Source organism: Bombina bombina, chromosome 3 (assembly GCF_027579735.1).
Source record: "Bombina bombina isolate aBomBom1 chromosome 3, aBomBom1.pri, whole genome shotgun sequence".
NCBI classification, from domain to species: domain Eukaryota; kingdom Metazoa; phylum Chordata; class Amphibia; order Anura; family Bombinatoridae; genus Bombina; species Bombina bombina.
This window is the reverse complement of record NC_069501.1, coordinates 1,069,898,350-1,069,970,438: the sequence shown is the minus strand read 5'-3', so window position 1 is coordinate 1,069,970,438 and position 72,089 is coordinate 1,069,898,350. Positions and strand designations below refer to the sequence as shown.

Genomic DNA, 72,089 nt, shown 5'->3' with positions numbered 1-72,089 from the left:
GAAGGGTGTATGCGATACCTTTCTGGTAACCGTAGTACAACAGCGTTGGAGTTAATGATTTTTTCTATGGGAAATGGCCCTATATACAACTGGTTGAATTTGGCTTTCGTAGCTGGTATTCGTATGTGACGGGTGGATAACCAGACCAAATCCCCGACCTTGTAATCCGGAGCTGGTCGCCGGCGTAAATTGTCGTAGTGTTGATGGCGGGATTGAGCCCAGGTGATATTATCCTGTAATAATTTAAAATTTTGAGCGATGGAATTAACTAAGTCGTTAACAGTAGGACATTGAGCATGCATATTGGGTAGGAGATCATAAGTAGGATGAAATCCATAATTGGCGAAAAAGGGGGAAAGCTGGGTGGAATCACTTTTGGTGATATTATAGGCAAACTCAGCAGTTTCCAAATATTCAGCCCATTTATCTTGTTGCTGTGAACAGAAAACACGTAAATATTGTTCTAAAGTTTGGTTGGTGCGTTCACATTGGCCATTCGTTTGCGGATAATATGATGTTGTAAGTTTCCTTGTGATATTCAATTTGTCACATAAGGATTGCCAAAATTTAGATGTGAATTGGCTACCACGGTCTGTTAGAATACTTGTTGGTAGTCCATGTAATTTTACAATGTGTGATAAAAACAACTCCGCGGTTTGAGATGCAGTCGGTAAAGCTTGTATGGGCAAAAAATGTGCCATCTTAGGCCTAGATTTGGAGTTTTGTCGGTAACGACCCGCGTAGCTAACGCTGGCTTTTTTCTGGCCGCACCATAAAATTAACTCTGGTATTGAGAGTCCACATAAAGGCAGCGTTAGGCTCCAAAAAAGGAGCGTAGAGCATTTTTAACACAGCTTCAACTCTCGATACCAGAGTTGCTTACGCAAGCGGCCAGCCTCAAAAACGTGCTCATGCACGATTCTCCCATAGAAAATAATGGGGCTGTTTGAGCTGAAAAAAACCTAACACCTGCAAAAAAGCCGCGTTCAGCTCCTAACGCAGCCCCATTGTTTGCTATGGGGAAACACTTCCTACGTCTGCACCTAACACCCACCCTAACATGTACCCCGAGTCTAAACACCCCTAACCTTACACTTATTAACCCCTAATCTGCCGCCCCTGCTATCGCTGACCCCTGCATATTATTATTAACCCCTAATCTGCCGCTCCGTAAACCGCCGCTACTTACATTATCCCTATGTACCCCTAATCTGCTGCCCTAACATCGCCGACCCCTATATTATATTTATTAACCCCTAATCTGCCCCCCACAACGTCGCCTCCACCTGCCTACACTTATTAACCCCTAATCTGCTGAGCGGACCTGAGCGCTACTATAATAAAGTTATTAACCCCTAATCCGCCTCACTAACCCTATAATAAATAGTATTAACCCCTAATCTGCCCTCCCTAACATCGCCGACACCTAACTTCAATTATTAACCCCTAATCTGCCTACCGGAGCTCACCGCTATTCTAATAAATGTATTAACCCCTAAAGCTAAGTCTAACCCTAACACTAACACCCCCCTAAGTTAAATATAATTTACATCTAACGAAATTAATTAACTCTTATTAAATAAATTATTCCTATTTAAAGCTAAATACTTACCTGTAAAATAAATCCTAATATAGCTACAATATAAATTATAATTACATTGTAGCTATTTTAGGATTAATATTTATTTTACAGGCAACTTTGTAATTATTTTAACCAGGTACAATAGCTATTAAATAGTTAAGAACTATTTAATAGTTACCTAGTTAAAATAATTACAAAATTACCTGTCAAATAAATCCTAACCTAAGTTACAATTAAACCTAACACTACACTATCAATACATTAATTAAATACAATACCTACAAATAACTACAATGAAATAAACTAACTAAAGAACAAAAAATAAAAAAGAACTAAGTTACAAAAAATAAAAAAATATCTACAAACATAAGAAAAATATTACAACAATTTGAAACTAATTACACCTACTCTAAGCCCCCTAATAAAACAACAAAGCCCCCCAAAATAAAAAATGCCCTACCCTATTCTAAATTACTAAAGTTAAAAGCTCTTTTACCTTACCAGCCCTGAACAGGGCCCTTTGCGGGGCATGCCCCAAGAAGTTCAGCTCTTTTGCCTGTAAAAAAAACATACAATACCCCCCCCAACATTACAATCCACCACCCACATACCCCTAATCTAACCCAAACCCCCCTTAAATAAACCTAGCACTAAGCCCCTGAAGATCTTCCGACCTTGTCTTCACCATACCAGGTTCACCGATCGGTCCTGAAGAGCTCCTCCGATGTCCTGATCCAAGCACAAGCGGGGGGCTGAAGATGTCCATGATCCGGTAGAAGTCTTCATCCAAGCGGGGCAGAAGAGGTCTTCCATCCGATTGAAGTCTTCATCCAGGCGGCATCTTCTATCGTCATCCATCTGGAACGGAGCAGCAGCATCCTGAAGACCTCCGACGCGGAACATCCATCCTGGCCAATGACTGAACGACGAATGACGGTTCCTTTAAATGACGTCATCCAAGATGGCGTCCCTCGAATTCTGATTGGCTGATAGGATTCTATCAGCCAATCGGAATTAAGGTAGGAATATTCTGATTGGCTGATGGAATCAGCCAATCAGAATCAAGTTCAATCCGATCGGCTGATCCAATCAGCCAATCAGATTGAGCTCGCATTCTATTGGCTGTTCCGATCAGCCAATAGAATGCGAGCTAAATCTGATTGGCTGATTCCATCAGCCAATCAGAATATTCCTACCTTAATTCCGAGTGGCTGATAGAATCCTATCAGCCAATCGGAATTCGAGGGACGCCATCTTGGATGACGTCATTTAAAGGAACCGTCATTCGTCGTTCAGTCGTCGGCCAGGATGGATGTTCCGCGTCGGAGGTCTTCAGGATGCTGCCGCTCCGTTCCAGATGGATGTCGATAGAAGATGCCACCTGGATGAAGACTTCAATCGGATGGAAGACCTCTTCTGCCCCGCTTGGATGAAGACTTCTACCGGATCATGGACATCTTCAGCCCCCCGCTTGGGCTTGGATCAGGACATCGGAGGAGCTCTTCAGGACCGATCGGTGAACCTGGTATGGTGAAGACAAGGTAGGAAGATCTTCAGGGGCTTAGTGTTAGGTTTATTTAAGGGGGTTTGGGTTAGATTAGGGGTATGTGGGTGGTGGATTGTAATGTTGGGGGGGTATTGTATGTTTTTTTTACAGGCAAAAGAGCTGAACTTCTTGGGGCATGCCCCGCAAAGGGCCCTGTTCAGGGCTGGTAAGGTAAAAGAGCTTTTATTTTTTTATTTTTTGTAACTTAGTTCTTTTTTATTTTTTGTACTTTAGTTAGTTTATTTCATTGTAGTTATTTGTAGGTATTGTATTTAATTAATGTATTGATAGTGTAGTGTTAGGTTTAATTGTAAGTAATTGTAGGTATTTTATTTAATTAATTTAATGATAGTATAGTGTTAGGTTTAATTGTAACTTAGGTTAGGATTTATTTGACAGGTAATTTTGTAATTATTTTAACTAGGTAACTATTAAATAGTTCTTAACTATTTAATAGCTATTGTACCTGGTTAAAATAATTACAAAGTTGCCTGTAAAATAAATATTAATCCTAAAATAGCTACAATGTAATTATAATTTATATTGTAGCTATATTAGGATTTATTTTACAGGTAAGTATTTAGCTTTAAATAGGAATAATTTATTTAATAAGAGTTAATTAATTTCGTTAGATGTAAATTATATTTAACTTAGGGGGGTGTTAGTGTTAGGGTTAGACTTAGCTTTAGGGGTTAATACATTTATTAGAATAGCGGTGAGCTCCGGTCGGCAGATTAGGGGTTAATAATTGAAGTTAGGTGTCGGCGATGTTAGGGAGGGCAGATTAGGGGTTAATACTATTTATTATAGGGTTAGTGAGGCGGATTAGGGGTTAATAAGTGTAGGCAGGTGGAGGCGACATTGTGGGGGGCAGATTAGGGGTTAATAAATATAATATAGGGGTCGGCGGTGTTAGGGGCAGCAGATTAGGGGTACATAAGGATAACGTAGGTGGCGGCGCTTTGCGGTCGTCAGATTAGGGGTTAATAAGTGTAGGTAGCTGGCGGCAACGTTGTGGGGGGCAGGTTAGGGGTTACTAAATATAATATAGGGGTCGGCAGTGTTAGGGGCAGCAGATTAGGGGTACATAAGGATAACGTAGGTGGCGGTCGGCAGATTAGGGGTTAAAAAAATGTAATCGAGTGGCGGCGATGTGGGGGGACCTCGGTTTAGGGGTACATAGGTAGTTTATGGGTGTTAGTGTACTTTAGAGCACAGTAGTTAAGAGCTTTATAAACCGGCGTTAGCTCAGAAAGCTCTTAACTACTGACTTTTTTCCTGCGGCTGGAGTTTTGTCGTTAGATGTCTAACGCTCACTTCAGACACGACTCTAAATACCGGAGTTAGAAAGATCCCATTGAAAAGATTGGATACACAATTTACGTAAGGGGATCTGCGGTATGGAAAAGTCGCGGCTGAAAAGTGAGCGTTAGACCCTATTTTGAGTGACTCCAAATACCGGAGGTAGCCTAAAACCAGCGTTAGGAGCCTCTAATGCTGGTTTTCACGGCTAACGCCAAACTCCAAATCTAGGCCTTAGTAAATAAATCAATAACTACTAAAATAGTAGTATAAGTCTTTGATTTAGGCAACTCTACTATGAAATCCATAGCGACTTCTTTCCATGGTCGATCGGGTATCGGTAATGACATTAAATATCCATAAGGTTTTTTGTGATCCTTTTTGTTTTGAACACATAAAGTACAAGTTTTAACGTAATCCTCTATTGAGCTCCACATCTTAGGCCACCAATATTTCCTTTTAATTAAATCATATGTATTTTGTATTCCAGGATGTCCATTAAGGACTGAGTCATGGTTTTGTTGTAGAATTACCTTTTGTAAAGTTGGTGGTATATACAAGAGATTCTCAAAATAATATAAACCATCTGGATGTTTTATGAGATTATATTTATTTGTATTAACATCCCTGCTTTGAGCATCTTTTAATTCTTGTGTAAAAGGTTGTATGCAGGAGATGAAATTTCCTGGAGATAGAACAGTTCTCTGTGGTTCAATATGGTTAGGGGGTGTTCTCTGTCTTGACAGAGCATCTGCTTCCCCGTTACGTGATCCAGGTCTGTATTGTATATGGAAGTTAAACCTAGAGAAATACAGACTCCATCTGAGTTGTCTTGATGACAACGTGCGGTTAGTCTGCAAATACTCTAGGTTCTTGTGGTCAGTATATACAAGAATTGGTATATCTGTACCCTCCAACAAGTGCCTCCAATTTTCGAAAGCTGATTTGATCGATAGGAGTTCTTTTTCCCCTATTGGATAGTTAATTTCTGGAGGTGTTAAAGATCGTGAGTAATAAGCAACCGGATGAACGAATTCTGTTAAACTTGTCCTTTGAGATAGGATGGCACCTATTGCATACTCCGATGCATCAACTTCTAGGATGTACTGTTTTGTAGGATCTGGGATATGAAGTATTGGTGCAGTTGTGAAACATTCTTTTAGTAAATTAAATGCTTGTTGTGCATTCAGAGTCCAAACAAAAGGTGTTCCTTTTCCTGTAAGCCTTGTGAGAGGTTTCACTATAGAAGAAACATGTTTAATAAATTTTCGATAAAAATTTGAAAATCCTAAGAAACTTTGAAGTTCTTTTACATTGGTTGGTTACGGCCAATTTGTAATGGAGGATATCTTAGTATCTTCCATATTGATACCATCTGCTGTAATTCTGTAACCAAGGAATGATATATCTTGGGTATGAAATGTACATTTATCTGGTTTTGCATAGAGATGATTCTCTCTTAATCTGGTTAGTACTGTAGTTACATGTTTTATGTGTTCTTGCAAGGATTCTGAGTAAATTAGGATGTCATCCAAGTAGATGATTACACAAACATCGAGTAAATCACGGAAAACCTCATTAATAAAATGTTGAAAGGTTGCTGGGGCGTTGCAGAGGCCGAATGGCATCACAGTGTACTCGTACAAACCATATCTGGTACGGAACGCTGTGAGCCATTCGTCCCCTTTCCTTATGCGGATTAAGTTATATGCGCCCCTCAAATCTAGTTTAGTATAAATAGATGCCTTACCCAACCTTTCAATTAATTCAGTTATCAAAGGTAATGGGTATCTATTTTTAATTGTAATCTTATTGAGCTGTCGGTAATCAACAATTGGTCTAAGTGTTCCATCTTTATTGCGCACGAAAAACATTCCAGCAGCTGCTGGCGAAGTGGAAGCTCTTATAAAGCCCTTTTTTAGATTCTCATCTAGATATTGTTTTAAGTTATGTAGCTCAGGCTGAGATAGTGGATAAATGTGACCAAAAGGTATTGGTGACCCAGGAAGGAGATCTATTGGACAATCGTAAGTCCTATGCGGTGGTAAAGTCTCCGCCTCCTTTTTATCAAATACATCCTGAAATTGGGAATAGATTTCAGGTACTGGGTGTTGTAATTTTCCAACTTAATTCTTTGTTGTGGTTAGATTATTTATATGTGAATATATTTGTTTTGGTAAACAATGTTGCTTACAATAATGAGATTGGAATTGTGTACTAAGTGTTTGCCAATCAATGCTAGGTTGGTGTTGTTGTAACCAAGGTAAGCCTAAGATTAATGGAAATAGAGGTGATGGTGTTACGTCGAATTAAATATGTTCTTTATGTCCCCCATGTGTAACCATAATAATAGGTGTTGTTTGATGTGTGATTGGACCGTTAGAAATTTGACTACCATCAAAAACACGTAACACGTATGATTTTTGATTTTTCTTTAATGCTATTTCATTCCTATACACCACATCTAAATCAATAAAGTTGCTTGAAGCACCGGAATCAACGAGTGCCTTCAACATAATCTCTTTTGAGCCCCACTGTAAGGAAACAAGTAAATGACAGTAAGATGGTTTATCAAAACTTATGTCAGAAGTACTACTGAAGTTATAGTTCTTACCTCTTTTTATCTTGGTAAGGTTAGGGCAGTCTTTTACTTCATGTTCTTTAGATGCGCAATAAAGACAGAGGTTATTTTCCCTTCTCCTCTTTTTCTCTTCAGGGCTTAAAGGTCCCCTGATTACACCAATTTCCATTGGTTCTTCTGTAAGCTTATATGGTTGATAGGATTTCCTTATTATTGGATCTGAATTATATCTTTCCTTCTTTCGTTCCCTTAAACGTCTGTCAATATTAATTGACAAAGACATTAAATTATCCAGACTTTCTGGTATGTCTATTCTAAATAGCTCATCTTTCAGGGCTTCTGATAATCCTAGTCTAAATTGGTTTCTAAGTGAGATGTCATTCCACTGCGAATCTTTTGAAACCCTTTTAAATGCGGCTATATAGTCCTCTACAGGCCTCTTTCCCTGTTTAAGAGCTCTCATTGAATTTTCTGATGTGAGTTGTTTGCACGGATCATCATACAATAAAGCCATGGCGTGGAAAAAAGCTTCTAAGTTATCTAATATGGGGTCATTTTGCTCAAAATAAGAGTTGGCCCAGGTTCTAGGCTCTGCTCTGAGATAAGAAATAACTGTCAATACTCTTTGTTTGTCAGTAGTGTATGTTTTTGGTCTTAAAGTGAATAAAAGGTAACATGCATTCTTAAAGTCACGGAACTGACTTCTATCGCCAGAAAATTTTTCTGGAGGTGATACAATAGGCTCATTTGTTGAATCTATAGTAATCTGTTTAGGAGCTGCAGTATCTTTTATAATGTCTCGTAATGTCTGATTTTCTAATTGCAACTCTCTTAAACCTTGAGAAAGTTGATCTACTCTCTGTGAGAGATTGTATACATGTATGGGCAAATCTGCTTGATCCATTTTCAGGCTTGTTATTCTGTCACAGCTGCTGATAATCAGAATTGTTCTGGAATCTGCTGACAAAAAGGATGTTTTGTGACCAAAGAACAGCAGGCTTCTGTTTGTCTGCAAAGCTCCAGTCTGAATAGGGGAGGAGTCCAGGTGCACACTGAATCTGTAGGCAGACTTCCAGGTAGTGCTGCATGAAGCAGCTGAACAAAGCAGTAGGTGGCTCAATTGAAACCAGGGGAGGTTCCTCAATAACAAGCAATGAGCAAAGGAGCTAGGATGCTTATAAAGGAACACAACAGGCATAATTAAAGGGACAGGCTGTAAAGAGATACTGATATTATGACTGCTGCATTTTTGGAACAGGGAGATGGAAGAAGATGATTGGTCTGTCCTCCTACTTCAAATTTGGCCTAAACACAAGTGGCTGTCTCAAATCAGTCCGGCCACGAGATAGATAGATTTGATAGATAGATAGATATACATAGATTGATAGGTAGATAGAATTGATAGAAGATAAATAGATCGATTTGATAGATATATAATTACCCTTACAAAGTATAATAATAAAACATGCGGTCTGGGAGCCATGGTAACTAGGTTGTGTTAAGTAGTACTATTCTTAGCACTTTAATCCCTGTAACTCCTCCTATCGGGGGAGGTCTATGTGGCCTGCATAATCACCCTGATAAATTATAACAACAAGACATGTGGTCTGGGACCCATGGTAACTAGGTTTTGTTTATATTAGTACTATTCTTAGCACTTTAATCCATGTTACTCCCCCTATCTGTGTAGGTCTATATGGCCTGCATGATTATTTTTTTTAAATTTACACTAATGTTAAGCAGATATGAGTGGTGGCTGGCACAGCAATTAACCACAGTATATGCTGTGTAAGCCTGACACACAGGCCTGATAGAAAATGAAATTAGATTACACTAGCAAAATGATTTAAAAGTTTTGTTGTTTAAATTTACACTAATGTTAAGCAGATATGAGTGGTGGCTGGCACAGAGCAATTAACCACAGCATATGCTGTGTGAGCCTGAGACACAGGCCTGATAGAAAATGAAATTAGATTACACTAGCAAAATGATTTAAAAGTTTTGTTGTTTAAATTTACACTAATGTTAAGCAGATATCAGTGGTGGCACTAATCACAGTATATGCTGTGAGCCTCACACACAGGCTGAAAGCCAGGCAAATGCAAATAAAATTACAAATAATAAAAAAAAAAAACGACTGAAGTTCTAGCCCTAAAAAGGGCTTTTTGGGGTGCTGTCCTTACAGCAGAGATTAGATGAGTCCTTCAGGACTAGTGGACACTAAATACACTAGCCTAGCTATCTATTTCCCTATAATGTCAGCAGCAGCAACACTAAACCTCCTCTCACTAAGAAAGCAGGATCGTAATGAATCTAAAATGGCTGCTGACCAGGAGCTGGGAGGGTCTGTGAGGGAGTGTCTGCTGCTGATTGGCTCAAATGTGTCTGAAGGCTGTGAGATACAGGGTCAAAGTTTCCTCAATGATGACGAATAGGGGGCGGATCGAACATCGCATATGTTCGCCCGCAGCGGCGAACGCGAACAAGCTATGTTCACCGGGAACTGTTCTCCGGCGAACTGTTTGCGACATCACTAATAACCAACACAGTTATATTAATATAATTTTTACCTCTGTGATTACCTTGTATCTAGGAACCTTCTTCCAGCCCCCTGATCACATGACTGTGACTGTTTATTATCTATTGTCTTAAATTTAGCATTGCTTTGTGCTAAATCTTAAATAAAATCCTGTGCCTGAACACAGTGTTATCTATATGGCCCATGTGTACTTTCTGTCTCTGTGTTGAAAAGAGATTTAAAAAGCCTATGATAAGAGGTAGCCCTCAAAGGCTTAGAAATGAGCATATGAGCCTACATATGTTCACTGTAAACTAAGAATACCAAGAGAAAAAAGCAAATTTGATGATAAAAGTAAATTGAAAAGTTGATAAAAATTAAAAGTCCTATCTGAATAATGAAAGTTTAATTTATACTAGACTGTCCCTTTAATAAAGAAGGCTACAGCTCATAGAACTATTAATTTCAGTCTTCTATGACAACCACTGGATAAACATTTAAAACCTTCTATTCTGAAAACATTTAAAAAATATAAATATTATATTCATTTGAACAGGATTATTTCATATATGTATGATTCCTTTTTTGATGAGAATAATTCTTTTAACACTTGGTCGATGTTTACTAGCGTTAGGGCCAATCAAACAGTGGCTACAATTATAAGAAGCTGTAGTGAAATGTATAGCTGTTCTTAAAATAAAAAAAAGGAAGATATTTTACATTAAACGGTCGTCAGTAGCCACATTCCATTAAAAGAACTAGCCCCATGACTTGCAATGGAGCGAGCATCTGACATATGCATGCACAGTCACAGGCCCTATTTTCTCTTTAATGATTCACATAGAAAGTATCATTTTTAACATAAGTTTCCATTTTACTTCTATGATCAAATTTATTTTGTTCTCTTGGTAAGCAGGTAGATAGGTTCAGGAGCACTGTATGATAGTAGTGTTTAAAGAATATGCTTAACAATATTATACACCTCTTTATCTCCCACTCCCTCAACCTTCTGGCCCTAACAGAAAACTGTCTCTCTCCCCTAGACACAGCATTCACTACTGCTCTGTCACATGGGGGACTCCACTTCAGCCACACTCCTAGGTCTGGTAATAGATAAGGAGGTGGTGTAGGTATTTTACTTTCCTCTCATTGCACTTTTCAACAAATACAAACCATCTCTTCCCTCACATTTTCCTCATTCGAAACCCACATTATTTGCTTATTCTCTCCCCTCTCTAGACGTGTAGCAGTCATATACCGACCCCCTGGCTTCTCAACTAAATTTCTAGATCAAAAATATATAAAATGTTGGATGCGCCAAATCTATATAGTATGTTCAAAATAAATGTGTGTGATTGTGATGTAATGTCCAATTAATAATAGAACAATGTGTATGTTACACACACAAATTTGTGTACAATTTACAAAAATATTGATAAAAATACAATGCTGTGAAAGTGATATATATATATATATATATATATATATATATATATATACATATATAAATATACCACTGTGACAGAACAAAAAATGTTAGTAAATCAATCACTTATCCAAACGTGAAGTGAAATAAAGCCCCAAATTGATCTAAGGGTCATCCCCCTCTTCAACAGCGGCAGTCCACTTCTTCCAAATCTTGATGGTTAGCCATGTGCGATCAATCTGAAAGGTGTCAAAGAGAAGAAGGCGCCACAATAGTGCTCAATAAATAAAATAGGTAACGCAAACACGCAGATACCATTATACTCACAGAATATCAAGCACTTAAGAAGTACTACAACAGCCTCCTGGACCCCTAATGAGTCATCCAGATAACTCTCCCTCCAGCAATGTGCTCAAACAACTTATCCACTCACTGGAACTGCAGGTCTCTGGTTTGCAGATTCTTAGGGCGATGTGCAATGCTCTATAGGGAAATGACAAGCAGCGGCTCTACTCGAAAGAGCCTAAATACAATTAAAATCCACAAATGTTGCGGAATAATGGAATAAAAAAGTCGTGGATAAAAGTCTATTGGTAAAAGTCTATAATATTTTACCAATAGACTTTTATCCACAACTTTTTTTTCCCATTATTCCGCAATATTTGTGGATTTTTTAATTGTATTTAGGCTCTTTTGAGTGGAGCCCCTGCTTGCCATTTCCTTATAGAGCATTGCACATTGCCCTAAGAATCTGCAAACCAGAGACTTGCAGTTCCAGTGAGTGGATATGTTGTTTGAGCGCATTGCCGGAGGGAGAGTTATCTGGACGAGTCCTTAAGGGTGCAGGAGGCTGTTGTAGTGCTTGATACTCTGTGAGTATAATGGTATCTGCGTGTTGGCGTTACCTATTTTATTGATTGTGCACTATTGTGGCGCCTTCTTCTCTTTGACCCCTTTCAAATTTCTAGATCACTTGGCTGCCTGGCTACCTTATTTCCTTTCCTCAGACACCCCCACACTTATTCTTGGCAACTTCAGCATCCCTCTTGACAATCCCACTGCCTCCTTTGCAAAACAACTTCTGCAACTCACTTCCTCTTTCGGTTTGTCACAATGGACTGACTCTCCCACTCACAAAGACGGTCACTCCCTTGATATGATCTTTAGCTATCGATGCACTATTTCAAACTTCAAAAACTCCCCTTTTCCTCTTTCTGACCACCATCTCCTCTCTTGCAACATATCATCCCTCCCTATAACTCTCTCCCTCCTTCTACTTCTTACACCAAGCTTCACAGAAGCATTATGTCATTAGATCAGCAACAGCTTGCTAATTCCCTTGAACCTCTCCTCTCATCCATCTCCTCCTTTTCCTGCCCTGACAAATCTGCCACTATAATTCTACCCTTACATCTGTCCTTAACAATCTGGCCCCTCTTACAATAGCTTGGAAATCATACACTCATCCTCAGCCCTGGCATACTCCTCTGACACGGTACCCTTGCAGATGTTCCCATACTGATGAGTGGCACTGGAGAAAATCTCGGAGTTCAGCTGATTTTCTTCATTACAAATTCATCTTGAACGCCTACTATTCTGCCCTTCATCTCTCTAAGCAACATTACTTCTCTACTCTTATATCTACTCTTTCTTTAAACCCAAAACGTCTGTTCTCCACTTTCAATACCCTTCTCCACCCACCCCCACCCCCTAATACAACTTCCCTGTCAGCTCAAGACTTTGCCACCCACTTCAATAACAAAATTGACTCCATCAGAAACCAAATCATCTCTCAACATACTTCCATTCTCTCACCCCTTCAAACGCTCCCAATCAACAACAACCCACATAGCCATAAACTTAGCTCTTTCTCCCCTGTTACTGAGGAAGACGTTTCTCTCACTTATACTTCGATCTCATCTCACTACCTGTCCCCTTGATCCTATCCCCTCACAGCTACTCCCCTCCCTCTCTTCTACCCTTACCCCTATACTCACACACATATTCAACCTCTCTCTCAGCACCGATATACTTATCTCATCTCTGAAACATGCACTGGTCATACCTATCCTCAACAAAACCTTCTCTTGAGCCAACTTTTCCCATCCAACTCCCACCCTATTTCCCTACTCCCTCTTGCCTCAAAGCTTCTGGAAAAGCTAGTATATGCACGCCTATCCCATTTCCTTACATTAAACTCCCTACTTGACCCACTGCAATTCGTCCCCATCTCTCCACAGACAGCAATTGTTAGGGTTACCAACGACCTACTTACAGCAAAATTGAAAGGCCACTTCTCTCTGCTTATCCTCCTTGATCTGTCAACCTTTGATACTGTTGACCACCCTATTTTGTGCCAAACCCTCCAACCCTTCTGCATTTGTGACACAGCCCTCTCATGGTTTTCTTCTTACCTATCAAACCGTACCTTTTAGTGTAGCCTTCTCTGCCCTGTCACCACTTTCTGTCAGGGTACTGCAAGGCTCAGTCCTCGATCCCCTTCTCTTCTTAATCTACACTTCATCATTAGGTTCCCTAATAAAGTCCCATGGGTTCCAATATCATTTGTATGCTGACAACACCCAACTCTACTTCTCTGCACCAGACCTATCTCCTCCTTGCTAACCTGTGTCACTAACTGTCTTTCTCACATCTCTTCCTGGATGTCCTCTTACTACCTCAAGCTAAATCTCTCCAAAACTGAGCTCCTTATTTTCCCCCTTCTTCCAAAATCTCCACCCCCAATCTCTCTATAACTGTCGAGAACTCCATCATTACGCCTACCCAGCATGTCCGATGTCTTGGGGTCACATTTGACTCAAATCTTTCTTTCACTCCTCACATTCAGTCCTTGGCTAAATCCTGCCGCTTCCACCTTAAAAACATCTCTAAAATTAGACATTTCCTTACACAAGACACAACTAAGATTGTAATCCACTCTCTCATCCTTTTCCGCCTTGATTACTGCAACTCTGTCCTCTCTGGTCTTCCCAGCTGCTGCATAGCTCCTTTACAATCCATAATGAATGCCTCTGCCAGACTTATCTTCCTTACAAGTCACTCTTCCTTTGCTGCACCTCTCTTCCAATCCCTTCATTGACTTCCTCTTGCCTCTAGGATTAAACACAAAATTCTCACTCTGACATACAAAGCCCTCAATTGCACTGCTCCCCCTATATCTCAGACCTTGTCTTCAGATACTCTCCCTCCTGTCCCCTTCACTCTGCTCATGACCTCCTACTCTCCTTCTCTCTTGTTACCTCCTCACTCCCATTTACAGCATTTCTCCAGACTGGCTCCCATCTTGTGGAACTCTCTGCCTCGCTCCACAGGACTCTCCCCTAGTTTTGAAAGCCTCAAGCGCTCCCTAAAGACTCTACTGTTCAGGGAAGCATACAACCAGTTCCTCTCCTCCATTGTGATCCCCTTGAACCCCCTTAGCATGTAAGCCCAAGAGTCCAGCTGTTTGTAGATCACCTTCTTAAGAGCTGACTACAACAGTGTGACTCTTGGCCGGTTCCTCTACTCGTTTGATCCCTATAAATGTTTTGTTGTACTCCTACTATGTTTATAGTGCTGCGGAATCTTTTGGCGCTCTACAAATAACCGATAATAATAATAATTATACATTGTGAAAACACTGCTGCCATCTAGTGCTAAAAGAATTCTTACAAAACTTCTGCCATATAGTTCCCCAGATATGTGCACTCAACCTACCTAGGTGTTTTATTCAAGAAAGAATACTATGAGAATTAGTGGATAACAGAAGTAAATTGAAAACTTTTCTTTTTTTATGTATGTGTAAAAAAAAATTGGATGTTTTTTTTATTATCAAAAAGTATAAAAAAAAGTATATCATGGGTAATGATAATCAGAGATGTGTACTTTGGTGAAACATGAAACTATTTAAAGATGAAACCTATTGGAAAAATGCTAAAAACTTGAGGCTGTATGCAAAGATGTTGGACACAATGATGATGTAAGGGAAATGGGAAGATAAATAGGTTTGCAATTAACTTGTCTGCAAGGTGTGAATAAATTCCACAGGCTGCAGAAAAGCCTGTCATATTAGTAAAAGCAATCCCTAATGCAGCACAGAAAATACTCTACTTAATTAAACATTCTTTTGCATAATAATAGCTTTAGCTACTAAAAACAAAAATAATGTATTCGTTCAGGTCCTTGTTATTGATCCTCTATTTGCGTGTTTAACGCACATGTTCCTTGAAAGGGATAGTCTAGTCAAAATTAAACTTCCATGATTCAGATTTCAAGCAACTTTCTAATTTACTCCTATTATTACATTTTCCTCATTCTCTTTGTATTTTTATTTGAAATGATAAAGAATGTAAGCTTAGGAGCTGGCCCATTATTGGTTCAGCACCTGGGTAGCGCTTGCTGATTGGTGGCTACATTTGACACCAATCAGATAGATCTACCCAGATGCTGAACCAAGAATGAAGAAAAATTGATAATAGGAGTAAATTAGAAAGTTGCTTAAAATTGCATGCTCTATCTGAATCATGGAAGTTTAATTTTGACTAGTCTGTCCCTTTAATTAATATCTTTGTAAAAATGTAACATTCTAGATGAAATCAGGTCGAGTTGCCATTGATTTAAATCTTTTCTTTATTATTCGGAATACTGTAGAGTGAGTTGAGATCGACTGATTGACTTCTTCGTTCAACTTTTTCATTTTCCTTGGCAAAAGAACCTCGCAGAATTTCTAATCTTTCGCTAGAACTCATTTCATCGAAACTTAGTAGATAGTTGTAACACAGACAGGCAAGGACTGCACCAGTCAAGGGACCTACCCAGAAAATCTGTTGAAAAAGAAATTTGACTATTAGTTCAGTAGTTTGAAGATATTTTAGTGTAAATGGAACTTTCACGAATCAACTAAAGATTGAGAATATAATTTTAAGAGATATTTCAATTTTACTTACTATTAACAAATGTATTTTGTTCTTTCTGTATCTTTCTTGAAAAGCATACCTAAGTAGGCTCAAGACCAGCAATACACTACTGGGAGATAGCTGGTGGTTGGTGGCTATACATATATAATTGTGACTGGCTTACCAGATAAGTCCCGGACTGCATTATTTATTTAAAGGGACATCAAACCCAACATTTTTCTTTCATTATTCAGATAGAGAATACAATTTTAAACAACTTTCTAATTTACTTCTATTATCTAATTTGCTTAATTATCTTGATATTCTTGCCTGAAAAGCATATCTAGATAGGCTCAGTAGCTGCTGATTGGTGGCTGCACATAGATGCCTTGTGTGATTGGCTGACCCATGTGCATTGCTATTTCTTCAACAAAGAATATCTAAAGAAAGAAGCAAATTAGATAATAGATGTAAATTGGAATGTTGTTTAAAATAGTTTTCTCTGTCTGAATCATGAAAGAAAAAAATGGGGTTTAATGTCCCTTTAATGCTGACTTAAGTTACTGTATGTGCATGGGTTATATACAAATTTGTAATCATGAAAAATTGCAATAGAGAAAGCATAAAGTGTAAGCATTTTCTTTTCACACTTTTATGTCTATGTAATGTTTCTGTTCTGTTTCTAGCTATTTAGAGTTGGAAGGTAGTTTCTTCTCCCCACTGAGAAGAGACATATATTGAGTTCATGCGTACTACAGCCAGGGGCTATCTTAAAAGGTGGCAAAATGTTTGGGTCCACTTGCACTATTTATATCTCCAAGATGTATACCTTGTGCAGTTACCACGTGCAACCACAACTCTGTAAAGTAACCAACTGGGTGGTAGAGAAGAGATATTTAATAGGTCTATAAAAAGAAAATGGGACCTGCTTATGCTTTTGGGAAGGTTGAATAGGAATGTGTCCAAGAAGATGGAAGCAAAACAGCAGATCTGGGAGGCTAGGTTGTATACTGTATGTTCCTCTCAAGGAAAGTACTCAAGAAGAAATATTTTAGGCTTTCAATGTTTTCTGATTTTTTTCATGTGTTATTTTTAGTTAGTCTTCTAGCAAAATGGTACATTTATCAAATTACGCAATATCGTTCACTGGAAACAGTGCGCCACTCGTAATCTGGCCCTAATTTTAGTTCTTAATTGTTTATACATAGTAAGCGGACGTGAATAAAATAGTTTTATATCACCTAAAAAGGACAGTAGACACCAAAAATCTTATTGTTTTAAAATATAGATAATCCCTTTATTAACCATTCCTCAGTTTTCAGTAACCAACATTGTTATATTAATATACTTTTTACCCCTGTGATAACCTTGTATCTAAGCTTCTGCAGACTGCCTCCTTTTTTCAGCAATTTCATTTCAGGCAATTAGTGCTGACTCTAAAATAATTCCACGGGTAAGAGCACAATGTTATCTATATGGCACACATGAACTAATGCTGTGAAATACTGTCAAATGCATTCAGATAAGAGGCAGCCTACAAGGGCTTAGAAATTAGCATATGAGCCTACCTAGGTATAGCTTTCAACTAAGAATACCAAGAAAACAAATCAAATATGATAAAAGTAAATTGGAAAGTTGGTTAAAATTTCTGAATCATGAAAGTTTAATTTGGACTTTACTGTCCCTTTAACACTGAAATATGCAACAATACATTTTTGTTATGTAGGAGTTGTAATTTTTCTTTAATGTTTGTGCAAATGATGTAAAAATAATAGTAATATTATTTTTTAATTATAATTTTATTGCTGTCTTACCCAATGATAGGTAAAGTTTCCTGTAATCAATGCAGGACCAAATGACCGGGCAGGGTTCATTGAACATCCAGTGTAATAGATCTATAGAAAATAAACAATTGACTTATTTTATACGTGCTTATTACCAAACAACACAACCATTATCTTTCCCACTACTGATATCAGGCTTACTGGTCTGTAGCTTCCAGGATCAGCCATGCTTCCCTTTTTAAACAGTGGCACCACATCAGCTTTATGCCAAAAGTGGGATACTATGCCTGAGTATAATTAGTGTTGAAAAATTAAGTAGAGGTTTGACTATAACAGTCCTAAGTTCCCTTAAAACCCTTGGTTGTATTCCATCTGGACCTGGAGTTTTATTTACCTTATTATTATCCATTTTTTCCCTGATATTATCTAGAGATAACCCATTTAATGGTATGGACTTGTATGTTCTAGTTTGTTTCAGTATATCTCCCATTGGTTCCTCTCGTATGTATACTGAAGAACAGAACTGGTTTAATACCTCAGCCTTCTTTCTCCCTGTCACTGGGAATTGGGCCCACAATATTTATAGTGCACCCTTAATAAACTACCTAGATATTTGACTGCAATTCAAACATGCCCTTATTATTTGTCTGAAAAAGTCATGGATTTCAAACAATGTTCAGCTATCAACTACATCAAGTAGGCCAATAACCAGTGATTTCCAATCAATCAGAATCCCTTACAAAGTTGATGACATGGATTTTATTTAGGGGTTTTCTAACTCAAAACAGTTGCAATTTAATAGAAACCGAGTAATCCATTTATATTATGATTTTCAAATATATTACTCCACTAATACTCCCTCTATATACCTTTCAAGAAGGGAACATTAACACCAGAAATCAATAAAAAATAGAAAACTCTGCCACATTTTACAAATAATATTTAAAATTTTCAACATCTTGAAAATGTTGAAAACAAATAATTTAGTGTCTTTTCCTGACTGTTTACATGTCCCCCCCCCCAAGTTGAATTATTGCATATAATTCACATGTTTAAAAGATAGTAATATAGTTTATATCACACTTTTAAACTATGAAACGTATACATCAATTAAACATTCATTTAAATGTTCATTTTGAAAGTAGAAACATTTTAAATATAAAATTACTCAAAATTATATGTAATAATTAATTGTACACACATGTCATTTATTGCTAATAATGGTTAACTATATTAGGCAGCTCAATAAAAACATTTTTATTAAAGAACTTTGGTACCGAGACCAAAAGAAGGTAAATAAATTGTGGCCTATTTATTGTGGTGCGAGCGGATATAATCCGATATAGCGCATCATGTCCGCTGCACATCGATAAATGCCGACAGCATACGCTCTCAGCATTTATCATTGCACCAGCAGTTCTTGTGAACTGTTCGTGCAATACCACCCCCTGCAGATTCGCAGCCAATCGGCCGCTTGCAGGGGGTGTCAATTAACACGATCGTATTCGATCGGGTTGATTTCTGTCGATTTCTGTCCGCCACCTCAGAGCAGGCAAACAGGTTATGGAGCAACGGTCTTTAGACCGCTGCTTCATAACATCTGTTTCCGATGAGCCTGAAGGCTCGCCAGAAACACGGGGCACATAATGTTTCTTTAAACATAAAAATACGGAGCTTCCATATTTTAGTTTGAGCTTGAACTGATTTTTTTTGCTTCCATGGCATTTGGGAAAAGTGTGATCTTAAAGGGACACTGAACCCAAATTTTTTCTTTCATGATTCAGATAGAGCATGCAATTTTAAGCTACTTTCTAATTTATTCCTATGATCAATTTTTCATCGTTCTCTTGCTATCTTTATTTTAAAAAGAAGACATCTAAACTTTTTTTTTTTTATTCAGAACTCTGGACAGCACTTTTTTATTGATGGATGAGTTTATCCACCAATCAGCAAAAACAACTCAGGTTGATCACCAAAAATGGGCCGGCATCTAAACTTACTTTCTTGCATTTCAAATAAAGATACCAAGAGAATGAAGAAAATTTGATAATAGGAGTAAATTAGAAAGTTGCTTAAAATGTCATGCTCTATCTGAATCACGAAAGAAAAAATTTGGTTACAGTGTCCCTTTAAGTGAAAAATCTCATATGCTCCTGTTTCTTGTAGTTTCTTTTGTTTCTGTTCTTATGTGTTTGACTAGAAAATCTTGATGTAACCTTGTTTTTCATGTTTTAACTAGATTTTTATATATTCATTTTGTTATTGAAACACATTTTTTTCTAATACAGTGGGGGCTCTTCTTGTTGGCTGGAATGGAGTAGAAAAAAAAAGAGTTACAATTCAGTGTTTTTATGAATGAATTCAAACTGATTGGAATGGAATAAGGGGCATATTTATCAATGTGCGAGTGGACATGATATGAAGTAGCGTATCATGGCCGCTGCACATCGATAAATGCCGACAGCATACGCTGTTGGCATTTACCATTGAACCAGCAGTTCGGGTTGATTTCTGTCCGCGGCCTCAGATCAGGAGGACAAGTTATGGAGCAGCGGTCTTTAGAACAAGGGGCATCAAGCTCCAAACTTGATAAATAAGTGTTTATTATTTTTCTATTATTTTGCAAAGTCTTTGTTTTTATAGCACTGATGATATATTTGTAGTACATACCCCAAGTAAGTGTCCTAAAGTAACTGAAAATCCGATGGATATTGCTGGAGATCCAATATTGTCATTTCTGCGACCATCCGTTGAGGCAAAAATGCAAAGAACCAATTGGAATGTGAGAAAAATCTCTATTGCAAGTGCTTGTCCAGAAGTTGCCCCATTACTTGGCTGTAATAGTAAAATTAATGAGTTCAGTTTTATTTATACTACAATATAATTCAATATAATAATGACACATTTTAAAGAAGTTTAAGAATACATTCCTATTGCAATAATAACATTAATGATAAGATGGTAATGGAAAGAATAATACATTTAAAATAATATTGCAGCTTTTGATTTTGTACTTTAAAGGGACACTGTACCCAAAATGTTTCTTTCGTGATTCAGATTGAGCATGTAATTTTAAGCAACTTTCTAATTTACTCCTACTATCAAATTTTCTTCATTCTCTTGGTATCTTTATTTGAAATGCAAGAATGTAAGTTTAGATGCCGGCCCATTTTTGGTGATCAACCTGGGTTTTCCTTGCTGATTGGTGGATACATCCATCCACCAATAAAAAAGTGCTGTCCAGAGTACTGAAACCAAAAAAAAGCTTAGATGCCTTTTTCAAATAATGATAGCAAGAGAACAAAGAAACATTGATAATAGGAGTGAATTAGAAAGTTGCTTAAAATTGCATGCTCTTTCTGAATTACAAAAGAAAAATTTGGGGTACAGTGTCCCTTTAAGCTTACCCCCATTAGCTGAAAAATATAACTGTCTCTACTTTACTGGACGAGACACTGCTGAAAGTTTTACAAGAAAAAAAAATATTCAGAAAAAAACCTTGAGATAATACTAATAATAACAATAATATTACATATACATTTTATCAAAAAGTCCCTCTTTTAGATGAAACAAAGAAAAAAGTTGACTGTAAAGTCTATTTCCATGAAAGTCAAAATTAAACGGCTCAAATAAAGCAGGCAGTTTTAAGGTACATTTCTTCTGTTATCGTATTTACTTCATTCTCTTGGTATGCTTTGTTGAAAAGCATACCTAGGTAGGCTCAGGAACAGCAATGTGAGCTAGCTGTTGGTTAGTGGCTATACACATACCTCTTGTCATTGGCCCCACCAGGTGTTTATAGCTAGCTCCCAGAAGTGCACTGCTGCTCTGGAACTGGCGTTTACTATATATTTAAAACCCTTTGCAGGAGTTAAACACATAATTACATGCAAGCAACAGTGCAATAAAAAATTATCTAGCACATTAGAGTACTTTAATTTGTCAGTTTTATTTATTTATATATATATATCAACATCAGTATGGCTGATAGCTTTAAAATATGAATTGTTAAAGAAAGAATTATTGAAAGTAGATTTTACTTGAAAGGGCAGTCAAATAAGAATAGTCTGCATTGTCTTCTGCAGGTAAAACTTACCATGTTTACGCCAAAGCTTCCTCTTGTTTCAGGGGCGGCAAACTCATACAATAAGGCTGATCCAACCACGGCTCCAATTAACTGAGCAAGTATATAACAAGTTGCCTGTATGATGGAAATTTGTGCACCAACTAGGAATGCTATTGTAACCGCAGGGTTCAGATGGGCACCACTTATATGTCCTAAGGACTGTACTAGGGTACCTATTCCCAGTCCAAAAGTTAAAGCAATTTGTAAAACACTTGGAAGGGCGACTAGCCAACGAAGAGCTGACCCCAAGCCAAGAAAAACAAATATAAGTGTACCTATGAGTTCGGCAAGGAAAGCCTTAGCATCAAACTCTGCACACACTTCTTTAATCATATTTAAAAACTATGAAAACAAAAAATATATGCTAATATCTTACTTATCCCTTCTGATACCAAGTCTTATGCTACTGTTTGTTTGGTGACACTATTTATTAATAATTATGGCTTTTATCACATTGGGAAGGAGGAAATTGTGCCTGATAATTCCAGATACAGGTGTGGTCCTTTAGCCTTTCAAATCTATTGGAAAATTTACTACATCTAACTTGCACTCACTGCTATTCTTGTTCTCGGAAATTATAGCCGGCACATGTCAATTAAATTGATATATTAAATTGTTATTTTAAGTTGAAGGCATCGCTCCAAGAAAACTGAGACATATTTAGCTAATAAATTAGTTGCACTAAATCACTCTGTGCCTTTTTGCCACATGTTTTACCTAATATACTATGTTATAGCTATAATTTTGTTAGTCATAGACTTCAGTATCTCACTCAGGGGCCGATTATCTAAAGGTTTCTGGGCTGGGGAGATTATTTAAGAATGCTTGCCAGTCCTTATATTTCTCTAGTGGAATTCTATAAAGCCACTTTATACTGAGAAAACAGGATGTCTCACATTTTTGTATGGGAAGGAGATGCATACATTACAAAAGTGCACAATTAAAATCGTATTTTAAAAATCATACAAAAAGAATAATGTAACCATTCTCACAAAAATACACAGGAAAAATATGTAATGTTAAAGGGACAGTCTACAACAGAATTTGTATTTTTTAAAAAGATAGATAATCCCTTTATTACCCATTCCCTAGTTTTGCACAACCAACAAATTTATATATATATACACTTTTTACCTCTATGATTACCTTGTATCTAAGACTCTGCAAACTGCCCCCTTATTTCCATTCTTTTGACAGACATCCCTTTTAGCCAATCAGAGCTGTCTCACCTGAACTCTACGTGCGTTAGCACAGTGTTATCTATATGACACACATGAACTAACACCCTCTAGTGGTGAAAAACTGTCAAAATGCCCTGAGAGAAGAGGCGGCCTTCAAGGGCTTAGACATTAGCATATGAACCTCCTAGGTTTAGCTTTCAACTAAGAATACAAGATACATTCTTTATCTGAATCAAGAAAGTTTATTTTGGACTAGACTGTCCCTTTAAGATGCATCAAAAATCATAACATAATTGTTCACCAAATTTTGAATGTAAATTACACAGAAATAAATTGTATTAAATATACACAGGGTAAATTGTACGTACACTAGATTCATCAAAAAGCACGTAGAAATTTGTATTTATAAGTACAAAATTCAAATCGTAATTGTTTTTTGTAAACATGGGCGTTCCATAGGCGCATATGAAATTTTATCTCAAATCCCCGCATAATTCTCTAAACCTTTATACCCTACAGTTTTCACTGTTTGAAAAGGTGGCAAGCTTTTATCAAAATACTCAAAATATACTAATAGAAAAACACATGCATACAAAAATATAGGCAATTGTAAGATGTTATACGCAAAAAGCAGCATAATGTGATTTATATTGGCTGCAGGACTTAATTTATAAACTGCGCTCACTGCTAACTTCACCCTACACAGCAAATTTTCCCTTTCCAGCGAGTTCCATTCATTTCAATAGGGGACATCTCACCACTTGCAGGGACTGTCCCTTTTTAAAGATAATTCCACTAGGGCAACCCCTTCAAAGGTCAGCATGAAAAACCACATCTGATCTGACGAGGTTTAGGTAATCGGCCCCTCAATGGGCATACACTTCTTAGCTGTGTTGTTTCAAGGGGTTCTGGGATACCCTGACATTAATTTAGAGCCCCCATTCTTAAAGGTGTCAAAAGAAAGAAATTTAAGACTTTACTTTGTTACGTGGGGGCATATTTATCAAGCTCTGTATGGAGCTTGATGCCCCGTGTTTCTGGCGAGCCTTCAGGCCTAATCCTAAAGACCACTGCTCCATAACCTGTCCGCCTGCTCTGATGCGGCGGACAGACATCGCCAGAAATCAACCGGATCGAGTACGATCAGGTTAATTGACACCCCCTGCTAGTGGCCGATTTGCCGCGAATCTGCAGGGTGTGGCATTGCACCCACAGTTCACAAGAACTGCTGGTGCAATGATAAATGCCGAGAGTGTATGCTGTCGGCATTTATCGATGTGCAGAGGACATGATCCGCAATATCGGATCATGTCCACTCTCACAATGATAATTTGGCCCCATGGTCTTTTCTCTAGCAGAATCATGAGAGTTAGAGGGGGCAATGTTTTTTTGTTTTTTTTTTAAATATAAAAACAGGAATAAGTATTTAAAAGGATGATACCCCTACCAGTGGCAACCTCCAGTCTTATAATCTATTTTTGAGGCAACTTCCAACTTTTAAAGGGATAATGTGCTCAGGCAAGCAGCTGATAAGTGTTCATTGTACCCAAAGATGCTGCAAATATTTTTTTTGAGGTAGCTTTCTACTCTACTGATGCCTCCTGTTTTTTGTAGCCAATTCTTTAAGTATAGGTTGTGGTTTCAACAGGCAAAAGCCGCTATTTCAAATGAAAAAATAAAAGTACCTTTAAGGTCTGGATTTACTCTCTACTTTCTTACAAAATATGCAGCTTAGTAGTAATAAACACTTGAAGAAAAAAATATCTAAATATAGCAAACATTGATGCGGTACCCCTCGTCTGAAAGGTTTCCAAAATATGCCATTACCAACATTTTTTGTGGAAAGAAGCTCCTTAATTTTTAGATACAATGGTCAAATCAAATTATCATAAACAAATTGTAGGTATGATAAGTGACTGCTCTTGAATTAGAAGCTGTTTAGTTTGTCATAATCTGCTGAACTTTACTACAATAGTGATTAAAAAATTGAAATTTAGGATTTTTTTTATTAAGCATCAAATGAATTAATCTGATTCAATTAATAACTAATAATCAAGTTACAAATGTCAAAGTACTGTGCCTGTTGTATAACATGGTTTGGCAGAATTCGCCCACAGTTCTTGCTTTAGCCAGCAAAAAGTACTTGTTGATATCACAGAAGAAATAATAATATTGTAATGATCTAGAACATTTTTGAATTTCCAATATTTAAAATCAAAGTCTTCATACTGGAACATACATAATGAATTTTACATGATAAATCTACAGAGGTGCAAAAGAGGACGTAAAAATCTCATATTCAGATTCAATGATTGCAGCCTGCAAGTTGGTAAAATGGATTGGATAGCTAAGTAATTGTTGTTCCTTGCTGAATCTTAGTCATTACTGGGTGCAGCACAATGACATATAAAGAGGATAACTGAACAAAACAACTTTACAAACCCTGGCATCTATTCAAACCCATTAGGTTTCTTGTATCAAAACATGATATGCGTGTTTGAATAATTTTGTTTTCCTTTTTAAGCCAATCTAGTTAAAACTGCTCAAATTATGGAAATAATATAACAAAAATGTCTGATTCAATACAAAAAAATTAATAAGAAACAGAAATATGACTGACTTGTCAAGAGAGCAAAAGGATAATATGATAGATAACACAGGTCAATAAACATTTTTTTTTAGTTGCCAAGGATGTTTGAACAAATTTAGGATAATTTTGGGGCTGCTGAATCCAAAAATAAAACCAGTTTTACTGAATTGGCTCTAGTTTTTAAGATAATGGATACCCGTTAAATTATGATTTAACGCCAATACAACCTGTGGCTGCTGACATATGCAGCAGGGTTTGGGTCTGTCTTTTTACTCTGTAATCTTTAATCTAATCTTATCTTTAACATTGTTATTCATTGCCTATAATTTCATATTGAACCCGAAGCTTGAAATGTGTTTTATTGCACAATTAAAACCGAAATGCCTCTTCCAATTACTCACTCAACTAAACTTAAAGAAGAATATCAAAATAACAAAATGGTCTTGCAGAAGCTCTGCTATCACGAGCACCGATGGTCTATTTGTTTTGATCTAAAGATGGTGAACTTCTTGCTTGGGCAACAAAGTGGATACACAAAGTACCCTTGTTTCATCTGCCTGTGGGACAGAAGGGCAAAGCTAGATCATTTAAAAAAATTTGACATGACCTTCAAGGGAAGGTTTGCGCACATACGCCTAGATTTAGAGTTTTGTCGGTAAAGACCCGCGTAGCAAACGCCGCTTTTTTTTCCCAACACACCCTTAAGACAACGCTGGTATTTAGAGTTGTCTGAGGAGCTGCATTAGGCTCCAAAAAGGGTTTGTTGAGCCTAATGTACCGCCACTTCAACCCTTAATACCAGCATTGCTTACGGTAGCGGTAAGCAGCTAAAACGTGCTCGTGCACGATATCCTCATAGGAAACAATGGGGCAGTTTGAGCTGAAAAAAAACTAACACCTGCAAAAAAGCAGCGTTCAGCTCCCAACGCAGCCCCATTGTTTCCTATGGGGAAACAGTTTCTTAGTCTGCACCTAACACCCTAACATGAACCTCGAGTCTAAACACCCCTAACCTTACACTTATTAACCCCTAATCTGCTGCCCCCACTATCGCTGACACCTGCATTATATTATTCACCCCTAATCTGCTGCTCCAGACACTGCCGCAACCTACATTATCCCTATGTACCCCTAATATGCTGCCCCTAACATCGCGGACCCCTATATTATATTTATTAACCCCTAATCTGCCCCGCCAACATCGCCGCTACCTTACCTACACTTATTAACCCCTAACTTCGCCGCCACTCTAATAAATGTATTAACCCCTAAACCGCCGCACTCCCGCCTCACAAACCCTATAATAAATAGTATTAACCCCTAGTCTGCCCTCCCTAACATCACCGCCACCTAACTTCAAGTATTAACCCCTAATCTGCCGACCGGACCTCGTCGCTACTATAATAAATGTATTAACCCCTAAAGCTAATTCTAACCCTAACACCCCCTTAAGTTAAATATAATTTTATTCTAACTAAATAATTTAACTCTTATTAAATAAAGTATTCCTATTTAAAGCTAAATGCTTACCTGTAAAATAAACCCTAATATAGCTACAATGTAACGAATAATTATATTGTAGCTATTTTAGGATTTATATTTATTTTACAGGCAACTTTGTATTTATTTTAACTTGGTACAATAGCTATTAAATAGTTATTTACTATTTAATAGCTACCTAGTTAAAATAATTACAAAATTACCTGTAAAATAAATCCTAACCTAAGTTACAATTAAACCTAACACTACACTATCAATAAATTAATTAAATAAATTAACTACAATTACATACAATTAAATAAACTAAACTAAATTACAAAAATTAAAAAAAGATTACAAGAGTTTTAAGCTAAGAGCCGTGTTCACCCAGCCGGGCACCGATGGACCAAAAGAAGACATCCGGAGCGGCAGAAGTCTTCATCCTATCCGGGCAGAAGAGGACATCCGGACCGGCAGACATCTTCATCCAAGCGGCATCTTCTATCTTCATCCATCCGACGAGGAGCGGCTCCATCTTCAAGAACTCCGGCGCAGAACATCCTTCTACCATGACGACTACCCGACGAATGAAGGTTCCTTTAAGTGACGTCATCCAAGATGGCGTCCCTTGAATTCCGATTGGCTGATAGGATTCTATCAACCAATCGGAATTAAGGTAGGAAAAATCTGATTGGCTGATTGAATCAGCCAATTAGATTCAAGTTCAATCGGATTGGCTGATCCAATCAGCCAATCAGATTGAGCTTGCATTCTATAGGCTGATCGGAACAGATACGTAATTGACGTAAGGGGATCTGCGGTATGGAAAAGTCGCGGCTTGAAAGTGAGCGTTAGACCCTTTCCTGCATGACTCTAAATACCAGCGGCTGGCCAAAACCAGCGTTGGGACCCCTTAACGCTGCTTTTGACGGCTAACGCAGAACTCTAAATTTAGGCCAGTATCTCGACAGCAGTACACTAAGAGGCCGAATTATCAAATGTCTGTCGGACCTGATCCAACAGTGCGGATCAGGTCCGACAGACATCGCTGAATGCGGTGAGCAATACGCTCTCCGTATTCAGCATTGCACCAATGCTGCCCCCTGTAGACTCGCGGCCAATGGGCCGCCAGCAGGGAGGTGTCAATCAACCCAATCGGGTTGAATTGTGGCGATTCCTGTCCGCCTCATCAGAGCAGGCAGACAGGGTTAAGGAGCAGCAGTCTTTAGACACGGGCCCTCAAGCTCCATTCGTAGCTTGATAAATGGGCCTCTAATTCTTAATGTGCACTAACCTGACGTAAGTTAAATTAAGGTGCATTATGTATTTATTTAATACGTATTGAAAAATATTAATAAATAATGTAAATAATTATTATAGATGTACTAAAAAAATTCTAAATAATCTATAGAGTATATGTATATATATATATACTGTATATATATATATATATATATATTTTTTTTTTTTTTACAGTATTTATAATTATTAATTATTATTATTATTAATATTTATTATTTTACATAATATGCCTTATGATAACTAATTCTTCTTGTGCTCCAACCCAACAATTCTTTAGGCCTAAAGCACGAAACCGGAAAGGGCGTTACACATATTTACATTCCAATGTTCTTCACTTACGGCTAGATTTAGAGTTTTGTCGGTAACGACCCGCGTAGCTAACGCTGGCTTTTCTCTGGCCGCACCTTTTAAATAACTCTGGTATTGAGAGTTCACAGAATGGCTGCGTTAGGCTCCAAAAAAGGAGTGTAGAGCATATTTAATGCAACTTAAACTCTCGATACCAGAGTTGCTTACGGACGCGGCCAGCTTCAAAAACGTGCTCGTGCACGATTCCCCCATAGAAAACAATGGCGCTGTTTGAGCTGAAAAAAAACCTAACACCTGCAAAAAAGCCGCGTTCAGCTCCTAACGCAGCCCCATTGTTTGCTATGGGGAAACACTTCCTACGTCTGCACCTAACACTCTAACATGTAGCCCGAGTCTAAACACCCCTAACCTTACACTTATTAACCCCTAATCTTCCGCCCCCGCTATCGCTGACCCCTGCATATTTTTTTTAACCCCTAATCTGCCGCTCCGTAAACCGCCGCTACTTACATTATCCCTATGTACCCCTAATCTGCTGCCCATTACACCGCCGACCCTTATATTATATTTATTAACCCCTAATCTGCCCCACACAACGTCGCCTCCACCTGCCTACACTTTTAACCCCTAATCTGCCGACCGGACCGCACCGCTATTATAATAAAGTTATTAACCCCTAATCCGCCTCACTAACCCTATAATAAATAGTATTAACCCCTAATCTGCCCTCCCTAACATCGCCGACACCTAACTTCAAACATTAACCCCTAATCTGCCGACTGGAGCTCACCGCTATTCTAATAAATGTATTAACCCCTAAAGCTAAGTTTTACCCTAACACTAACACCCCCCTAAATTAAATATAATTTAAATCTAACGAAATAAATTAACTCTTATTAAATAAATTATTCCTATTTAAAGCTAAATACTTACCTGTAAAATAAATCCTAATATAGCTACAATATAAATTATAATTATATTATAGCTATTTTAGGATTAATATTTATTTTACAGGTAACTTTGTATTTATTTTAACCAGGTACAACAGCTATTAAATAGTTAGGAACTATTTAATAGCTAAAATAGTTAAAATAATTACAAAATTACCTGTAAAATAAATCCTAACCTAAGTTACAATTAAACCTAACACTACACTATCAATAAATTATTTAAATAAAATATCTACAAATAACTACAATGAAATAAACTAACTAAAGTACAAAAAATAAAAAAGAACTAAGTTACAAAAAATAAAAAAAATTTACAAACAGAAAAATATTACAACAATTTTAAACTAATTACACCTACTCTAAGCCCCCTAATAAAATAACAAAGCCCCCCAAAATAAAAAAATGAACTACCCTATTCTAAATTAAAAAAGTTTAAAGCTCTTTTACCTTACCAGCCCTGAACAGGGCCCTTTGCGGGGCATGCCCCAAAGAATTCAGCTCTTTTGCCTGTAAAAAAAAACATACAATACCCCCCCCCAACATTACAACCCACCACCCACATACCCCTAATCTAACCCAAACCCCCCTTAAATAAACCTAACACTAAGCCCCTGAAGATCTTCCTACCTTATCTTCACCCTGCCAAGTTCACCGATCCGTCCTTGGAAGTCTTTATCCAAGCCTCGGAAGTGTTGATCCAAGCCCAAGCGGGGGGCTAAAGAGTGACGTCCATCCTCGGGCTGAAGTCTGGATCCAAGCGGTGACTGAAGAAATCCATCATCGGGCTGAAGTCGGAAGTCCATCATCGGGATGAAGTCTTCTATCAAGCCGCATCTTCAATCTTCTTTCTTCTGGAGCGGAGCGGAACCATCTTCTTCCAAGCCGACGCGGAACATCCTCTTTAACCGACGACTAGATGACGAATGACGGTTCCTTTAAATGACGTCATCCAAGATGGCGTCCCTCAAATTCCGATTGGCTGATAGGATTCTATCAGCCAATCGTAATTAAGGTAGGAATATTCTGATTGGCTGATGGAATCAGCCAATCAGAATCAAGTTCAATCCGATTGGCTGATCCAATCAGCCAATCAGATTGAGCTCGCATTCTATTGGCTGTTCCGCCAATCAGAATATTCCTACCTTAATTCCGATTGGCTGATAGAATCCTATCAGCCAATCGGAATTCGAGGGACGCCATCTTGGATGACGTCATTTAAAGGAACCATCATTCGTCGTCTAGTCGTCGGTTGAAGAGGATGTTCTGCGTCGGCTTGGAAGAAGATGGTTCCTTTCCGCTCCAGAAGAAAGAAGATTGAAGATGCGGCTTGATAGAAGACTTCATCCCAATGATGGACTTCCGACTTCAGCCCGATGATGGATTTCTTCAGTCGCCGCTTCGATCCAGACTTCAGTCCGAGGATGGACGTCACTCTTCAGCCCCCCGCTTGGGCTTGGATCAACACTTCCGAGGACCGATCGGTGAACCTGGTATGGTGAAGATAAGGTAGGAAGATCTTCAGGGGCTTAGTGTTAGGTTTATTTAAGGGGGGGTTTGGGTTAGATTAGGGGTATGTGGGTGGTTGGTTGTAATGTTGGGGGGTATTGTATGTGTTTTTTTTACAGGCAAAAGAGCTGAATTTCTTGGGGTATGCCCCGCAAGGGGCCCTGTTCAGGGCTGGTAAGGTAAAAGAGCTTTGAACTTTTTTAATTTAGAATAGGGTAGGGCATTTTTTATTTTGGGGGGCTTTGTTATTTTATTAGGGGGCTTAGAGTAGGTGTAATTAGTTTAAAATTGTTGTAATATTTTTCTAATGTTTATAAATATTTTTTATTTTTTGTAACTTAGTTCTTTTTTATTTTTTGTACTTTAGTTAGTTTATTTCATTGTAGTTATTTGTAGATATTTTATTTAAATAATTTATTGATAGTGTAGTGTTAGGTTTAATTGTAGATAATTGTAGGTATTGTATTTAATTAATTTATTGATAGTGTAGTGTTAGGTTTAATTGTAACTTAGGTTAGGATTTATTTTACAGGTAATTTTGTAATTATTTTAACTATTTTAGCTATTAAATAGTTCTTAACTATTTAATAGCTATTGTACCTGGTTAAAATAAATACAAAGTTACCTGTAAAATAAATATAAATCCTAAAATAGCTATAATATAATTATAATTTATGTTATAGCTATATTAGGGTTTATTTTACAGGTAAGTATTTAGCTTTAAATAGGAATAATTTATTTAATGAGTTAATTTATTTTGTTAGAATAAAATTATATTTAACTTAGGGGGGTGTTAGGGTTAGGGTTAAAATTAGCTTTAGGGGTTAAAAAATTTATTAGAGTAGCGGTGAGCTCCGATCGGCAGATTAGGGGTTAATACTTGAAGTTAGGTGTCGGCAATGTTAGGGAGGGCAGATTAGGGGTTAATACTATTTATTATAGGGTTATTGAGGCGGGAGTGAGGCGGATTAGGGGTTAATAACTTTATTATAGTAGCAGTGAGATCCGCTCGGCAGATTAGGGGTTAATAAGTGTAGGCAGGTGGAGGTGACGTTGAGGGGGGCAGGTTAGGGGTTAATAAATATAATATAGGGGTCGGCGATGTTAGGGGCAGCAGATTAGGGGTACATAAGGATAACGTAAGTAGCGGCGCTTTGCGGTCGGCAGATTAGGGGTTAATTATTGTAGGTAGCTGGCGACGACGTTGTGGGGGGCAGGTTAGGGGTTAATAAATATAATATAGGGGTCGGCGATGTTAGGGGCAGTAGATTAGGGGTACATAAGTATAACGTAGGTGGCGGTCGGCAGATTAGGGGTTAAAAAAATTTAATCGAGTGGCGGCGATGTGGGGGGACCTTGGTTTAGGGGTAAATAGGTAGTTTATGGGTGTTAGTGTACCTTAGAGCACAGTAGTTAAGAGCTTTATAAACCGGCGTTAGGCCAGAAATCTCTTAACTACTGACTTTTTTCTGCGGCTGGAGTTTTGTCGTTAGAGTTCTAACGCTCACTTCAGCCACGACTCTAAATACCGGAGTTAGAAAGATCCCATTGAAAAGATAGGATACGCAATTGACATAAGGGGATCTGCGGTATGGAAAAGTTGCGGCTGAAAAGTGAGCATTAGACCCTTTCCTGACTGACTCCAAATACCGGCGGTAGCCTAAAACCAGCGTTAGGAGCCTCTAACGCTGGTTTTCACGGCTACCGCCAAACTCTAAATCTAGGCCTTAGATTTCTTTTTACAATTTTTATTATTAAATATATATTTCTATATACTTCACACACACAAGTTTGACAAAGGCACTATAAAGGCAGGCTCCTCATTATTTCAGATTAATTTTTAAAGGTATATGTTACCCTGGTTTATGTATTATCTACATCCAGGGCCGCCACTAGAAATTTTGAGCCCCCTGACTTAACCATTGATCAGGCCCCCACCCCCTTTGACATGTGCAATTTTTGACCAAGTGACTAAAACTTAAATGCACTTTATTCTTAAGTGTAGTCAAACTTGGAAATGTTGTAAAGGTAGTAACACACAAATACAGAAACACACAGACACACTCATACACTGAAACACAAACTTACACATAAGGATTCACATATAGAACCTCTAGCAGACACACAAAGAAACACACAAACACACTCAGACACAGACACCCAAACAGACACTCAGCATTTGTTTAAATAGACCTGACAAGTAATGAGGTAGACTGCAGTTTTGTAAAAAAAGGAAATTTACAAAACAAAATATGGAATTCTGATTATCTTTTTGTCAAGGAAGATGCCAACTAAATGATGACAACACCATGCAGTGGCTGAAAGGAAGGGCCCTGAACTGCCTAAACAATAATTTAAAGGTTAAATAGAGGATTGGTGACTTTCCGGAAAGGTCTCATTAGTCTCAAAGTCTGTAGGAAGATGTGAATAATCAGTAGGTCAAAATTGTTCTAAAAAGTAACAGACAATGGACACACACACACACACACACACACACAAACTCAAACACAAACTTGCACATACACCCAAGGAAACACCTTCAGAGACAGCCTCAGAAAAGACACACACACACACACACAGAGACACCCACAGAAAACACACAAAGACATGCACATACAGAGAGACAACCACATAAAATACACAAAGACATACATATACACACACACCCTCACAGAGACACCCACAGAAAACACACAGACATAAGCACACACCCTTACAGAGACATCCACAGAAAACACACAAAGACATACATAAACACTTCCTCACAGAGACACCCATAGAAAAAGCACAAAGACATACGCACACACCCTCACAGACATACACAGAAAATGCACAAAGACATACACACCCACCCTCACAGAGAGACCCACAGAAAAAAAATACATACACACTTATAGAGACACAAACAAAAGCACAAAGGCATAAACACAGACACCCACAGAAACACTCACAGGAGGTAACATTTCTGCACAAATCAAACAGTGTGTGACATGCATGATAAAAAAATGCAGAAAGTAAGAGATCACTTTTTAAAGAAATCATATTTGTAAATTATTCTGTGAATTCAAAATTGAACATTAATGATCTAGGTAGATGGCTAGATGAAGAAAAGTACTTTTGAAAGGTTGACATATGTTTGGTTATTTTCCCCATTTTCCCCAACCAAGAGCATCACTTCAAATATGGTGTACAAATGTTCCCATCTGTCAGATGTACTTATGGATTTTGAAAATGCTGTACTCTATATGGTCTTGGTGGAACCATAAGCTGTGTTACGCAGTCTCATACCATTAGATCTGGTTAAATGCAGGATTTAGGCTTGTTTGTATGTATTTCAAAATTAAGTCAGCTGTAGTGTAAACTGAACAGTGTTAATTTAACCTGTCTCATTTCAAACAGTGAGCAATCTTAGTCTGACAGTATAACATTTTATGCAGACGAAAAATGCCTTCTTGCACCTGGAAAGTCCTTGCAAAAAGGGGCAGTAAACTGGAATGTAATTAATATATATATTAATTTAAAAAAAGCATGCCTTTAAATATAGAATTTCTACAGCATTGTCAAATAATCATAAATACACTGCTGCATATTGCTAAAAAATGTGTTTTTATTGACCCCTGGCCCCACCATACAACTACTACCACACTGAAGTTACAATCTGAAATTGCACAAAGAAATAAAAAACATTTACTAAGTAAGTCCTACCTCCTCTGCAAATGAAACTGATCTGACGTCTGACTCAGGCACACACTGTACAAACTTAAGTGCCAAGTCTGTCTCACACTGTGCATAGTGGTTTAGTGCACACTCAGAAATCCTCTCAAATGCTAATGCTTTACTCCTTGTAATGAAATTTCCCACACTCAACAGCATTCTGCTGTAGTACCCTCTGGTGGCTGACAAAATTAAAAAAAAAAAATAATAATATTTGTTTTTTTAAATAATAGTTGTTCTTGCCTCATTGGGCCCCCCTGGCCCATTGGGCCCCTGACAGGAGTCACCCCTGTCACCCCCTGATGGCGGTACTTTCTACATCTGAGGAGTGGTGCTCACATTAATTTTAACCCCTTAGTGACCAGAGCACTTTTCCATTTTCTGTCCGTTTGGGACCAAGGCTATTTTTACATTTCTGCAGTGTTTGTGTTTAGCTGAAATTTTCCTCTTACTCATTTACTGTACCCACACATATTATATACCGTTTTTCTCGCCATTAAATGGACTTTCTAAAAATACCATTATTTTCATCATATCTTATCATTTACTATAAAAAAAATTATAAAATATGAGGAAAAATGGAAAAAAACACACTTTTTCTAACTTTGAACCCCAAAATCTGTTACATATCTACAACCACCAAAAAACACCCATGCTAAATAGTTTCTAAATTTTGTCCTGAGTTTAGAAATACCCAATGTTTACATCTTCTTTGCTTTTTTTGTAACTTATAGGGCCATAAATACAAGTAGCACTTTGCTATTTTCAAAACATATTTTTTTCAAAATTAGCGCTAGTTACATTGGGACACTGATATCTTTCAGGAATCCCTGAATATCCATTGACATATATATATTTTTTTTTAGAAGACATCCCAAAGTATTGATCTAGGCCCATTTTGGTATATTTCATGCCACCATTTCACCGCGAAATGCGATCAAATACAAAAAATTGTTCACTTTTTCACAAATTTTTTCACAAACTTTCAGTTTCTCACTGAAATTATTTACAAACTGCTTGTGCAATTATGGCATAAATGGTTGTAAATTCTTCTCTGGGATCCCCTTTGTTCAGAAATAGCAGACATATATGGCTTTGGCATTGCTTTTTGGTAATTAGAAGGCCGCTAAATGCCACTGCGCACCACACGTGTATTATGCCCAGCAGTGAAGGGGTTAATTAGGGAGCATGTAAGGAGCTTTTTGGGGTATTTTTAGCTTTAGTGTAGTGTAGTAGACAACCCCAAGTATTGATCTAGGCCCATTTTGGTATATTTCATGCCACCATTTCACCGCCAAATGCGATCAAATTAAAAAAAAATTACATTTTTCACAATTTTAGGTTTGTCACTGAAATCATTTACAAACAGCTTGTGCAATTATGGCACAAATGGTTGTAAATGCTTCTCTGGGATCCCCTTTGTTCAGAAATAGCAGACATATATGACTTTGGCGTTGCTTTTTGGTAATTAGAATGCTGCTAAATGGCGCTGCGCATCACACGTGCATTATGGCTAGCAGTGAAGGGGTTAATTAGGTAGCTTGTAGGGAGCTTGCAGGGTTAATTTTAGCTTTAGTGTAGAGATCAGCCTCCCACCTGAAACATCAGACCCCCTGATCCCTCCCAAACATCTCTCTTCCCTCCCCTACCCCACAAATGTCCCCGCCATCTTAAGTACTGGCAGAAACTCTGCCAGTACTAAAATAAAAGGAAAATTTGTGCATTTTTGTGCATTTTGTTTTAGCATATTTACATATGCTTCTGTGTAGGATCCCCCTTAGCCCCCAACCTCACTGATCCCCCACCCAACAGCTCTCTAACCCTCCCCCTCTGACTTAATGTGCGCCATCTTGGGTACTGGCAGCTGTCTGCCAGTACCCATTTTAGTGAAAATATGTGTTTTTATTAAAAAAATTTCCTTTTTCTGTAGTGTAGCTTCCCCCCCCCCCAATACCAACCCCCCACCCCTTCCAGATCGCTTAAATGCTTTTTTTTAAAAATGTTTATTTCATTTTTTAATACACTTTACTCTTTACTTTTTTCTGTAGTGTAGCGGTTCCCACCCGCTCCCGCCCCGTGCACGCGCCCGCCCGCCACCCACCGTGCACGCGCGCGCGCCCGTGCGTGCCCCCGAAGGCTCCGCCCCCGATCCCGCCCCCTCCACCTTCCAGATCACACCGATGGCCGCCCACCCGCCTCCCAAGTCGGCTCCCACCCACCAACGATACCGGCCATCGATGTCCGGTGCAGAGAGGGCCACAGAGTGGCTCTCTCTGCATCGGATGGCCAGAAAGTGTTATTGCAGGATGCCTCGATGTCGAGGCATCACTGCAATAACCGGAAAGCAGCTGGAAGCGAGCAGGATCGCTTCCAGCTGCTTTCCAGACTGAGGACGTGCAGGGTACGTCCTCAGGCGTTAACTGCCTTTTTTTAGAGGACGTACCCTGCACGTCCTCGGTCATTAAGGGGTTAATCATACACAAAATTTATGGAACAGTGTTCCACAGACAGAAAATGCTTTGGTAGCACTCTATGCCCAGACTAATGTAGAGGCAGGAAAATTGTAATTAAAATATAACTTTTATGTATGTATTTAAAAGATGGGTAAACAACACGTATAATTAAAATCCCTATCAGAAGCAATTGTGTTAGTGGTCCAATAGTGTCTCACTAATTTATACAATCTGGCCTTCTTCTATTTATGTGATATCACTGAGACACTATAGTTGTATTGGTTCAGAGTAACTGCTATATTGACTTGTTAGCTACAAGTAGTTTTAAATATGTAAATATTGTGGTGTCTTGAGCACTTGTATATGTACTTGTTAAAGTGAAAGTAAATCCTAGCGTTTTACAAATGCTAGGATTTACTATTAAAACAAAAAAAGGGCACTTTCATTCATGAAATATAAGATACTTCATGTAGAAAGCTCCTTTATTTGATTCAATCTTCGGCAGCCCACGGCTAAAAAATTTTTTGGCTAAGAGGTGATGTTTTCACCTTTTAGCCAATAGCCATGCGGTAAATCCGGCTTGGCGCCCATGGGAGCTGGATTTACTGCACTGCTATTGGCTAAGAGGTGAAAACGTCACCTCTCAGCCAAAATTTATTTTTAGCCGTGCTTTGCTGTAGGAGCTAAGAGCGGCGATCAATTGAATCAAATAAAGGAGCTTTCTATATGAAGTATCTTATACTTCATGAATGAAAGTGCCCTTTATTTGTTTCAATAGTAAATCCTAGCATTTGTAAAATGCTAGGATTTACTTTCACTTTAAGTTAGCAGATGTTAGTCAAATTGCTTGCTTGATCTAAAATTGATTGAACCTTGGTTTGTGGGTTCCAGATTAAATAAACATATGTCTCTGAGTATATGACCCTTGTATCCGCAGTCAAATTCATAAATAATTTGCAAGGTTGGTTACATGTACAGGAATATATTGTACTTGCTAGCTCATTTGACCTGCTTCAACTTTGCTCTTAGAACCAATGTTACCTCAAGTTCTTTTATTTCTTGAGCACTTATGTATGTGCTTATTAAGGCCTAGATTTGGAGTTTGGCGTTAGCCATGAAAACCAGCGTTAGAGGCTCCTAACGCTGGTTTTAGGCTAACTCCGGTATTTGGAGTCACTCAAAAAAGGGTCTAACGCTCACTTTTCAGCCGCAACTTTTCCATACCGCAGATCCCCTTACGTCAATTGCGTATCCTATCTTTTCAATTGGATCTTTCTAACTCCGGTATTTAGAGTCGTGTCTGAAGTGAGCGTTAGAAATCTAACGACAAAACTCCAGCCGCAGAAAAAAGTCAGTAGTTAAGAGCTTTTTGGGCTAACGCCGGTTCATAAAGCTCTTAACTACTGTACTCTAAAGTACACTAACACCCATAAACTACCTATGTACCCCTAAACCGAGGCCCCCCCACATCGCCGCCACTCAATTACATTTTTTTAACCCCTAATCTGCCGACCGCCACCTACGTTATACTTATGTACCCCTAATCTGCTGCCCCTAACACCGCCGACCCCTGTATTATATTTATTAACCCCTAATCTGCCCCCACAACGTCGCCGCCAGCTACCTACAATAATTAACCCCTAATCTGCCGACCGCAAAGCACCGCCACCTACATTATAGCTATGTACCCCTAATCTGCTGCCCCTTACACCGCCGACCCCTATATTATATTTATTAACCCCTAATCTGCCCCCCACAACGTCGCCGCCAGCTACCTAAAATAATTAACCCCTAATCTGCCGACCGCAAAGCGCCGCCACCTACATTATAGCTATGTACCCCTAATCTGCTGCCCCTAACACCGCCGACCCCTATATTATATTTATTAACCCCTACTCTGCCCCCCTCAACGTCGCCTCCACCTGCCTACACTTATTAACCCCTAATCTGCCGAGCGGACTGCACCGCTACTATAATAAAGTTATTAACCCCTAATCCGCCTCACTAACCCTATAATAAATAGTATTAACCCCTAATCTGCCCTCCCTAACATCGCCGACACCTAACTTCAATTATTAACCCCTAATCTGCCGACCGGAGCTCACCGCTATTCTAATAAATGTATTAACCCCTAAAGCTAAGTCTAACCCTAACACTAACACACCCCTAACTTAAATATAATTTTAATCTAACGAAATAAATTAACTCTTATTAAATAAATTAATCCTATTTAAAGCTAAATACTTACTTGTAAAATAAATCCTAATATAGCTACAATATAAATTATAATTACATTGTAGCTATTTTAGGATTAATATTTATTTTACAGGCAACTTTGTAATTATTTTAACCATGTACAATAGCTATTAAATAGTTAAGAACTATTTAATAGCTACCTAGTTAAAATAATTACAAAATTACCTGTAAAATAAATCCTAACCTAAGTTACAATTAAACCTAACACTATACTATCATTAAATTAATTAAATAAAATACCTATAATTACCTACAATTAAACCTAACACTACACTATCAATACATTAATTAAACACAATATCTACAAATAACTACAATGAAATAAACTAACTAAAGTACAAAAAATAAAAAAGAACTAAGTTACAAAAAATAATTTTTTTTTACAAACATAAGAAAAATATTACAACAATTTTAAACTAATTACACCTACTCTAAGCCCCCTAATAAAATAACAAAGACCCCCAAAATAAAAAATGCCCTACCCTATTCTAAATTACTAAAGTTCAAAGCTCTTTTACCTTACCAGCCCTGAACAGGGCCCTTTGCGGGGCATGCCCCAAGAAGTTCAGCTCTTTTGCCTGTAAAAAAACATACAATACCCCCCCCCAACATTACAACCCACCACCCACATACCCCTAATCTAACCCAAACCCCCCTTAAATAAACCTAACACTAAACCCCTGAAGATCATCCTACCTTGTCTTCACCTCACCAGGTATCACCGATCCGTCCTGGCTCCAAAATCTTCATCCAACCCAAGCGGGGGCTGGCGATCCATCATCCGGTGGCTGAAGAGGTCCAGAAGAGGCTCCAAAGTCTTCATCCTATCCGGGAAGAAGAGGCGATCCGGACCGGCAACCATCTTGATCCAAGCGGCATCTTCTATCTTCATCCGATGACGACCGGCTCCATCCTGAAGACCTCCACCGCGGACCCATCTTCTTCCGGCGACGTCCAACTGAAGAATGACAGTTCCTTTAAGGGACGTCATCCAAGATGGCGTCCCTCGAATTCCGATTGGCTGATAGGATTCTATCAGCCAATCGGAATTAAGGTAGGAATATTCTGATTGGCTGATGGAATCAGCCAATCAGAATCAAGTTCAATCCGATTGGTTGATCCAATCAGCCAATCAGATTGAGCTTGCATTCTATTGGCTGTTCCGATCAGCCAATAGAATGCAAGCTCAATCTGATTGGCTGATTTGATCAGCCAATCGGATTGAACTTGATTCTGATTGGCTGATTCCATCAGCCAATCAGAATATTCCTACCTTAATTCCGATTGGCTGATAGAACCCTATCAGCCAATCGGAATTCGAGGGACGCCATCTTGGATGACGTCCCTTAAAGGAACCGTCATTCTTCAGTTGGACGTCGCCGGAAGAAGATGGGTCCGCGGTGGAGGTCTTCAGGATGGAGCCGGTCGTCATCGGATGAAGATAGAAGATGCCGCTTGGATCAAGATGGTTGCCGGTCCGGATCGCCTCTTCTTCCCGGATAGGATGAAGACTTTGGAGCCTCTTCTGGACCTCTTCAGCCACCGGATGATGGATCGCCAGCCCCCGCTTGGGTTGGATGAAGATTTTGGAGCCAGGACGGATCGGTGATACCTGGTGAGGTGAAGACAAGGTAGGATGATCTTCAGGGGCTTAGTGTTAGGTTTATTTAAGGGGGGTTTGGGTTAGATTAGGGGTATGTGGGTGGTGGGTTGTAATGTTGGGGGGGGTATTGTATGTTTTTTTTTTACAGGCAAAAGAGCTGAACTTCTTGGGGCATGCCCCGCAAAGGGCCCTGTTCAGGGCTGGTAAGGTAAAAGAGCTTTGAACTTTAGTAATTTAGAATAGGGTAGGGCATTTTTTATTTTGGGGGTCTTTGTTATTTTATTAGGGGGCTTAGAGTAGGTGTAATTAGTTTAAAATTGTTGTAATATTTTTCTTATGTTTGTAAAAAAATTTTATTTTTTGTAACTTAGTTCTTTTTTATTTTTTGTACTTTAGTTAGTTTATTTCATTGTAGTTATTTGTAGATATTGTGTTTAATTAATGTATTGATAGTGTAGTGTTTAATAGGGGTTAATAAGTGTAGGCAGGTGGAGGCGACGTTGTGGGGGGCAGATTAGGGGTTAATAAATATAATATAGGGGTCGGCGATGTTAGGGTAGCAGATTAGGGGTACATAGGGATAATGTAAGTAGCGGCAGTTTACGGAGCGGCAGATTAGGGGTTAATAATAATATGCAGGGGTCAGCGATAGCGGGGGCGGCAGATTAGGGGTTAATAATTGTAAGGTTAGGGGTGTTTAGACTCGGGGTACATGTTAGAGTGTTAGGTGCAGACATAGGAAGTGTTTCCGCATAGCAAACAATGGGGCTGCGTTAGGAGCTGAACGCGGCTTTTTTGCAGGTTTTTTTTCAGCTCAAACAGCCCCATTGTTTCCTATGGGGGAATCGTGCACGAGCACGTTTTTGAGGCTGGCCGCTTGCGTAAGCAACTCTGGTATCGAGAGTTGAAGCTGCGTTAAATATGCTCTACGCTCCTTTTTTGGAGCCTAACGCAGCCTTTATGTGGACTCTCAATACCAGAGTTATTTTTATGGTGCGGCCAGAAAAAAGCCGGCGTTAGCTTTTCGGGTCGTTACCGACAAAACTCCAAATCTAGCCGTAAGTTAGTAAATGCTTGCTTGATTTGTACTTGATTGATTATTTGCCTGTGAGTCCCAGATTAAATAAACATTTATCGCTGAGTGTGTTGCCCTTGGATGCACAACTAACTAATGTTGAGTGTCGTTTCAGCACTTCTATTTGTATATATAAAAATTATAATAGTGATTAAGTTTTGTATTTGTTTATATATAGCTTATCTATTACATGATAATAATCATATCTTACAACCTTGATGTTTGCGATTTTTAAATTTGCCACATATAAAGTCGCTCTTATATCTGGGGTTCTCAGTACTGTATGTTGTTTTTAGGGTTACAACAGCTAAGAGTTCCGTATCCTTTCAGCACTTCTCTTTGTTTATATAGATTTATAGTATTTGTTTTGTGCAATGTTTTTTATATATATGTACAGCTCATCTGTCACATAGCGATAATCATATCTTGCAACATGTGTTGATTTTCATCTTAGACCTGTCACATACAAAATCGCTTTAGTTTCTGAGGCTTTTAAATGCTGCCCAATACTCTTAGTTTGTAGCGCTTTCTATGTTTTTTATATATGTGTAGCTCATTTGTCACATAGCAATAATCATGTCTTGTAACATATGTTGCTTTTCATCTTAGACCTGTTGCATGCGATATCGCTTTCATTTCTGAGGCTTTTAATGCTGCCCAGTACTGTTAGCTAGTAGCGCTTTCTATTAGTTAGTTTATCTAAATAGTAGTTATTCTATTATATTAACACCATTGCTCTGATCATTTAAAATAACAAACATTGGGACACCATCGTCCCACACAACCCACCTGACGCGTTTTTGCCAAAAAACTTGGCTTTATCGAAGGCAACATATGTTACAAGACATGATTATTGCTATGTGATAAATGAGCTACACATATATAAAAAACATAGGCCTAGATTTGGAGTTTGGCGTTAGCCGTGAAAACCAGCGTTAGAGGCTCCTAACGCTGGTTTTAGGCTAACTCCGGTATTTGGAGTCACTCAAAATAGGGTCTAACGCTCACTTTTCAGCCGCGACTTTTCCATACCGCAGATCCCCTTACGTAAATTGCGTATCCTATCTTTTCAATGGGATCTTTCTAACTTCGGTATTTAGAGTCGTGGCTGAAGTGAGCGTTAGACATCTAATCCAATCAGCCAATCAGATTGAGCTCGCATTCTATTGGCTGTTCCGATCAGCCAATAGAATGCAAGCTCAATCTGATTGGCTGATTTGATCAGCCAATCGGATTGAACTTGATTCTGATTGGCTGATTCCATCAGCCAATCAGAATATTTCTACCTTAATTCCGATTGGCTGATAGAACCCTATCAGCCAATCGGAATTCGAGGGACGCCATCTTGGATGACGTCCCTTAAAGGAACCGTCATTCTTCAGTTGGACGTCGCCGGAAGAAGATGGGTCCGCGGTGGAGGTCTTCAGGATGGAGCCGGTTGTCATCGGATGAAGATAGAAGATGCCGCTTGGATCAAGATGGTTGCCGGTCCGGATCGCCTCTTCTTCCCGGATAGGATGAAGACTTTGGAGCCTCTTCTGGACCTCTTCAGCCACCGGATGATGGATCGCCAGCCCCCGCTTGGGTTGGATGAAGATTTTGGAGCCAGGACGGATCGGTGATACCTGGTGAGGTGAAGACAAGGTAGGATGATCTTCAGGGGCTTAGTGTTAGGTTTATTTAAGGGGGGTTTGGGTTAGATTAGGGGTATGTGGGTGGTGGGTTGTAATGTTGGGGGGGGTATTGTATGTTTTTTTTTTACAGGCAAAAGAGCTGAACTTCTTGGGGCATGCCCCGCAAAGGGCCCTGTTCAGGGCTGGTAAGGTAAAAGAGCTTTGAACTTTAGTAATTTAGAATAGGGTAGGGCATTTTTTATTTTGGGGGTCTTTGTTATTTTATTAGGGGGCTTAGAGTAGGTGTAATTAGTTTAAAATTGTTGTAATATTTTTCTTATGTTTGTAAAAAAATTTTATTTTTTGTAACTTAGTTCTTTTTTATTTTTTGTACTTTAGTTAGTTTATTTCATTGTAGTTATTTGTAGATATTGTGTTTAATTAATGTATTGATAGTGTAGTGTTAGGTTTAATTGTAGGTAATTATAGGTATTTTATTTAATTAATTTAATGATAGTATAGTGTTAGGTTTAATTGTAACTTAGGTTAGGATTTATTTTACAGGTAATTTTGTAATTATTTTAACTAGGTAGCTATTAAATAGTTCTTAACTATTTAATAGCTATTGTACCTGGTTAAAATAATTACAAAGTTGCCTGTAAAATCAATATTAATCCGAAAATAGCTACAATGTAATTATAATTTATATTGTAGCTATATTAGGATTTATTTTACAGGTAAGTATTTAGCTTTAAATAGGAGTAATTTATTTAATAAGAGATAATTAATTTCGTTAGATGTAAATTATATTTAACTTAGGGGGGTGTTAGTGTTAGACTTAGCTTTAGGGGTTAATACATTTATTAGAATAGCGGTGAGCTCCAGTCGGCAGATTAGGGGTTAATAATTGAAGTTAGGTGTCGGCGATGTTAGGGAGGGCAGATTAGGGGTTAATACTATTTATTATAGGGTTAGTGAGGCGGATTAGGGGTTAATAACTTTATTATAGTAGCGCTCAGGTCCGCTCGGCAGATTAGGGGTTAATAAGTGTAGGCAGGTGGAGGCGACGTTGTGGGGGGCAGATTAGGGGTTAATAAATATAATATAGGGGTCGGCGATGTTAGGGCAGCAGATTAGGGGTACATAGGGATAATGTAAGTAGCGGCGGTTTACGGAGCGGCAGATTAGGGGTTAATAATAATATGCAGGGGTCAGCGATAGCGGGGGCGGCAGATTAGGGGTTAATAATTGTAAGGTTAGGGGTGTTTAGACTCGGGGTACATGTTAGAGTGTTAGGTGCAGACGTAGGAAGTGTTTCCGCATAGCAAACAATGGGGCTGCGTTAGGAGCTGAACGCGGCTTTTTTGCAGGTTTTTTTTCAGCTCAAACAGCCCCATTGTTTCCTATGGGGGAATCGTGCACGAGCACGTTTTTGAGGCTGGCCGCTTGCGTAAGCAACTCTGGTATCGAGAGTTGAAGCTGCGTTAAATATGCTCTACGCTCCTTTTTTGGAGCCTAACGCAGCCTTTATGTGGACTCTCAATACCAAAGTTATTTTTATGGTGCGGCCAGAAAAAAGCCGGCGTTAGCTTTTCGGGTCGTTACCGACAAAACTCCAAATCTAGCCGTAAGTTAGTAAATGCTTGCTTGATTTGTACTTGATTGATTATTTGCCTGTGAGTCCCAGATTAAATAAACATTTATCGCTGAGTGTGTTGCCCTTGGATGCACAACTAACTAATGTTGAGTGTCGTTTCAGCACTTCTATTTGTATATATAAAAATTATAATAGTGATTAAGTTTTGTATTTGTTTATATATAGCTTATCTATTACATGATAATAATCATATCTTACAACCTTGATGTTTGCGATTTTTAAATTTGCCACATATAAAGTCGCTCTTATATCTGGGGTTCTCAGTACTGTATGTTGTTTTTAGGGTTACAACAGCTAAGAGTTCCGTATCCTTTCAGCACTTCTCTTTGTTTATATAGATTTATAGTATTTGTTTTGTGCAATGTTTTTTATATATATGTACAGCTCATCTGTCACATAGCGATAATCATATCTTGCAACATGTGTTGATTTTCATCTTAGACCTGTCACATACAAAATCGCTTTAGTTTCTGAGGCTTTTAAATGCTGCCCAATACTCTTAGTTTGTAGCGCTTTCTATGTTTTTTATATATGTGTAGCTCATTTGTCACATAGCAATAATCATGTCTTGTAACATATGTTGCTTTTCATCTTAGACCTGTTGCATGCGATATCGCTTTCATTTCTGAGGCTTTTAATGCTGCCCAGTACTGTTAGCTAGTAGCGCTTTCTATTAGTTAGTTTATCTAAATAGTAGTTATTCTATTATATTAACACCATTGCTCTGATCATTTAAAATAACAAACATTGGGACGCCATCGTCCCACACAACCCACCTGACGCGTTTCGCCAAAAAACTTGGCTTTATCGAAGGCAACATATGTTACAAGACATGATTATTGCTATGTGATAAATGAGCTACACATATATAAAAAACATAGGCCTAGATTTGGAGTTTGGCGTTAGCCGTGAAAACCAGCGTTAGAGGCTCCTAACGCTGGTTTTAGGCTAACTCCGGTATTTGGAGTCACTCAAAATAGGGTCTAACGCTCACTTTTCAGCCGCGACTTTTCCATACCGCAGATCCCCTTACGTAAATTGCGTATCCTATCTTTTCAATGGGATCTTTTTAACTTCGGTATTTAGAGTCATGGCTGAAGTGAGCGTTAGACATCTAACGACAAAACTCCAGCCGCAGGAAAAAAGTCAGTAGTTAAGAGCTTTCTGGGCTAACGCCGGTTCATAAAGCTCTTAACTACTGTGCTCTAAAGTACTAACACCCATAAACTACCTATGTACCCCTAAACTGAGGCCCCCCAACATCGCCGCCACTCGATTAATTTTTTTTAACCCCTAATCTGCCGACCGCCACCTACGTTATACTTATGTACCCCTAATCTGCTGCCCCTAACACCGCCGACCCCTGTATTATATTTATTAACCCCTAACCTGCCCCCCACAACGTCGCCGCCAGCTACCTACAATAATTAACCCCTAATCTGCCGACCACAAAGCGCTGCCACCTGCATTATAGCTATGTACCCCTAATCTGCTGCCCCTAACACCGCCGACCCCTATATTATATTTATTAACCCCTAATCTGCCCCCCACAACGTCGCCTCCACCTGCCTACACTTATTAACCCCTAATCTGCCGAGCGGACCGCACCGCTACTATTATAAAGTTATTAACCCCTAATCCGCCTCACTAACCCTATAATAAATAGTATTAACCCCTAATCTGCCCTCCCTAACATCGCCGACACCTAACTTCAAACATTAACCCCTAATCTGCCGACCGGAGCTCACCGCTACTATAATAAATGTATTAACCCCTAAAGCTAAGTCTAACCCTAACACTAACACCCCCCTATATAATTTTTATCTAACAAAATTAATTAACTCTTATTAAATAAATTATTCCTATTTAAAGCTAAATACTTACCTGTAAAATAAATCCTAATATAGCTACAATATAAATTATAATTACATTGTAGCTATTTTAGGATTAATATTTATTTTACAGGCAACTTTGTAATTATTTTAACCAGGTACAATAGCTATTAAATAGTTAAGAACTATTTAATAGTTACCTAGTTAAAATAATTACAAAATTACCTGTAAAATAAATCCTAACCTAAGTTACAATTAAACCTAACACTACACTATCATTAAATTAATTAAATAAAATACCTACAATTATCTACAATTAAACCTACCACTACACTATCAATAAATAAATTAAATACAATACCTACAAATAACTACAATGAAATAAACTAACTAAAGTACAAAAAATAAAAAAGAACTAAGTTACAAAAATAAAAAAATATTTACAAACATAAGAAAAATATTACAACAATTTTAAACTAATTACACCTACTCTAAGCCCCCTAATAAAATAACAAAGACCCCCAAAATAACAAAATGCCCTACCCTATTCTAAATTACTACATTTCAAAGCTCTTTTACCTTACCAGCCCTGAACAGGGCCCTTTGCGGGGCATGCCCCAATAAATTCAGCTGTTTTGCCTGTAAAAGAAAACATACAATACCCCCCCCCCCAACATTACAACCCACCACCCACATACCCCTAATCTAACCCAAACCCCCCTTAAATAAACCTAACACTAAGCCCCTGAAGATCTTCCTACCTTGTCTTCACCCTACCAGGTTCACCGATCCGTCCTGAAGAGCTCCTCCGATGTCCTGATCCAAGCCCAAGCGGGGGGCTGAAGAGGTCCATGATCCGGCTGAAGTCTTCATCCAAGCGGGAGCTGAAGAGGTCCATGATCCGGATGAAGTCTTCTATCAACGGCATCTTCAATCTTCTTTCTTCCGGATCCATCTTGCAGACCTCCGACGCGGAACATCCTCTTCTCCCGACGCCTACTAGCCGAATGACAGTTCCTTTAAGGGACGTCATCCAAGATGGCGTCCCTCGAATTCCGATTGGCTGATAGGATTCTATCAGCCAATCGGAATTAAGGTAGGAATATTCTGATTGGCTGATGGAATCAGCCAATCAGAATCAAGATCAATCCGATTGGCTGATCCAATCAGCCAATCAGATTGAGCTCGCATTCTATTGGCTGATTGGAACAGCCAATAGAATGCAAGCTCAATCTGATTGGCCGATCGAATCAGCCAATCGGATTGAACTTGATTCTGATTGGCTGATTCCATCAGCCAATCAGAATATTCCTACCTTAATTCCGATTGGCTGATAGAATTCTATCAGCCAATCGGAATTCGAGGGACGCCATCTTGGATGACGTCCCTTAAAGGAACCGTCATTCGGCTAGTAGGCGTCGGGAGAAGAGGATGTTCCGCGTCGGAGGTCTGCAAGATGGATCCGGAAGAAAGAAGATTGAAGATGCCGTTGATAGAAGACTTCATCCGGATCATGGACCTCTTCAGCTCCCGCTTGGATGAAGACTTCAGCCGGATCATGGACCTCTTCAGCCCCCCGCTTGGGCTTGGATCAGGACATCGGAGGAGCTCTTCAGGACGGATCGTGAACCTGTTAGGGTGAAGACAAGGTAGGAAGATCTTCAGGGGCTTAGTGTTAGGTTTATTTAAGGGGAGTTTGGGTTAGATTAGGGGTATGTGGGTGGTGGGTTGTAATGTGGGGGGGGGGGTATTGTATGTTTTTTTTTACAGGCAAAAGAGCTGAATTTCTTGGGGCATGCCCCGCAAAGGGCCCTGTTCAGGGCTGGTAAGGTAAAAGAGCTTTGAAATGTAGTAATTTAGAATAGGGTAGGGCATTTTGTTATTTTGGGGGTCTTTGTTATTTTATTAGGGGGCTTAGAGTAGGTGTAATTAGTTTAAAATTGTTGTAATATTTTTCTTATGTTTGTAAAAAAAAAATTATTTTTTGTAACTTAGTTCTTTTTTCTTTTTTGTACTTTAGTTAGTTTATTTCATTGTAGTTATTTGTAGGAATTGTATTTAATTTATTTATTGATAGTGTAGTGTTAGGTTTAATTGTAGGTAATTGTAGGTATTTTATTTAATTAATTTAATGATAGTATAGTGTTAGGTTTAATTGTAACTTAGGTTAGGATTTATTTTACAGGTAATTTTGTAATTATTTTAACTAGGTAACTATTAAATAGTTCTTAACTATTTAATAACTATTGTACCTGGTTAAAATAATTACAAAGTTGCCTGTAAAATAAATATTAATCCTAAAATAGCTACAATGTAATTATAATTTATATTGTAGCTATATTAGGATTTATTTTACAGGTAAGTATTTAGATTTAAATAGGAATAATTTATTTAATAAGAGTTAATTAATTTCGTTAGATAAAAATTATATTTAACTTAGGGGGGTGTTAGTGTTAGGGTTAGACTTAGCTTTAGAGGTTAATACATTTATTATAGTAGCGGTGAGCTCCGGTCGGCAGATTAGGGGTTAATGTTTGAAGTTAGGTGTCGGCGATGTTAGTGAGGGCAGATTAGGGGTTAATACTATTTATTATAGGGTTAGTGAGGCGGATTAGGGGTTAATAACTTTATTATAGTAGCGCTCAGGTAAGCTCGGCAGATTAGGGGTTAATAAGTGTAGTTAGGTGGAGGCGACGTTGTGGGGGGCAGATTAGGGGTTAATAAATATAATATAGGGGTCGGCGGTGTTAGGTGCAGCAGATTAGGGGTACATAAGGATAATGTAAGTAGCAGCGGTTTACGGAGCGGCAGATTAGGGGTTAAAAATAATATGCAGGGGTCAGCGATAGCGGGGGCGGCAGATTAGGGGTTAATAAGTGTAAGGTTAGGGGTGTTTAGACTCTGGGTTCATGTTAGGGTGTTAGGTGCAGACGTACGAAGTGTTTCCCCATAGCAAACAATGGGGCTGCGTTAAGAGCTGAACGCGGCTTTTTTGCAGGTGTTAGGTTTTTTTTCAGCTCAAACAGCCCCATTGTTTCCTATGGGGGAATCGTGCACGAGCACGTTTTTGAGGCTGGCCGCTTGCGTAAGCAACTCTGGTATCGAGAGTTGAAGCTGCGTTAAAAATGCTCTACGCTCCTTTTTTGGAGCCTAACGCAGCCTTTTTTTGGACTCTCAATACCAGAGTTATTTTTATGGTGCGGCCAGAAAAAAGCCAGCGTTAGCTACGCGGGTCGTTACCGACAAAACTCCAAATCTAGGCCATAGAAAGCTCTACAAACTAACAGTATTGGGCAGCATTAAAAGCCTCAGAAATGAAAGCGATTCTGTATGTGACAGGTCTAAGATGAAAAGCAACACATGTTGCAAGATATGATTATCGCTATTTGACAGATGAGCTGTACATATATATAAAAAACATTGCACAAAACAAATGCTATAAATCTATATAAACAAACAGAAGTGCTGAAAGGATACTGAACTCTTAGCTGTTGTAACCCTAAAAACAATATACAGTACTGAGAACCCCAGATATAAAAGCAACTTTATATGTGGCAAATTTAAAAATCGCTAACATCAAGGTTGTAAGATACGATTATTATCATGTAATAGATGAGCTATATATAAACAAATACAAAATGTAATCACTATTATAATTTTATATATACAAATAGAAGTGCTGAAACGACACTCAACATTAGTTAGTTGTGGATCCAAGGGCAACACACTCAGCGATATATGTTTATTTAATCTGGGACTCACAGGCAAATAATCAATCAAGTACAAATCAAGCAAGCATTTACTAAATTAATAAGCACATACATAAGAGCTCAAGAAATAAAAGAACTTATGGTAACATTGGTTCTAAGAGCAAAGTTGAAGCAGGTCAAATGAGCTAGCAAGTACAATATATTCCTGTACATGTAACTAACCTCACAATTTTTTTATGAGTTTGACTGCGGATACAAGGGTCATATACTCAGAGACATATGTTTATTTAATCTGGAACCCACAGACCAAGGTTCAATCGATTTTAGATCAAGCAAGCAATTTGACTAACATCTGCTAACTTAAAGTGAAAATAAATCCTAGTATTTTACAAATGCTAGGATTTACTATTGAAACAAATAAAGGCCACTTTCATTCATGAAGTATAAGATACTTCATGTAGAAAGCTCCTTTATTTGATTCAATCGATCAACGCTCTTAGCTCCTACAGCAGAACACGGCTAAAAAAAAATTTGGCTGAGAGGTGATGTTTTCACCTATTAGCCAATAGCAGTGCAGTAAATCCGGCTCCCATGGGCGCCAAGCCAGATTTACCGCACGGCTATTGGCTAAGAGGTGAAAACATCACCTCTTAGCCAAAAAAAATTGTAGCCGTGGGCTGCCGAAGCAGCTAAAAACGGCGATCAATAAATAAAGGAGCTTTCTACATGAAGTATCTTATACTTCATGAATGAAAGTGCCCTTTATTTGTTTCAATAGTAAATCCTAGCGTTTGTAAAACGATAGTATTTACTTTCACTTTAACAAGTACATACAGTATACAAGTGCTCAAGACACCACAACATTTACATATTTAAAACTACTTGTAGCTAACAAGTCAATATAGCGATTACTCTGAACCAATACAACGCAGTGATATCACATAAATAGAAGAAGGCCGGATTGTATAAATTAGTGAGACACTATTGGACACTATATTGGACCACTAGCACAATTACTTCTGATATTGATTTTAATTATTTGTGTTGTCTTCCCATCTTTTAAATACATAAATAAAAGTTATATTTTAATTACAATTTTCCTGCCTCTACATTAGTCTGGGCATAGAGTGCTACCAAAGCATTTTCTATCCGTGGAACACTGTTCCATAAATTTTGTGTATATTTCTATATACATCTGATAATGTTAATGTAAAATTTATATCTATACCTTTATATCTTTAGGAATATATACAGGTATAGGCAGGGTCGGCTCCAGAATGAATGAAATGGGGGGGCATTTTTTTTACGAGGGGGCACGCATTTACAAAGCATGTATGAGAGTCAAAATAAGAGCAGACCTACATATTCTGCAGGGAAGTTTAGCCATCTTGATATTTAATTTATAGCCAATGCCAGTATTAAAGGAATGTGTTGTAGATGAGATGGGAATAATTGAGTCTGGACAACTTTTCTCTTTTGGCACACAGACTCGTGTGTTGTTTAATTCCGAACTCAGGTACAACTACAACAAACAGTCTGTCACTGTTGCTCAAAACCGAATACACAAAATGAAAATATATACAGGTAACCACATGAGCAACAACAAAGAAAGGTTTTCTGAAAACATGTTCCCAACAGCTCAGCACACCGCTGTATCGTATTACAACAAATATTTTTTCAGTGCAACATTTTCCTGACATTTACGCCTAGAAATTAACAGTTAAAAGTGCCTTTAGGTTATATAGTAGGTCTGACACAATTACAACAAGGCACCAAGGCTGGTGTTTAAATTCAAACATGGCATCAATGCAAAATCAAACAAAGCTTCATTCACCATTAGTATAGTGGAAGGCGACGAGTGTCTGAATGGAACCTATTTAAACTAAATGCCTTTCCACTCATTTGTGCACTTGCGAGTGAGATCCCTTTCAAATGACAGCTGTAACAACTAAGCTTTGCGTACATTAAGCATAGCATGTCTATGATCTGTGAAAATGTTTTTAAGAGTCAAGAACGATTTCCCGCACATGGCAGTGGAGGCACCAAAAGTTAACCTGAGTTTGAAAGCAGTCAGTATGCTTGGCATGGCCTTCAGTGTTTTCTGTTGTGTTTTGAGGATACGTGTAATTGTCCACTTCTCTCCTTGTGTGTCATTCATTTATGTGAGTAAGAATTGTTTTGCGACTGCGTATTCAGCTCCAACCATATTTGAATGTGTAACTCCATGATGTGCTTGATTGCATCTGTATCAAGAAAGGTATCACTCTCTGGATCCATTAGCCAACTGTGTGTTGCACTCACTGAATCGTTCTTCCATTTTGCATAACACTACATCGAGTGAATTAAAGAACAGCCTCTTCAGTTCAAAATTGTCGTCTTTGTCCCCCTGTCCGACTGGTCTCTTCAACCACATATTCATCCATGTTCTTATTTAATGTGCGTCTTCGTTTAGGTGGTACGGGTGTCAATGTTGCGTTGGCAGCTGTGGTAGTGTTCCACAAGTCGGTGAACGTCTCTTAACATTGTAGTTTGTGAATGCACTCAATTGCACTAGCCACAAGGCCGGGGCTAAGATCACAGTGCACTTTTGAGGCGTCAATAAAAGCCAGTAGCCATTTATAGACTCATATTTATATGATACAATCATATTCTTATCATGGTCTATTGTTTAAAAAAATTAGTAACTCACTATAGTTAGGTAAAATGAATAGGGTTAAAGACAAGTCCAAAAAGTCTCTAATTAACTTCCAATTCCAAATAAGAGGTTAAGACACAGAGCTCCTTGCAGATGCATGATGCAACCTCACAGTTTGGCAGCTAACTCCGCCCCCAGCATGCAGCATTACATATCAATTTATTATTTTATTTATTATTTTTAAAGGGTATGATCATATCAATATTTTTTGAGGGGGCACAGCTTTCCATTTGGGCATACATTGCCTGTCAATGCCCCCCCTTGGAGCCAACCCCTGGTATAGGTATATACAGAATATATAGAAATATATATTTAATAATAAAAAAATTACATTTTCCTGTATGTGAAGAACATTAGAATGTTAAATATATACAGTCATAGACAGTAATTATATTGAAAACACATTCAGCTAGATTACGAGTTTTGCGTTAAGTCTCATAATGCTGCTTTTTCACTACCGCTGCTATTACAAGTCTTGCAGGTATAGCTGTACCGCACACTTTTTTGGCTGTAACGCAACGTAACTATCACACCTTTCAAAAAGTTATTTTTCAATGGGACTCCCATAGCGCCGGTATTAAGAGTTTTGCCTGGGAGGCCAAAAAGTGAGCGGTACAGCCTATACTGACAAGATTCGTTCCGCCATCTAATGTCAGTAGTTATGAGTTTTGCGCTACAAAACTGTAGCATAAAACTCATAACTTAAGTGTTACAAAGTACAATAACATCCATAAACTACCTATTAACCCCTAAACTGAGGCCCTCCCGCATTGCAAACACTATAATAAAAATATTAACCCCTAAACCGCTGCACTCCCGCATCGTAAACACTAGTTAAATATTATTGACCCCTAATCTGCCGCCCCCAACGTCACTGCCGCCACTATAATAAAGTTATTAACCCCTAAACCTAACCCTTACCCTAAGTCTAACACCCCTAACTTTAATATAATTAAAATAAATCTAAATAAAAATTACTATCATTAACTAAATAATTCCTATTTAAAACTAAATACTTACCTGTAAAATAAACCCTAAGCTAGCTACAATATAACTAATAGTTACATTGTAGCTATCTCAGGGTTTATTTTTATTTCACAGCTAAGTTTGTATTTATTTTAACTAGGTAGAATAGTTAGTAAATAGTAATTAACTATTTACTAACTACCTAGTTAAAATAAATACAAATTTACCTGTAAAATAAAACATAACCTGCCTCACACTAACACCTAACATTACACTACAATGAAATAAATTACATTAATTAAATACAATTAACTAAATTACAAAAAATAATAAACACTAAATTACACAAAATAAATAAGAAATTATCAAATATTTAAACTAATTACACCTAATCTAATAGCCCTATCAAAATAAAAAAGCCCCCCCCCAAATAAAAAAACGCTAGCCTAAACTAAACTGCCAATAGCCCTAAATCAGCTCTTACAAACAACCCCCCAACAGTAAAACCCACCACCCACACAACCAAACCCCCCAAATAAAACCCTATCTAAATAAACCTAAGCTCCCCATTGCCCTGAAAAGGGCATTTGGATGGGCATTGCCCTTAAAAGGGCATTTAGCTCTTTTTCCATGCCCAAACCCCTAATCTAAAAAGAAAACCCACCCAATAAACCCTTAAATAAACTAACACTAACCCCCAAAGATCCACTTACAGTTTTTGAAGACCGGACATCCATCCTCAACAAAGCCAGGAGAAGTCTTCATCCAAGCGGCAAGAAGTCGTCCTCCAGATGGGCAGAAGTCTTCATCCAGACGACATCTTCTATTTTCATCTTTCCGACACGGAGCGGCTCCTTCTTCAAGACATCCGGCGTGGAGCATCCTCTTCTTTCGCTGGCTCTTCAAGAATGAATTTTACTTTAAATGACGGTATCCAAGATGGCGTCCCTTGAATTCCGATTGGCTGATAGAATTCTATCAGCCAATCAGAATTAAAGGTGAAAAAATCCTATTGGTTGATGCAATCAGCCATTAGGATTAAGCTTGCATTCCATTGGCTGTTCCAATCAGCCAATAGAATGCGAGCTCAATCCTTTTGGCTGATTGGATCAACCAATAGGATTGAAGCTCAATCCTATTGGCTGATTGCATCAGCCAATATTATTTTTTCAGCTTTAATTCCGATTGGCTGATCAGCCAATCAGAATTCAAGGGATGCCATCTTGGATGATATCATTTAAAGGAAAATTCATTCTTGAAGAGCCAGCGAAAGAAGAGGATGCTCCGCAATGGATGTCTTGAAGATGAAGCCGCTCCGCGTCGGAAGGATGAAGATAGAAGATGCCATCTGGATGAAGACTTCTGCCCATCTGGAGGACCACTTCTTGCCGCTTGGATGAAGACTTCTCCCGGCTTCATTGAGGATGGATGTCCGGTGTTCAAAAACTGTAAGTGAATCTTCGGGGGGTAGTGTTAGGTTTTTTAAGGTTTTATTGGGTGGGTTTTATTTTTAGATTAGGGGTTTGGGCAAAGAAAAAGAGCTAAATGCCCTTTTAAAGGCAATGCCCATCCAAATGCTCTTTTCAGGGCAATGGGGAGCTTAGGTTTATTTAGATAGGGTTTTATTTGGGGGGTTTGGTTGTGTGGGTGTTGGGTTTTACTGTTGGGGGGGGTTGTTTGTATATTTTTTTAAAGGTAAAAGAGCTGATTTCTTTGGGGCAATGTCCCGCAAAAGGCCTTTTAAGGGCTATTGGCAGTTTAGTTTAGGCTAGGGTTTTTTTATTTGGGGGGGGGCTTGGCTTTTTATTTTGATAGGGCTATTAGATTAGGTGTAATTAGTTTAAATATTTGATTTTTTATTTTTTATTTTGTGTAATTTAGTGTTTTTTATTTTTTGCAATTTAGTTAATTGTATTAAATTAATGTAATTTATTTAATTGTAGTGTAATGTTAGGTGTTAGTGTAAGACAGGTTAGGTTTTTTTTAAAGGTAAATTTGTATTTATTTTAAATAGGTAGTTATTAAATAGTTAATAACTATTTACTAACTAGTCTAACTAGTTAAAATAAATACAAACTTAGCTGTGAAATAAAAATAAAACCTAAGATAGCTACAATGTAACTATTAGTTATATTGTAGCTAGCTTAGGGTTTATTTTACAGGTAAGTACACTGTATTTAGTTTTAAATATGTATTAGTTAGGTAATAATAGTAAGTTTTATTTAGATTTATTTTAATTATATTAAAGTTAGGGGTGTTAGGGTTAGACTTAGGTTTAGGGGTTAATACCTTTATTTAGTGATGTGGGAGGCCAGAGGGGTTAATAACTTTAGTATAGTGGTGGCGGGGACTTTGGGGGCGGCAGATTAATAGGTTTAATATGTGTAGGTAGGTGGCGGCGACGTTGGGGGCAGAAGATTAGGGGTTAATAAGTGTAGGTAGGTGGCGTCGTCATTGGGGGCGGCAGATAAGGGGTTAATAAGTGTAATGTAGGTGTTGGCGATGTTAGGGGCGGCAGATTAGGGGTTAATAAGCGTAATGTAGGTAGCGACGACATTGGGTGCAGCAGATTAGGGGTTAATTAGTGTAATGTAGGTAGCGGTGATGTTGGGGTGGCAGATTAGGGGTTAATAAGTGTAATGTAGGTGTTGGCGATGTCAGGGACGGCAGATTAGGGGTGTTTAGACTCGGTTAGGGTATTAGGTGTAAACATAAATTTTACGCTCCTTTATTGCAGGTGTTAGGCTGTTTTTTAGCCGGCTCTCCCCATTGATGTCTATGGAGAAATTATGCTTGAGCACGTAAAACCAGCTCAAAGCAGCGCTGGTATTTGTGTGCCGTATGGAGCTCAACGTGCCATATTGCCTGCTAATGCCGGGTTTTTGCAAACCTGTAATAGCAGCGCTATTAAAGGTGAGAGGGGGAAATAACTTGCAAATTATTACCGAGCCGCTAATAACGCAAAACTCGTAATCTAGTTGATTATTAACACACTATTTCATGTTTTAGTTTGTGAATTTAATGTATTTTTGAAAATGTACACTTTTTTCAAATCTGATGACTGAAACACACTCCAAAAAAATTGGGACAGTTGACTGTTAACTACTTTGTAACATTTCCTTTTCTTTTAATAACACTTATTAAGCATTTGAGCACTGAAGACACCAGTTGGTTAAAGGGACATGAAACCCAAAAAATTTATTTCATGATTCAGATAGAGAATACAATTTTAAACAACTTTCCAATTTACTTCTATTATTTAATTTGCTTCCTTCTCTTGTAATCATTTGCTGAAAGGTTTATCTAGGCAAGTTCATGAGCAGCAGAGAAACTAGGCTCTAGCTGTTGATTGGTGGCTGCATATATACAGTTGCAAGAAAAAGTATGTGAACCCTTTGGAATGATATGGATTTCTGCACAAATTGGTCATAAAATATGATCTGATCATCATCTAAGTCACAACAATAGACAATCACAGTCTGCTTAAACTAATAACACACAAAGAATGAAATGTTGCCATGTTTTTATTGAACACACCATGTAAACATTCACAGTGCAGGTGGAAAAAGTATGTGAACCCCTAGACTAATGACATCTCCAAGAGCTAATTGGAGTGAGATGTCAGCCAACTGTAGTCCAATCAATGAGATGAGATTGGAGGTGTTGGTTACAGCTGCCCTGCCCTATAAAAAACACACACCAGTTCTGGGTTTGCTTTTCACAAGAAGCATTGCCTCATGTGAATGATGCCTCGCACAAAAGAGCTCTCAGAAGACCTACGATTAAGAATTGTTGACTTGCATAAAGCTGGAAAGGGTTATAAAATTATCTCCAAAAGCCTTGCTGTTCATCAGTCCACGGTAAGACAAATTGTCTATAAATGGAGAAAGTTCAGCACTGCTGCTACTCTCCCTAGAAGTGGCCGTCCTGTAAAGATGACTGCAAGAGCACAGCGCAGACTGCTCAATGAGGTGAAGAAGAATCCTAGAGTGTCAGCTAAAGACTTACAAAAGTCACTGGCAAATGCTAACATCCCTGTTAGCAAATCTACAATACATAAAACACTAAACAAGAATGAATTTCATGGGCGGATACCACAGAGGAAGCCACTGCTGTCCAAACAAAACATTGCTGAACATTTACAGTTTGCACAAGAGCACCTGGATGTTCCACAGCAGTACTGGCAAAATATTCTGTGGACAGATGAAACCAAAGTTGAGTTGTTTGGAAGAAACACACAACACAATGTGTGGCGAAAAAGAGGCACAGCACAACAACATCAAAACCTCATTCCAACTGTGAAGTATGGTGGTGGGGGCATCATGGTTTGGGGCTGCTTTGCTGCGTCAGGGCCGGGACGGATTGCTATCATCGAAGGAAAAATGAATTCCCAAGTTTATCAAGACATTTTGCAGGAGAACTTAAGGCCATCTGTCTACCAGCTGAAGCTCAACAGAAGATGTGTGTTGCAACAGGACAATGACCCAAAGCATAGAAGTAAATCAACAACAGAATGGCTTAAACAGAAGAAAATATGCCTTCTGAAGTGGCCCAGTCAGAGTCCTGACCTCAACCCGATTGAGATGCTGTGGCATGACCTCAAGAAAGTGATTCACACCAGTCATCCCAAGAATATTGCTGAACTGAAACAGTTCTGTAAAGAGGAATGGTCAAGAATTACTCCTGACCGTTGTGCACGTCTGATCTGCAACTACAGGAAACTTTTGGTTGAAGTTATTGCTGCCAAAGTAGGTTCAACCAGTTATTAAATCCAAGGGTTCACATACTTTTTCCACCTGCACTGTGAATGTTTACATGGTGTGTTCAATAAAAACATGGCAACATTTCATTCTTTGTGTGTTATTAGTTTAAGCAGACTGTGATTGTCTATTGTTGTGACTTAGATGATGATCAGATCACATTTTATGACCAATTTGTGCAGAAATCCATATCATTCCAAAGGGTTCACATACTTTTTCTTGCAACTGTATATTGAATGTGATTGGCTCACCCATGTGTTCAGTTAAAAACTAGTAGTGCATTGATGCTCCTTCAACAAATGATACCAAGAGAATGAAACAGATTAGATAAAAGAAGTAAATTAGAAAGTTGTTTAAAATTGTATTCTCTATCTGAATCATGACAGAACATTTTTGAGTTTCATGTCCGTTTAAGTTTAGCAAGCAGAATTTTCTCCCATTCATCCATTATGCTAGTCTTTAGCTGCACAACTGTACAGGGTCTATGTTGCCTTATTTTGTGCTTTATAATGTGCCACACATTCTCAAGTGGAGACAGTTCAGAACTGCAGGCAGGCCATGCTATCACACACACTCACACTCCGCAACCATGGCAGCATATGTTGCTCGAAAATGTATACATATCTTTCTGCATTAATGGTGCCCTCACAGATGTGCAAGCTACCCATGCCATGGGAACTGACACAACCCCATACCATGACAGACGCTGACTTTTGGACCTGACACTAATAACAGCTTGGTTGGCCACTTTCCTCTTTGGCTGGAGAACACAACGGCTGTTTTTTAAAAAACGATTTGAAAAGTTGACTCGTCGTATTACAAAATATAATTCCACTGTTCTACTGTCCATCTCAAATGAGACCGAACCCAGAGAAGTCGTCGGCGCTTCTGGACAATGTTTTTTTATGGTTTTCGCTTTGCTTAGTAAAGCCTTAACTTGCATCTGTGGATGCAGTGGCGAATGGTGTTGACTGACAAAGGTTTACCAAAGTATTCCTGGGCCCATGTCAGGATATCCATTACAGAGTCATGACGGTTTTTGAGACAGTGACATTTTAGGGATCGTAGATCATGCAAATTTAGAAGTGTTTTTCAGCCTTGCCCTTTACGCACAGAGATTTGACCGGATTCCTTGAATCTTTTAATTAAATTGTGCACTATAGAAGATGAAATGTCCAAAATCATACCAATTTGTCTTTAGGGAATATTGTTCACAAAGTGTTGGATTATTCGCTAACGCATCTGTTGGCAGATTTGCGAGCCTCGACCTATCCTTGCTCTTGAAGGACTAGACCTTTTTTGGAGGCTCTTTATATACTATGATTACACGATTGTTCACCTGTTTAACATCCCCTTCTTATTTCAACTCGTCACATCGCTATTAGTCCTAAATTGCCCCTCTCCCAACTTTTTTGGAACGTGTTGCATTCATCAGATTTGAAATGAGTGAATTTTTTTAAAGAATACATTAAATCCAAAAAGTAAAACATCAAATAATGTTTTAATAATGTGTTTTCTTTATAGTATAGGGTGAATTGAATTTTCAAATGACTCTTTTTGTTTTTGTTTTGTTTTTTCCATTTTTTATACTGTCCCAACGTTTTCAGGATTGGGGTTGTATATATTTTATATATATATACAAGAACATCCAGAACCAAGCACTCTCATTAAGATGATATTAGTCTCAACTGCCAGGGTGCATGTACATAATTTCATATAACTCTTTCCATAGACAACAGCACTCTCTGGTCTTTGTTAGTTTAAACTTCAATGTTTAATAGTAACGTTTCAAGGTCTCCACCTTTATCAAACCACAATAAAAAAATTATTACAAACACATACCTCTTAATCCTCCATATATACACACCTCATCTCCATTGCTCTGCCTTACCGGAACAACGCCGTCCTCCTCGCCAACTGCGCATGCGCAAACTGAACTACGGACTCACTGGCAGGCCAACAATCTATTAAAAGCAACACAATAATAAATACATATCATTGCGATAATCGGCATTACTAGAATAAGTTACAAACATGTTATTAACAAATCGATATATACATCTTACTGTGTCAAAAGTCTTAATCCCTTCAATATGTATTGCGTGTAATAATAGCGTACTCGAGTTACTCAGGTTAACCCTGCTATATTACTACACTATGGGTGATGGTGTTCTATGCTCAGACTGTAAATCTGTGTTACTAGTTAGTATTTATCACATAATCAGCACAAAACGCCACAGTTTAAACATAACACACTTGCATAAAATAAAGGGTACACTGGTTAAAATATTGATTCCGTGAAAGTGATATTTGCGCTCAACTTAGTAATACCAGAACGCAAATGTGGCATTACAAGTGAGGTTCAATGCAAACGTAACCTCCCGTTCGCATTGCATGGAAGCATTGCGCTTGTAAGAGTGCACTTCTATAGGCTACAATGGGAGCCTCGTTCTTATGCCGTCAGACACGGCATGAGAACTAGCGTAGTGAAGGGGGTAAGTAGAACAGCGATGGGCAGCAATTTTAAATATATATGTATAATAATATATACATATATATTTATGTGTTAATATGTGTATATCCACATATCACATAAATATATTAGTACATAAGCGTAAGCATATATATTTACAGAAAATACACATTTCTCATAGACCGCAATGTAAAATCATTTTTCAGTGCCTTTTTTTTCTAACACCACTTATCTGCCAACTTTAGCCCCTTATAACTGCTTCGTGCAGTTACTATATTAAAAATAAAGATACTACTATTTTTATTTTTTAATAAAGATTATTACACTGAAATTTAGGGGCAATTGGGGTCATTTAGAAAATGAACAAGCGGTAGCAATAACCATCCACTTGTAATGGTTAGTTATTTATCGTGCACCCCTAAATTGGTGAATTTGCCTGTTTGTGGGCGCACAATAAAATTAGCGCTCCACTTGTAATCTAGCCCTTAAAGGGACAGTCAAGTCCAAAAAAATCTTTCAGGATTTAAATAGGGCATGTAATTTTAAACAACATCCCAATTTACTTTAATCACCAATTTTGCTTTGTTCTCTTGGTATTCTTAGTTGAAAGCTTAACCTAGGAGGTTCATATGTTTAATTCTTAGACCTTGAAGACTGCCTCTAATCTTAATGCATTTTGACCACTAGAGGGCATTAGTTTATGTGTTTCATATAGATAACATTGAGCTCATGCACATGAAGTGACCTAGGAGTGAGCACTGATTGGCTAAAATGCAAGTCTGTCAAATGAACTGAAATAAAGGGGCAGTCTGCAGAAGCTTAGATACAAGGTAATTGCAAAGGTAAAACTTGTATTATTAAAACTGTGTTGGTTATGCAAAACTGGAGAATAAGTAATAAAGGGATTATTTTTCTTTTTAAACAACAGAAAGTGATTACGTTTAAATAAAAAAAGGCTGCTGAATGAGATTTTGATGTATATGATTTCTAATTCTCGACGTCCTAATTATTGTGTGGAGGTTTATGTATTATTCTTTCTCTATTACCTCAATAATTAAAGGGACACTGAACCCAAATTTTCTCTTTCCTGATTCACAGGGCCGGTGCTAGGTCTTTTGGCCACACAGGCGAAGATACATTTTGCCACCCCCCACCGCAGGATGCACAATGCACTAGGGCATAACCATAAATATAAAAAACATACAATGCAAAATAAATTAGCTGCCATTCACTCATGGACAGAAAACAGTGAATGCTAAAAATGTAATCAAATGATTTAGTTACAGCTGTTGGCCAAGAGATAATTATCCCAAAAGAGGCCAAATTCCAAATCTGGAGGTGCTATAAAAGGATTTTTTGTCTTTTGGCCAACAGCTGTAACTAAATCCTCCAATTTATGTTTTTAGCATTTGCTGCTTTCTGTCCAAAACTTAGTGGCAGATTCTTTATTTTTATTTTTAAGAATTTTTTTTATTGAGGTATTACCCAAATAGATTCATACTTAGAAAAGTGATAACTACTATTTTTTTCAAATGAAATGTGGTTGATAAAAAATACATAATAATTTTAAAAACACATTATAACTTATAAGAAAACTTAGTCTGTATGGTGAAAGCTAATACAAAGTGGTAAGATCAAATGGCAAGCATTGTAACCAGACTATATTATTAGAGAAGTAGAATATGCCAAAAAATCTGACAAGCTCTCCACTCCTCACTTTAAAATACTATCTAATTAAAAAACTGCTACCCTGCCCCTGTGTAACAGTTGTCAGTCACACCATCAACACATATTTTTCCCTTTACAGTCAACACAGCCTGTCCTCAGACCCCGGCCCTGCCATCCTACCTCCCTGTCTTCAGACTTCAGTACCGGATCTGCTCTGCCCACCTGGCTGCTGCCCAGCCTGTCCTTAGAACCCGGCTCCGCCATCCTATCACACTGTCTTCAGACTTCAGTACCGGATCCGCTCTGGCCATCTTGGTGGGCGTCATTCACGTGGCTCATTGAGTGACGCAAGGCATCCCCAAGTGATTTCCCTCTCATAGGTAGCAGCTTAGGCAGGCAGTGCAGCTGCGCAAGTGAGCTCCACGGCACACGCCACATCATCATCATACGACACGCCCCCAATGTAGCAGCATATCTCAACTCTAAGTTGCAGACGCACTAACTCCAGCCAGGCGATATTTAAATTAATGCTGCCTGACTGAGTGACTCTGCTGCTTGACTCTCTCCACTTCTGAGTCCTCTTGTGTGACAAGGTGTACACGTTGCACGCATATCAACATAAAAATTTATTTTTACTTCAGTTCAGGCATATCCACCTCGGCAGTGGCACTGCTCTCGGTGCCCCCTCCTGAGGGCGCCCTAAGGCAGCTGCCTATACTGCCTTACACAAGCGCTGGCCCTGCTGATTCACATAGAGCATGCAATTTTAAGCAACTTTCTAATTTACTCCTATTATCAAGTTTTCTTCATTCTCTTTCTATCTTTATTTGAAAAAGAAGGCATCTAAACTAAGGAGACAGCAATTTTTGGGTTCAGAACCATAGACAGCACTTGTTTATTGGAGCTGTCCAATCAGCAAGGACAACCCAGGTTGTTCACCAAAAATGGGCAGGCATCTAAACTGACATTCTTGCTTTTCAAATAAACATACCAAGAGAATGAAGAGAAATTGATAGAAGGAGTAAATTAGAAAGTTGCTTAAAATTGCATGCTTTGTCTGGATCACAAAAGAAAAAAAAATGGGTTCAGTGTCCCTTTAAGTAGTTCCCTGGCAGTTCTAAATAGTTCCTTTAACCCCTTAAGGACCAGCGACGTACCCTGTATGTCACTGGCCTTTTTTTGGGACTTGATTGTTTTATAGCGTGGTCTTGCCACCAGCGTTAAGACTGCTCTATTCCAGAAAGCCTGCTGGAGGGAGGGTATTAATAGCATCTTCTTGATAGACTTGTGCTATTATGTCCTGAAAAAACCCTTAACGACCAGTGACATACAGGGTACATTGTGGTCATTAAGGGGTTAAGGTTCCAATACCAGGTTTTATGAACAGTTTCTAGTAAGTCTTTTAATCTAGCCCCTAGTTCAGACATCAAAAAGTGTTTAATTTTAGCTATAACCTCTTGCCAAGTGGGGACCCCTACCTTCCAGTTTTTGGCAATACATAACCTGGTGGCTGTACAAGTAAGTGTAATGAAGGCATCGATATGAGAGTTATACTTCTCATTTTGTTCGTTTAATAATGCCTGTGTTATAGTTATATTAATTACTTCTAGACATTTCCAGAAAATTAGCTAGTGTATCCCACTTGACTCTAGGACAATTCCACCACATGTGAAGATAGGTGACAATTTCCGCACATCCTTGATAACAGAATCTGATACCACCTGGAGTTCTGTGAGAAGTAATAAGTGGGTCATATACCACCTAAAAGCTGTTTATATGCTATTCAGCCACATATCTGCACTCAGTTGTCCCTTACTCAAATTACATAGAATATTTTCTCATTTTTCTATTGTAAATTCTCTTTCTAAGTCAGTTTCCCATCTAATCATAACAGTGGATTTTATTCTATGTGTAGTTGTTTGTATTGCTAGATACAGTTGAAAAATTTACAAAATAAAAGAAAGGGCAAAAAATGCAGGTTTGGATGTTACACTATAGCTCTAAAAAATCTCTGAACCAATATTGGCCTAAAACAAATGTAATGGTACAATACTATTGTAAAATCAACATATAAGATCGACATACTAATCATCCCAATATTTCATTGACTTGATTTCTGTAGCTCTCATCCTATTGGCTGATTTGAAAATGTCAGCCAATAGGAATGCAAGGTACCCCATTTTTAAATGGATACCTTGCATTCAAGCTTCAGTGTACGGCGGTGATCATATGATGAGGATCCTCCACACTGGATGTCCGCGCCGCCCGTGATGATGCTCTGCTTCTCCACAGCTCAGTGTCACCAGGATGAAGATAGAAGATGCCCCCGCGATGGATAAAGACTTCTTGCCATCAGGATAAAGATGGATGTCCAGACTTCAGGAACTGTGAGTAGATTTCCTGGGATTAGTGTTAGGTTTTTATTTTATTTTTGTGGGAGCTTTTTTTAAAATTTAGATTAGGGCTTTGAGCACAAAAAATCTCAACGCCCATTCAAATGCCCCTTTAGGGGCAATGAGTAGCTTAGGTTTTTTCAGACTTAGGTTTTTTATTTTGGTGGGTTGGTTGTTTTTGTAATTTTTTAAGGTAAAAGAGCTGATTGCTTCAGGGCAATGCCCTACAAAAGGCCCTTTTAAGGGCTATTGGTTGTTTATTGTAAAGTTAGGGGGGGTTATTTGGGTGTGCTTTTTTTGTTTTTATAGGGGTTATTAGATTAGGTTTAATTGTTATTATTTTGGATAATTTCGTTTATTATTTTTTGTAATCTTAGAGATTTTTATTTTTCGTAGTGTTAGGATTATTTTAATTTGTAATTTAGGTTTTTTATTTTTTGTTAAGTTTATTGTTTTAAAATAGTAATGTTAGGTTACTTTATAGTTTAAACTTTTTTTTAAAGTTTTTTTTTATTTCACAGGTAAGCTTTTATTTATTTAATTATAGTTAAATTGTGAATTTAATTTAAAATTAGGTGGGTATTAGGTTTAGAGGTTAATAGTTTAATTTAGTGTGTTGCGATGTGGGGGGCCGGTGGTTTAGGGGTTAATATGTTTATTATAGTAGTTGCAATGTGGGGGAACGGTGGTTTAGGGGTTAATAGGTTTATTATAGTAGTTGCGATGTGGGGGAACGGTGGTTTAGGAGTTAATAGGTTTATTATAGTAGTTGCGATGTCTCGTACACAGTTTGAAGGAATATATTTGTCAGTGAGCAAGGCTTTTTGTATATCAGAATGTAAGGAGGTAGCATTTGCCAAGATTTTTTGAGGTGGGATGATATGTATCTCATGTTCTTCTTTGGTAGGATTTAGAGAACGAGAAAGGGAATCAGCCTTTTGTTTTTTTTCATCCTGGTCTATATGTGAGTAAGAATTCGAATCTATCGAAGAAGAGTGCCCATCTGACCTGTCTGGAAGATAGAGTCTTGTTGGTCCTGAGGTATTGCAGGTTTTTATGATCAGTAAATATGTAAAATGGTTTAGAGGTTCCTTCAAGCAAATGTCTCCAGTTCTCTAGAGCGCATTTTATTTCGAGCAATTCCTTATCCCCGACTGAATAATTTTTTTCAGGAGCTGTGAGGGTTCTAGAATAGAAAGATACTGGATGTAATGTAGGATTCCCTAGACTTTGTTGCGAAAGAACTACTCCAATACCAATATTGGAGGCATCCCTCTCCAAAGTGAATTGGTAGTCAGGGTTTGGTAGTTGTAGTATGGGGGCTGTGGAGAACCTCTATTTTAAGGTTTGGAATGCTTTTTGAGTTTCATCATTCCAGGTAAACCTTTGTTTTCCAGTTAATCTTGTTAAGGGTTTGACAATAGTGGAGAAGTTCTTAATAAATCTTCTGTAAAAGTTGGCAAAACCTAGAAATCGTTGTAGAGATTTCACTGTGGTAGGCGTGGACCAGTTTTGTATGGCTGATACCTTCTCAGGGTCCATGCTTATCCCTTTAGGGGAGATTAAATACCCTAAGAATTTAATTGTGTTTACGTGGAAACAACACTTTTCCATTTTAGCATACAGGTGATGTTCTCTCAATCTTGACAGGACCCACCTTACATGTTTTGTATGTTCTGAATGGTTACGGGAGTAGATTAGTATGTCATCCAAATAGATAACCACGCACACGTCCATTAGATCTTTGAAGATGTCATTTATAAAATATTGGAACGTGGCTGGTGCATTGGTTAGACCAAAAGGCATGACATTATACTGAAAAAGCCCATAACTGGTCCTGAATGCTGTTTTCCACTCATCCCCACTTTTTATCCTAATAAGATTATAGGCACCCTTCAAATCTAATTTGGTGAAAATTGTAGCATCACTTAATCTTTCTAGCAATTCGGGGATGAGGGGAAGCGGATAACAATTTTTTATTGTTACTGCATTTAATGCTCTGTAATCAATAATGGGACGGAGAGTTCCATCCTTGTTTGTGACAAAAAAAATACCCGCTGCTGCTGAGGATGTGCTTGGAGAGATAAAGCCCTTGCGTAAATTTTCGTCTAAATAATCCCTTAAGTGTTGTAGTTCCTTTTGTGAAAGTGGGAAAATTTTGACGAATAGTATCACTGCCCCAGGTTTTGTGTCTATGGGGCAATCATAAGGTCTATGTGGTGGGAGATTTTCAGCATCTTTTAAATTGAAAACTTCAGTAAATTCTAAATACTCTTTGGGTAGTAAAGGTTCTGAGTGGTTTATCTCTACATAGGGATAGCAAGTGGAGGTGCAAAATTTTGAATCCAGTGTAACGCTATTAGTGACCCAATCTATTTTAGGATTGTGTTTTTGGAGCCATGGGTAACCAAGTATAATAGGATGTATGGATCCTGGAATCACATCAAAAGTAAGAAACTCCTTATGACCTGATTGTGTGGTGGTGAGTAAAGGGATAGTGTGGTGTGATATGGGACCTTTTAGAAAATTTGAACCATCAATGACTCTGACAAATACAGGTATATCTTTAAGTACACACGGTATTTTATTAGTAGTGACTACATTTTGGTCTATGAACATCCCAAAAGCACCCGAATCAATCATGGCCTGGCTCTGGAAAAGGTGTTGGTCCCACTGTAAAGACAAGAATATTGATAAATGGTTATCTGTTTTCAAGGAACTATTAGTACATAGGTGTAAATTCTTACCCTTCTTTTGACGATTTAGCTGAGGACAGGTGGTCACAGCGTGATGCTTGCTTGCACAATACATGCACAGGTTAGAGAGTGGACGCATTGTTTTCTCTTGTAAAGTTAAAGGCCCTTTAAGAGTCCCAATATCCATTGCGACAGGTCCGGTACTCAGTTTGTCATGCTGAGTTGGTTGATATCTCCTCGTGAAAAGGTCTGGGCTTTGTTTTTCCATCCTTCTCTCTCTGTATATCCGGTCGATAGATATGCAGAGTTTTATAAGAGAGTGTAGGGTTTCAGGTAGCTCTACACGGGAGAGCTCATCCTTTAGGTATTCCAATAGCCCAAGATAGAACTGGTTTTTCAGGCTAACTGAATTCCATAGTGAATCCGTAGCCCAGAGCTGAAACTCTGCGATATAGTCCTCTACCGCCCTTTTACCCTGTCTCAGGGCTCTTAAGTTATGTTCGGCGGTGTTTTGTTTGTTTGTGTCCTCATAGAGAGTTGACATGGCTTTAAAGAATTCTTCTAGGGAATCCAGGATTGGATCACCTAATTCAAAAAATCTGTCACCCCAGGTTCTGGGCTCCCCAGTAAGATAGGAGATAGTTGTACAGACTTTTATTTGTTCTGTACTGTACTGTACAGTAGCAAGCAAGAATTTTTAAATTCACAGAACTTGGAGCGGACCCCTGAGAAAGGTTGTGGGGGGTTAATATGAGGTTCTGGATGTTCAGTAGATTTTTGAGAGAAATAATCATTCATGAGCCTTTTTAGCATATTGTTCTCTATTTGAACTTCATTAAGGCCCTGTGCTAAAATATCCACTTTCTGATTCAAAGTGGCTATCTCATTAGCAATTTCTGTAGGATTGATTGTATATTTGTAAGGTTAACTGTTACCTTTTTAAGGCTTGATTATTCTGCAATATCCCTGCACATCTTTTAACTTTTGAAGTAGCTGAATAAATATGTGAATGTAGATAATCCCAGTCAGACACTTCTTAATGGGTAAGTAAGAGTGGGAGCAAATGGGAGTAACACTTTAATAAACCTTAAAAAATAGAATTCCCCTCATATAAGAGATAAATCTTATAGAGATCTTTATCACCAGTATTCTGGGTGATGATCTGAAATTTATGAAATATAATGCTTGTCTTTAGAGAAGTTGTTTTTTATCATTTTTAATTAGCAGTAAGAAAAACACTTAGATAGCATGTAACACAGTTCCTTAAACAATAATTATTGTAAGTATGCAGCGGTAGTGACTGATGTCGCAAATAGTTCGCCGGCGAATAGTTCCCAGCGAACATAGCTTGTTCGAGTTCGCCGCGGCGGGCGAACATATGCGATGTTCGGTCTGCCCCCTATTCGTCATCATTGAGTAAACTTTGACGCTGTACCTCACAGTCAGCAGACACATTCCAGCCAATCAGCAGCAGACCCTCCTTTCCAGATCCTCCCACCTCCTGGACAGCATCCATTTTAGATTCATTCGGAAGCTGCATTCTTAGTGAGAGGAGGGACAGTGTAGCTGCTGCTGATTTAATAGGGAAATCGATGGCTAGGCTAGTGTATTCAGTGTCTACTACAGTCCTGAAGGACTCATCTGATCTCTGCTGTAAGGACAGCACCCCAAAAAGCCCTTTTTAGGGCTGAAACATCAGTCTGCTTTTTTTTTTTTTCCTGTGTAATCTAATTGCAGTTGCCTGCCTTCCAGCGTGTGCGTCAGTCTCACAGCATATACTGTGCCCACTTGCCCAGTGCCACCACTCATATCTGGTGTAACAGTAGTATACATTTAAAAAAAACAACACTTTTTTGACTGTGAAATAATAGCAGTCAGTTTCCTTCACACGTGTGCGTTTCAGGGCCTGCCAGGGCACAGTGTCACACCAGTGCAACTCATATATTGGGTAAAAGTAGTGTACATTTAAAAAAACAACACTTTTTTCGACTGTGAAATAATAGCAGTCAGTTTCCTTCACATGTGTGCATTTCAGGGCCTGCCAGGGCACAGTGTCACACCAGTGCAACTCATATCTGGTCTAACAGTAGTGTACATTAACCCCTTAATGACCACAGCACTTCAGCATCTTCTTGATAGACTTGTGCTATTATGTCCTGAAAAAACCCTTAACGACCAGTGACATACAGGGTACATTGTGGTCATTAAGGGGTTAAGGTTCCAATACCAGGTTTTATGAACAGTTTCTAGTAAGTCTTTTAATCTAGCCCCTAGTTCAGACATCAAAAAGTGTTTAATTTTAGCTATAACCTCTTGCCAAGTGGGGACCCCTACCTTCCAGTTTTTGGCAATACATAACCTGGTGGCTGTACAAGTAAGTGTAATGAAGGCATCGATATGAGAGTTATACTTCTCATTTTGTTCGTTTAATAATGCCTGTGTTATAGTTATATTAATTACTTCTAGACATTTCCAGAAAATTAGCTAGTGTATCCCACTTGACTCTAGGACAATTCCACCACATGTGAAGATAGGTGACAATTTCCGCACATCCTTGATAACAGAATCTGATACCACCTGGAGTTCTGTGAGAAGTAATAAGTGGGTCATATACCACCTAAAAGCTGTTTATATGCTATTCAGCCACATATCTGCACTCAGTTGTCCCTTACTCAAATTACATAGAATATTTTCTCATTTTTCTATTGTAAATTCTCTTTCTAAGTCAGTTTCCCATCTAATCATAACAGTGGATTTTATTCTATGTGTAGTTGTTTGTATTGCTAGATACAGTTGAAAAATTTACAAAATAAAAGAAAGGGCAAAAAATGCAGGTTTTGATGTTACACTATAGCTCTAAAAAAATCTCTGAACCAATATTGGCCTAAAACAAATGTAATGGTACAATACTATTGTAAAATCAACATATAAGATCGACATACTAATCATCCCAATATTTCATTGACTTGATTTCTGTAGCTCTCATCCTATTGGCTGATTTGAAAATGTCAGCCAATAGGAATGCAAGGTACCCCATTTTTAAATGGATACCTTGCATTCAAGCTTCAGTGTACGGCGGTGATCATATGATGAGGATCCTCCACACTGGATGTCCGCGCCGCCCGTGATGATGCTCTGCTTCTCCACAGCTCAGTGTCACCAGGATGAAGATAGAAGATGCCCCCGCGATGGATAAAGACTTCTTGCCATCAGGATAAAGATGGATGTCCAGACTTCAGGAACTGTGAGTAGATTTCCTGGGATTAGTGTTAGGTTTTTATTTTATTTTTGTGGGAGCTTTTTTTAAAATTTAGATTAGGGCTTTGAGCACAAAAAATCTCAACGCCCATTCAAATGCCCCTTTAGGGGCAATGAGTAGCTTAGGTTTTTTCAGACTTAGGTTTTTTATTTTGGTGGGTTGGTTGTTTTTGTAATTTTTTAAGGTAAA

General features: G+C 38.3%; 1 protein-coding gene across 1 annotated transcript; it reads right to left on the bottom strand.

The window, feature by feature from the left end:
• Nucleotides 1-15,566: 15,566 nt before the first annotated feature.
• On the bottom strand, nucleotides 15,567-22,093 carry LOC128652073 (aquaporin-2-like). The gene is made up of 4 exons (XM_053705024.1): nucleotides 21,731-22,093; nucleotides 20,305-20,469; nucleotides 17,665-17,745; nucleotides 15,567-15,778 (listed from the first exon to the last, which is right to left on the bottom strand). The coding sequence occupies exons 1-4, from the start codon at nucleotides 22,091-22,093 to the stop codon at nucleotides 15,572-15,574; spliced, it is 816 nt and encodes a 271-aa protein (XP_053560999.1). The 3' UTR covers nucleotides 15,567-15,571.
• Between the last annotated feature and the right edge of the window lie 49,996 nt (nucleotides 22,094-72,089).

Excerpts from the sequence above, each read along its gene's own strand:
- LOC128652073 (XM_053705024.1), bottom strand. The coding sequence starts at position 22,093 with ATGATTAAAGAAGTGTGTGCAGAGTTTGATGCTAAGGCTTTCCTTGCC. Across the intron at positions 20,470-21,730 it reads GAAGCTTTGGCGTAAACATG|CCAAGTAATGGGGCAACTTC; the intron begins GTAAGTTTTACC and ends TTACTATTACAG. Across the intron at positions 17,746-20,304 it reads CTTTAGGACACTTACTTGGG|ATCTATTACACTGGATGTTC; the intron begins GTATGTACTACA and ends TATTTTCTATAG.